The sequence below is a fragment of the Lygodium microphyllum genome, chromosome 4, assembly GCF_053477565.2.
Source record: "Lygodium microphyllum isolate KBCC chromosome 4, Lygodium_microphyllum_v1.1.10, whole genome shotgun sequence".
NCBI classification, from domain to species: domain Eukaryota; kingdom Viridiplantae; phylum Streptophyta; class Polypodiopsida; order Schizaeales; family Lygodiaceae; genus Lygodium; species Lygodium microphyllum.
In genome coordinates, this window is record NC_141138.1 from 23940886 (window position 1) to 24012974 (window position 72089).

Below are 72089 nucleotides of genomic sequence, written 5' to 3' on the forward strand. Positions count from 1 at the left end.
CCGGGAGTATGGGATTTCCCTCAACCCCGACAAATGCATCTTTGGGGTCTCTTCTGGAGTTCTGTTGGGCCACATTGTCTCTACACAAGGGATATCAACATACCCTGCAAAGATTGAAAAGATCGCAGCTCTGACAGCACCTACCAACCTCGAATAGTTGAGGGGATTCTTAGGCCATGTGGGTTACTACAGAAGGTTCATAGCTCATTTTGCAACAAAGGCAATCTCCTTGCACAAGCTTCTGAGGAAAGATGCAGAGTTTACTTGGACGGAATAATGTGACAAAGCCTTCCACACTCTGAAGCAGTGTCTGATTGAGGCACCCATTCTGCAACCTCTTGATTGGACGAAAGAGTTCCATGTACACACTGATGCATCAATTGAAGGCTTAGGTGTTGTCCTTTGCCAGAAGGGCTCCTCAAAGCTGGATCAACCGATCTATTATGCAAGCCGAAAAGTCACTGATAGGGAACGGAACTATACAGTGACAGAGCTGGAGTGCTTGGCAATGGTGTTTTTCCTAGAGAAGTTCCGCCACTACCTCCTATCCACCCACTTTAAATTTTATGTGGATCATGAGGCCTTGTCCTTCCTGATGAACAAAGCAGATGTGAAAGGCCGAATGATGAGATGACTCCTTCTATTCCAGGAGTTTGACTTTGAGGTAATTACCAAGCCTGGTCGTTCCCATGTTTTGGCTGATCATCTGTTGCGTATCCCACAAACGGCAGACGAGGAACAGGATGACCCAGACCTCCCTGATGCTTCCCTATTCTTGGTAGAAACTGTAACTTCCTGGTATGCAGATATTGCCAATCTGCTGGCAACCCAACAGTATCCTCCTGGTATTTCTAGTGGGAAAGGAAGAAGCTCATGTTAGAATCAGCCCCCTACACCCTACTAGGTGGCGCACTATACAAGAAAGGCAAAGATGAAGTGCTCAGAAGATGTGTTGCAGGAAATGAGATTGGGATTGTTCTGAAGGCTTGCCATGACGAGCCATGCGGAGGTCACTTTGTAGGAGAAGCCACAGCTAGGAAGGCTCTGCTAGCAGGATATTGGTGGCCTACCATTCATAAGGATGCCTATGATTACTGTAACAGATGTGATGCTTGTCAGTGAATGGGGAAACCCACCAAGACAAGTGCCATGCCACTGCAACCTATCCTTTCTTTGAAGCCTTTTGAGAAGTGGGGCATCGACTTCGTAGGTCCGATCGATCCTCCTACCAGAAGGAAACAGAATAGATACATCCTCGTATGTACGGATTATGTCACAAAGTGGTGTGAAGCTAAAGCCCTCAAGCGGGACGATGGTAACAGCGTGGCCCTGTTCATGTATGAGAATATCATCACCCGTTTTGGCAGTCCCTTAGAGCTGGTAAGTGATCGAGGCACTCATTTCCTTAACAAAGTCATGGAAGAGTTGACAGAGTTGTATAAGATCCGCCATCGCAAGTCCACTCCTTATTACCCTAGAGCCAACGGCCAAGTCGAAGTCACCAATCGCATCCTCTGCTCAATTCTGACAAGAACAATTGCCGCACATCGTTGTGATTGGGATGATCGACTTACAGAGGCCCTCTGGGCGTACAGAACCTCCCATAAAGTAGCAACATGACAGACACCTTTCCAGCTGGTGTATGGTACAGAAGCTGTTTTCCCTGTTGAACTGGAATTACCCTCTTTGAGAGTGGCTATCAAAGAGTGTTTGGGGAACGATGATTCACTGCAACGCCGTCTCCTGCACCTGGAATGTTTGGACGAAATTCGCAGGATGGCTCTACAGTGCATGGAAGCCACGCAAGCTCGACGTAAGGCTTACCATGATAGCTTCATCAAGCACAAGGAGTTCAAAGAAGGTGATTTGGTCCTAGCCTATGATTCATGATTTGGCAAGCTTCCTGGCAAGCTCCAACAACGGTGGATGGGCCCCTATAAGGTACTTGCCGTCAACCCTAATGGCTCTGTCCAAGTGCAGACCGTTGATGCCTCTAATGATCCCTTTCTGATCAATGGATATCGCCTGAAGAAGTACTTCCCTCCTTGAGGATCTTGACAATTACGGTCACTTGATCTTTTCCCTCATTGGCGCGGCACTGTACTTCTTATGATGCTACTTTTGATAGCCGTTCTTTAGTCACTCCTGATGAAGTGGACGCAACCCTCTGTCCCCTCAAACCCCCCTTCCCGCCTTGATCTCTTATCCTCTATTTTCCACCAGCGACAGTGGCGAGGTTGGTTCTGACAAATGGTCTCTCTACCATTCCCTTGCTTAATTCGAAAAAAAAAAAGAAAAAAAAATACATATTGGTCATGGGAGAAAAGGACTTAGGTCCCTGTCATGCCGACCTATTCTTCGAGAAAAGGTGGAAATACCCTCGGGAATAGGGGAAAACAGAAAAAAAAAATTTAAAAAGGAAAAAAAAAGAAAAAAAAAAGAAAAACAAAACTGTTATGAGAGAAAAGGAAGTAATTCCCTGTCATAGCAGGCCTCGTTCCAAGAAAAGGTGGTAAACACCCTTGGGCGAGAAGCTGGCTGTGGAAAAGGTGGCAACACCCAGCAGTCCAGAAAGTAGATTCATTAATTGATATCCCCAGGATCCAATTCCGAAGCTAACTCCCTTGGTACGCTGTGTCCTGGGTCTCTCTGCAGAGTGTCTAACTGTCCTCTAGCAGACGACATGTTCCTATCTAACACAACGTTCAATTTGAGGGCTACCTCCCTGGGTACGCCTCTTCAACAACTGATGACGCGATCTTCATCGACAAACAATCGAGTGATGTGAGCTTTCATCCTAACCGGATGGGGACGTGAGTATGGGTTGCTCTCTGTAACTATCAACAACGAGTGAGACAGAGGGTGGGCCGAGAGACCAGTCTTTTCCCTTCAAATCAAATGAGAGGTGAGAAGTGTGAATGCAGTGTTGCACGCACGGGATGGGCCTCTCAATGCACAAAGCACAATTTGTTCTGTGCACTGCACTATAAGGCTCCCTGGCCTTCCTTCTCGCACCGTATGCCGGCACAGGGAGGGATGCACCGTTGCACCATCAAATGCGCACAAGGCATACAATCTTTGCACAAGTGACCATGAGGATTACATCAATGGGTTTCAGGAAAAGGCTGCCCTTCTGTATCTATCAACAGAGCGTGAGACAGAGGGAGGGCTGAGTGTGACTGGAGTTTCTTTAATCAATTACCGAGAGGTGAGATTGAGGGACATTACGACACTTGGAGTCAGGTATGTTCCCGTATCCTTGTGCACCCACGGGATGGGTCTTTGCCATCATCACAAGACACATCACTCTGTTCTGTACACTGCACTGTAAGGCTCCCTTGCCTTCCTTCTTGCACCTATGCTAGACGGGTTGGACGCACTAATGCACCATCAACTGTGCACCTTGGCATACTCCTTCTACACCATTCCCCCCTTGTCGATTCCTCAACCGGGTACGAGATATGGGTTTCAATCCTTATTCCTCGAGTGATATTAGTCATGGGGCGAGTGACTGTTCTTTCATTCCATTTGAGTGACTGTGAGTTGAGTGTAGTATCCCTCATGATCGACGAATTTCCTGCAATTCCTTCCATCAGCTACCTCCCTGGGTGCTGCCGCGTGGTCTCTTCCATGACGGACGTGTACCGAGAAGATGCCTTGGTACCTCCAGAAGCCGACAACAACACAGGAAGTGTCATCGACAATTGACCTTGATCCTCAACAAAATGGGCCAAGTTTTTCTAACCCTACACCTTCTGTTTCCGCGTGACGTTCATGTTTTAAGTGTGGGGACGTTAGCGGTTGGTCTATTGTGTGGTATTAGGTCCCTGTTGCTCGGTTAACCCTTTCCATTAAGATCTTAAGTGTGGGGACGCGTCCCTGCGCGTCTACATTGCATAGCGCCCTGCATATGCCTTAACCTGCTCATGCATGTATGCCATGACTTGCTGTTACCCTGATGGGGTCCCTTCCCACCCACCCGTTCATTTTCCACCCACCCTTGGGGCTGTTCCCTTGCAGTTTTCCTTCATTCCCTGTTTTTGAGGTCCTGCCATGTGAATGCACCCTACGTTCACCAAAGTCCACATCCAACCTTATAGCCCTGTTTCTCTCTTTGCAATGACCATTTTTTCTTTTTACCTACCCCTATTCCGGTCCACGATTTTCGAGTTATTAGTTTTTGAAGCATTTTGCATAAATTAGTCGGTTTTCCATGTGAATGCGCTTTTCTTGCTTCGGATCCGTGATCTGACGTCATAGCCTTGACAACCACTTTTCCCTTGATATTTTTTCTTTTTATTCTGAGTCCTTTCGATGCACGATTTGTCCATGATTAATTTTCCGGTTTTTTTACAACTTTTTCGTGCGTCTTTTTGACATTTTTCTATGTGAACCTGCCCTGTTTGCATCGGAATTCCAATTTGCTTTAACCGCCATGTCTGCTGTGCCTTCCCCCACCTTTTTCCTTTTTCCTCCCCCCTCTTTCGCCTTCTGGATTTTTAATTATTAATTTTTAAATGAGTTTTCGGGTGTATTTTTAGAGTCTTTCACATGTGAACCCCTCCTCCTTCCACCGGAACTGCAATTTAATGTGACCATCCTGTGCCACTCCTTTATGCGGACATTTTTCCTTTTTCCTGCATGACATTCCGGTGAACGGTTTGTCCAATATTAATTTCCGATCCCATTTTCGGGTTTGTTTTTTGGGGTTTTCCCACGTGAGCGCGTCTTATCTCCGTCGGAATTATGTTTTGATGTGATAGGATTGTCGAGCACGTCTTTTTGCACAGTTTTTCTTTTTTTTGCACCTCATTCCGATGCACGGATCTCCCAATATTAATTTTTAATTGCGTTTTTTGGTTCATTTTTTGTGTTTTTTGCACGTGACCACCCTTTACCCCTCCCGGAACCTCTGTCGTATTTTTTCTCTATCTTTCGCCTGCCGTCCTGCCCACTTTTTGTTTTTACGCCATTTCATTTTGACGTCCGGATTGGGAGTTATTAAATTTTCTTTATTTTTTATGTGTTTTTACGTGCCCTGTCCCGTGCGTGAACGTGCTCGTTTTCGATTTTACGCGTCTTAACGCGCCCCTGTCGCATCCGCGTGCCTCGTCCCCGCATTTGGGCGCCTTTTCACTCCCATCACGGTAAATTTTTTGGCCACCCCTGCCCATGAGCCCCCCCGCCCATTTTCCCCCTTTGGGCCCCTACCCATCTTCCCACCCTAACCTACCCCCAACCCCTACCCCTATCCCACCCCTTGGGCACCCCACCTATGACCTAACCCCTACCCCTACCCCACACCCTTCCCTATCCCTCCCCTACCCCGACCCTTTCCCTCCTCTAACTACCTCTCCCTCTCCCTTTCCTGCGTCGTCCTCCCCTCCCCTCCATCTTCTCCTTCCCCTCCTCATTCCCTCCTCTCCCTCCATCTCCACCTCCTCTCCTTCCCCTTCTGCTCCTACCCCCCTCCTCCTCCCTCTCCACCCTCTTCTCCTTCCTCTCCACATCCCCTCCTTCCCCTCCACCTTCTCCCTCCCTCTCTCTTGCCGCCTCTGCAGTGCCTCGGACCCGCCTCTGCTGCAGCTCTCTGCGCCCTTCCCTCACCGTTTGCGCCTACGCCGCCCCTGTTCGCCGTGAGGACGCCGTTGCAGCGCCCGTCGTAGCGCCTTCGCTAGCCCCGCAGACGCCCCACCGTGTAGCTTGCGCCGCCCCTGGGCCCTCCTCTGCAGCGCCCAACGTCGACCGCCCGCCGCCATCCGCCCCTTCGCCCGACGCCGCCGCATTCGTAGAGTCACCGTCGTCGCCGCCGAACGGCTGCCCGACGCCGCCGCATTCGTAGGATCGCCGCCCGACGCCGCCGTTGCCACCCTCCTTTCCTCCTCCTCCTCCTCCTAACTAACCATTAGGTTAGTTACACTAACTTCTCATCCGCTAACCTAACTGACTTTAATTTCATGCACTTAATTCACTAACCTATCTAACCTTAGTTAGGTTAGTCCTATCTAACCTTAGTTAGGTTAGTCCTAACTAATCCTAGTTAGGTTAGTAACCCTAACCCTAACCCTAACCCTAACCCTACTTAGGTTAACTAACCCCCTTTAGGTTAGTCTTCACTGACTTAGTCTCCCTAACTGACTTATCTGACTTCCCCTAGACTAACCTAGTTCCATTTGACTAACCTGACTTGACTTAGCCATACTTACATGACTTACACAGACTACCAGGACTTACCTGACTTAATTTGACCTCACTTACCAAACTAAGCTGATTTTCCTGATTTAACTGATTTCATTAATTTATAAATAAATTTCTACCTCATAAAAATTCAGAAAGATTTCTAAAAATTCCCTTCGCTTTTTGCCAATTTTTGGAAATTTGTCAGCATAAAATTTCCACCCTCAAAATTTCTAAAAATTACATATTTCCTAATTTATCCCAAAAATTACCAACAACTATCAAAAATTCATTTACCATTAGTAAAAAATTCTAAAAAAATTTCTAAAAAATTCCCCTCACCCCCTTGATCATTTTTCATTTATTTTTCACTTTAAAATATTATCATACATGGCACCCCTATTAAAAAAAAAACAAAATAAAATCAAACAATAAAACAACCTAAAAAACAAAACCCAACCATAAATAATCATAAATTACAAAAATTTTAAAAAAAAAAACAAAATCAACACACCCACTAAGGTGTTGTCTTTGTCGTGTCGTCAGTGGTCTTTACTTTTCTTTTACTGGATTCACTTCTTTTAGGGGACTCTTCTGTGCGTATTTAGGCATTACATACACACCCCTTCCAGGTATTTCTTTTATGTGCTTTATTTATTTTTATTTTTCCTTTAATCACAAATTCATTGTTAAAATGAACTCTTTATTCACCCACATTTTCCACGCGCATTCGCGCTATACACACATACTTTTTAATTAAAATAAACCCGCCGTTCACTTAGCACGCGCTACGTGCGTTACAGAGGCACTTTAAAATTTTTCATTAAAATGAATCAGCGGTCACAAGAGCACGCACTGGCAAAAAAGCGCTCCATATCACCTTAATTTGTAATCAATGAACTTGCATTTAGAGACCCAGTCTGGGTATCGAAGTCTGGGATTCGACTTAATGCACCGTTTTCACCTAATAATTGGTAATTAAATTTCTAATAACGAACCGTCGTTTTCTTGCTAAGGTTTATCACTTAATAAAAATTCACCCATTCTTAATAATTTATTAAAATCAACCCTTCATTAAATTAATTCTCCCTCACTGCACTTAATTCCCCTTTTTAATGAACCGTTTCGTGGGAGGGGTATGTGCAGTCATTAGAGTTATTTCTCTGGTCAAACACTGGTTTATCAACGATGTAGTCTTGATATGTGTTGGATGTGGTATTGTTTTGGTTTACTGTCTTTGTTACGGTTACGGATACGGTATGCAGTTTTTTCTTTTCTTGCCTGCTAGGGGTTCTGGGTGTTTGTTTGATGCATAGCATGAAGCTTTCGGTCGCATTTGTCTCAAGGTCATGTCGAATTTTTTCTAGGCTGTGGTTTGCTTGGGGTTAGTTGGTCGAGTCACGTTTTATTGTTTTGGTTGTTCTCTTATCCTTGGTTTTTTGTCTGTTGCTTTGCAGGCATTCTCCTTGATTATCTGTGTTTGTGGTGTGTGTGTAACCATCTGAATGGCGCCTTCTCACGCTCCTCCCCCCTATCCAGTACGTCCCATTAGTTAGTAGGGATTACTCTTCCCTACTTACTTTTGAGCCTCTCACGAAGGCGGGACTCGTTGCTTTTGTGGCTACTTCTTTTTCATTGCTTCCCGAGGATCCGTCGTTATGTGATGAGTTTTTGGCCTCTTACAGCAAGAAGACAGGTCTAGTCCAGGGAATTTCTATGACTTTGACACCTCGAGGCCTAGGGAAGGCTTTGTCTCTATCCTCCAAAGGTGAACCTTTTGTTACCACTCGTCAGCTTTTCTCTAATGAAGAGATTCTGAAGCTGTTGCAAAAGCAGACAAGGGAAATGTTGGATGTTAAGAAGGTGATCAACTCTTCAGGAGTTTCCTTTTCTATGATCACTAATCCCGTATGGAAGATGATCTGTCAGTTTCTCCAGGACACGTTTATGCCTGCCAAAACTCCATCCTAGTACTTGTCCAAAGAGCTTTTCACAGCTTCCAGGATGGTGTTGAAAGGAGTTGCTATTGATTGGAGCACTTACCTCCTCACTAAAATGGATCAACATTTCGTCAAAGTCACCAGGGGCAATGTTACCAATGTCAGGTATGGATCATATTTGTCTGCCTTCTTGACCTATTCAGGTTTACAGAAGACTGTGCCTCCACCTCCTCCATCAGATCCAGTATCTCCTCCTCCACCTTCAGATGAGTCCGAACCCATTGATATAGAGGATGATGATTCTCCGCCTCCCGTGGTCATCCAGTGCAAACTCTTGAAGAGGGTAGCGGATAAAGCTCCTTCAGTACTTCCTTCCGTGCCCATCCCTGCTACCTCTGGCAGTGATCTCCCTGGGTATCTCACTTGTAATAACCTATTCAGAGCACATCGAGAAGGATCATTGGAGATATCAGTTCCCTCCCTGAACAGTCTAGTCTCAGGAGATGAAATTCCTTTCCTCTGTAAAGATATTCAAAGTTCCATTGAGTTGTCAGTGACAGCCAGTGTTCAACAGCTGTACGCGTCCTTTTATGAAGAACTCATGCAGTCTAAGAACCAGTTGCATAAGGCAACATCCGAGTTAGCTTTTGCTAAGGATACCCTAGCAGATTTGTTTAAGCAAATGGAACAACAAACCCAATTGGTTGCCACCCAAAGCGATGCAATCTCTTCTTTGAAGATCCAGTTACTAGAGGTTCAATCCCAGGTTACTAGCCTTTCAGAGGAGAAGGAGAGGATGTCCAGAGAAGCGCAGGGATTCCAAGCTCTCTTAGATGACAAACTTTCAGCTTTACAGATTGCTAATGACACAGTGGCATCCTAAGCCTCCCAAATCAAGCAGTTGCAAGATCAACTGGCAAAGTCCCGCTCTGTTCCTCCAAGCCCTAATGTTCCCTTGATTCCTTCTCTTTCACAGCAAGACTTGGCTGCTCTTCAGAGACAGGCTACCTTGTGTCCTCTATTCCAAGATAAAGTGGAAAGATTGCAATCCAGAATGGACTTGTTATGGTCTACCTTTGAGCAGTTTCAGGAATATGTTCCACCAGCCCATTCTTTCTTTGTCCACTACCATTTACAGAAGTTGGTCTTCTACATGAAGCTTTCCACGATGGATTTACCTCTTCCAGAGGATGGATGGAGTGGGGCTTGGTCTGCTGAGTTGTTGACAGAGGTAGTAAGGATGGTGTTTGAATATTCTTTCAGGCCAGATACCATGTTGATGTCATACATGTATCTACGAGGAGACTTGTTAATTTCAGATGAGGTGGATATGGCATGGTATGTGGGGGATGTGGTATTACAGGTTATTTTGTATGTCAACCATTTGGAGTTGCGCATAGCTGACATGTTCTAGAGTTACTCCTCCAAAGTGGCTGATTGTCATGATAATTCCTGGCATCCCATGATTGATTCTGTGGTTCTGAATCAAAGACAAAACACAGCTCCTACCTTTGCCCAAAGTACTAATCAACTGAGGATGGATCTCTTAGCATATCTTTCAAAACATAATCCGTTTGATGCTACCTTCTTTGATGCCTATCATAGACGATCTCTCTTAGGACCTTCTGTTCCTACCCTCCTCTATTACCAACAAATGGCTCACCGCTATGCTATATATCTTTCCCTTTGTCAATCTCATTCCACAACTATTTTACCCCTTCTTTTCCAACCTTCATCTTTCCCTCAAATTCCCATTTTTACATACTGTTCCTTTATTGAGGATCGAGTATTTTTCCCTTCTCCACCCTGTCCTTCTCCATCCATTCATGTACCCTCCACATTTTCTATTTATTAGTTAACACCCTTCCTTAGTGATTCCGTCCAAATTTTTGCCACTCCTTCTTTAACCTTTTCTTCCTTTTATGATTTTGCCTATCCCTCACTTCATCCACTTTTCCTTATTCCACTACCCTCTCCTAACACTTCTATATCTCAACCACCTCAGTTGGTTAGTGACTGTGATGGGTTTGATATTCAGATTTCCAGAAGAAGGGGATGGAGTTCGGATGATTCCCTTACAGGACCTCAGATCAATTGGCCAGTAATTCCAGGAGAATGGACAACTGCCAGTCAAGCTTATCAGAACTATGTTCATTTTTCTCAGCAGTATTCACAGTCTGCAGATCCCTCAGTGAGATTAACTGCTCACTTTGCTTGGTACCTGGCGTATATGCATAGGCACTCTCATAATGATTCCAAGCCTATTCCAAAGTTGTGCATGAATGTCAATGTGAGCATTGATTCCCAACATCTGGATATATTGTATTTTCATGCCCTTTGTTTGCCTAGCAGATACCTGGTCATGTTGGAAAGGATGTGATGTCTTCAGTTTTTTCAAAATCCTCCCAAAAATTTTGTAGATGAATCCTTGTCTATGGATCGTTTCAGAAAACATCAATCTTTCAAGAGGGATCATCTTCATTGATACCTTTCCAATGTATGGTGGATGCTTTTTAATGAAACTCTCTCTTTTTGAAGGAGTCATTCAGATGGTTGTGTTGTGTGTAGTGTTTGTGTTGTAAGTTCATTTATGTAAAACGAATGTGGTGGTTTTCTATTGGATTGGATTTCGTGTGCGAGCTACATTTTGGAGAATTGTGGTGATGGCGTCGTGGTTGCAGAGTTGAAGCTGATGCAGATGAAGAAGAAGCAAACTCTTATATCCTTTACAAATTTGTTGTGATTTTTAGTTTGATCAGAGGTGTTAATGTGTAAAGGGTTTTCCTTTCTTTGTATTTTTATATCAGAAACAGGTTATAAGTTGGGGTCGTGGTGGATGGATTCTTTTTTAGAAGATCATTGAAGATTAAATTTGCGATTTTAAAAGCACTTGTATTCCCTTTTTCCTGGGTCGCGAGGACGCTTCCTTATTAAGTGTGGGGATATGTTGATTGTTGAAATGACTTGTTTTTTGGCTGATTTTTGTTGTTTTTGAGAGCTGAATGGTTGATTTTATGAGATGCTTGATTGGTTTAGAAGTGGTTTGAGAGTGTTTTGGATGATATTGATTGTGTTTTGGAAGTTCATGATGTTTATTAGTGGTTCTGTGATGTTCTGATAGTTCTGTATACCTTCTATTTTGTTCTGTTTTGGTCTGTTTTGTTCTGATTATCTTCTATAAGGAGGGATGGAGTATTGATTGATGAAGATTGAGATATTGAGAAAGCTTATTGAATGGTTTGTGAGAGTTTGGAATGGTTTAAGAATGAGTTATGTGGTTTTGATGACCTTCTGTAACCTTCTGTAGGTCTTCTGTAGAGCTTCTGTCTCTGTTTTGTTCTGTTCTGTACTGTAGCTGTTTTGGTACTATTCTGTGACTGTTCTGTATGCTTATGTATGTGTTCTGATGGATGAGAGTGTAGCTTGGGAAAGTTTTCTAGCCTTGGAAAGAGGTGAATAGAAGTGCAAAAGAGCTGAAAGAAGTAGCTGCTGAAGACTCAAGTGAAGACTAGAGTAAAGTGACAGTAGTGAGCTATGAAAAGACACTGTAGTGGCTCTGGTGACTCTTCATATCAGACATACCTCTTGGGAGGGGTATCCACGACCTAAGAAGGATTATTGAGAGTGATTTTGAGAGATTGTAGTGAGGATATGATGTATTATTGATGGAGAGAGAGAGAGAGAGTCAGAGATAGCCAATTTTACTCAAACAGAGTGATTGTATGTGAGAGATTGAAAGAGAAGACTATGAAGATATTGAAGATGAATACTATGTGATGTGTTTCCATTCAAAGATGGTGTATTCCTTTGCTTTCTTTGTTATATTGATGGATTTTGTGAAGATATTGAAGAATATGGTTGATTCTATCAAATCCGTGGGAGATCTACATGATGATGTATGAAGATTTGTTGTGCCTGGTGTTCTTTTCTTCATTGTGATCATATGAAACATAATAAACAAGCTTGTTGATGTTAGAAGATAGATTTTCTTACAAGAGAATTCACTTTTCCTTGGTGTTCCTCTTGGGGCTCCACAGAGACAACCTTGGTTAGGACCTTGACAAGAATCTTATTCGTTGATTCGGCCTAGCCATTTGCCTGAGGGTAATATGGCGAGGATTTGCGATGGATGATGAGGAAGGTGGACAGGAGATGCACGATCACTTCATTGATGAAGTGCGTGCCTTGGTCACTAACCAGTTCGATGGGGCAGCCGAATCCTGAAATCACTTGCTCCCATAAGAACTTAGCCGTGATTCTAGCGTTGTTTTTTCGTGTTGCTCTCGCTTCTGCCCATTTAGTGAGGTAAGGCCACAATGATGTACTTGGCCTGCGAATACTGTGCCGCAGGACTGATGGGTCCAATAAAATCAATTCTCCATTTTTTGAAGGGTTGTCGAGCAATAACTGGGGTTAATTCCATTTGATCCTTGCGAATCGAGACCTTCGTCCTGCTGGCACTCGTCACAGTCCTAGATGAATCGTGGTGCATTTCGGAAAAGCGTGGGCCACCACAGTTGAGACTGCAACACTTTTCGTACTATCGTGTCTCCGCTAAAGTGCCCTACGGCAATGCCGCCGTGCGCTTCTCAGAGCACATCGTGCATCTCATATTCACATATGCATCTACGTAACAATCCATCTTGCCCCAGCCTATAGAGTTGGCCTGCAATCAGCTGATAGGGCTGAATCTTAAGGATTAATCACCTAAGTCCAGGCTTTTTCTGTCGGTCGGTCAGGCAATCCATGCTCAAGCACTTGGACTATGTCATCTACCCAATACGGTGTTAGATCAGCCTTAAATAGATCTCACTTGCTGGAAAGGTTCAACAGATGGGCCTCGAGCAGTTCATCAACAACACCTTGTCCATTGGCTTCTCTGGTGGGAATGCGTGACATGTGATCAGCCATGTAATGTTTTTTTCCCTTCCGTATTACCACGAAAAAGTCAAACTCTAAAAGCAGAAGGAGCCATCGAGCTATGCGTCCTGTTGTGCAAGGTTTGTTTACTAGATAGAGCAAGGCTTGATGGTCCACAAAGAAGGTAAAGGATGTGGCCAAAAGATAATGCCGGAATTTCTTCACTGTGAATACCATGGCTAATCCCTCTCTTTCCATCGTCAAGTAGTTCATTTCCGTCTTAGTGAGTTGTCTGCTAGCAAAGTTCACTAGATAGTCTAAATTGTGTTCGCCAGGTTGGCACAACACTGCCCCCACGGCAAACTTAGAAGCATCGATATGCACGTGGAAGGTGATGGTCCAATCCGGGGCTCGTAGGATTGGTGCTGTGGTTAGAGTCTTCTTCAATTCTTCGTATGCCCATTGGCATGCTTCAGTCCATTCAAATACAATAAGCAGCTTGTACAAGGGTCTTGCGATCAACGCATAATTCAGTACAAACAACCGATAGTATCCAGTATGACTTAGGAATCATTGAACTCCCTTGTAGTTGTTTGGGGGTGAAAGGTCAACAATGACCCTGACCTTTGAGAAGTCATTGGCAATGCCATTCTTCGACACCACATGCCCTAGGATGCATCTGTGCTTCACCCAAAACTGGCACTTTAAGGGGTTCAAGGAGAGACGATATAAGCGACACCGCTCGAAGATTGCTCGGAGTTTGTCTAAGTGTTCGATCCAGGTCAAGTGAACACAGAGGTCGTCGACAAAGACTTCTAACTCCTTGCGAAGCATGTCCTTAAAGATGGTGCACATGAGGCATTGGAAAGTAGCAGGGGCATTAGTCAACCCGAAGGGCATGATTATGTAAGCAAAGATGCCCCACTCAGTGGCGAAGGTAGTCTTATGCCTGTCCATAGGATGCACTTGCACCTGGTTGTACCCTGAGAAGTTGTCTAGAAAATTGTAGGTTTCCTTGCCTGCCACTCTCTCAAGCATGTGCTCACTGTATGGCAATGGATAGTTGTCTCTCTTGATAGCAGCGTTTACCTTCTTGTAATTGACACACACTCGGATTTTTCCATTCTTCTTCATCACGATGACTATGGGTGATACCCAGTTTGTGTGCTCAATTTTGTAAATGAATTCTACTCTCATTAGCTTATCAATCTCTTCCTTGACAGCATGAGCATGTTTTGGATTCATAGGGTACGGTTGCTGCTTGAACGATGTTGCGTCTGGCATCATGGGTATGTTGTGAGTCACGACACTCGGATCTACCCCCTTAAGCTCTTCTAAGGACTAGGCGAACACGTCCATGTACTCTTGCAAGAGAGCGACAAGACTCATTTCTTCTTCATTAGTCAAGTCATCGGCAATGAAGACTGGTTGGGGTGTTTCCCCTTCTTGGGCTAAGTCCACCTCCTTGACCTTGGCTGGTCCCTTGATTGGTTCACTTGTCTATGCTTGACGTTTGGCACCTAATAGAACTACCACTTTATCCCCTTTTTTAAATTTCGTAAATCGTTTAGGGAGGTCCTAGGGTTTTCGCTATTCTTCCATTCGAGTATCCCTGGGTTGTTTTGTCTTTTCCTGCCTTAATTGTCTGCGACTCAAGTGGACATGTAGGTCCCCCTTGGTGCGTCTAGTTGTGGGTGGCCTAGGGATTTCTAGATCACTATCCGAACTAACCTCCGATTCAGAGTTGAACCCTTCGTCTTTGCTAGAAGAGGTGGTCTCCCCTGGTGGGCGCAGTTCAGATGGTGATTCAGTCCTAAACACTGATGTCATTCCTGGCTGGGCTATTGCTCAAGGTCTATGGCTCCTACGTGTTTCAACTAGGCGTGATCACATTCCACGCGCATGACTCCTCGCTCCATCTTGAAGATACTCTTTTACTGCAGCTTGGAGTTTTCTCGTATTTGCTCTATTTCTTGTCCTTTAGTGTCGTATTCCACGGTATCTACCTCACCCTCACTTTCATCACTGAAGGATTGGCAGTCTTCGTATTCGTCGTTAGAATTCTCTTCATTAGACTGCTCGTCGTCTCCTAGGGCTTGGTATATCTCTGGTCGTTGGTCAAGAACCAGGGCCTAGTTATACATGAGGTTTAAGTTAGGCACTTTGGTCCATTGCCACTTGGATTCATCTAAGAGATCCTGGAGTGGTTTGAAATTTGTAGCTGGATTGCCAGCTAGCTTGTCTGTTAGGTATTCCAGTATCTCCTGGAGTTTGCTTTTGTTGATTGGGACTTGGGAGTTGACGGGCTTCGGTTTCCCACGAAGGCTTCCTGTCATCATGCAAACTGGTACGGAGGGTGTGTCGTTAGCCTTGCCGATTGTTTTGATGGCTTGCTCATACGCCTTGTGATCAGAGAACGGCAGGTCAATTATAGCAAGGACAGGCATCCAATCCCGCTCGTCATCTGGGCATGGGATATACTTGGTCAAGGGCCCATAGGACTTCTTGACCTGAGCATTATCCTTGAGCATAACAGAGATGGCATCTAAGTCGACTGGTGAGGTCTTCCAGGTGTCCATCTTTACTCTCACGGCGTTCGTCCTATTGCTAAGGAAGATCAAGCCATTACCCCAATCTTCGATGACTCTAGTGTTGCACATCCAAGGGCAGCCTAATAGGATGTCGTAGTCCACTCCCTTCATGACTATAAAGTCAACGGAGAACTGGACACCTGCGATCTTCACTAGCCAATTCTTAAGCACCCCAAATGGCTTGACTCACATACCATTTGCTAGTGTGACATTAAACCTAGCAGTCTGAACGGGTGGGTTTCTCCAAGTCTGAAGCACTGCGTGGCTAAGCACACTAACCCCAGCCCCCGTGTCAACGATTCCCTTCCTTGTTGTATCGCCTAGGCTAAAATCGGTAAAAGACCGCATGCATCTCGCAACTTCCCAGAAGGCATTGACGTGCAAGCATTTAGGCATAGAGTGCAGCGTCAAACTCGGTATTTGCGTCTCTGCATCATGGTCATTAGGGTCTGCCGTGACCTGCTCTTGTGACCCTTCAACCCACTGCTTAAGATCTTGCCATAGGGTGGGGTGCTGGCTAAGTAGATCCCCCAGGCTAGGTGTTACAGGGGTAGTCACCAACGTGGATCGTTGGGTGTTCGAACCTGGATTGTCCTGACCTGTGGCCGTGACTAAACTGTGGCCCTGTAGTAGCGCCGAGGCTTGGCCTTAGCGGCACCACTTGTGGTGCAGTTGCTTCTCTTGAATTTGGTTGTGGAGGTGAGGTTGGCGTACTTATGCTAGAGAGATCATCGATCCCGTCCTCTATGATGGGCTCAGCGTCTTTTAGATTCTCTTGGGCTTCCTTCACCCATTCCTTCACCTTTTCTATGGCCTCTAATTGTCGCTTCGGATGCGGGTAGTCCCCTACCTTAGCGCTTCCCTTTTCGGCCGTCTTAGGGGCTGACCTCTCTGCCTTTGTGTCGGAGACCTTCTTTCCAGCAGGCAGAGTTGTAGCACTCTGTTTTTAGTGTGATTTTAGCTTCCAACTTCTTCCTCCTCTATCTATGGCTCTTCTTCCCTATCGAGGTTGCATCGAGATTGCTAGGTCCTAGCAAAGAGATGCCGGCCTGCTTCGTTTGGACACGGGTCATGACACGCAATGGGATAGGCGTGGCCTCCCCATCATGGTTCTTGACACGAAATAGCCCCAATGGGACAGATGGCTCATTGGCTGAGCTAGACGATGGCTTTTGCCTTGGGCAATCGACGAAGAGATGGGTGATTCTGCACTTAGCACACATTTGGTCAGGCTTGTCTCTGTTTTGCTGCTCCCTTTTAGGGCAGCGTGATGAGACATGACCTGGGTGACCACAAGTCCAACAGGTGATTGGATCATGCGTCTGCCCTCCTAGGCCTTTACCTCATCCTCTTCCTAATGCCATCACCGGTACGGGGCCATAATCCATGAGGATAGCATTGCCCTCATCGTCATGCGAGACGTAAGGGCATATGCTAGCTTCTTCCTTGTTTGGTTCTTCCACATAGTGGACAAGAGCGTCACTCGGTGGATGGGTTACATAAGGTCCAGGCGGTCTAGGAATGTCTGTAGGATTTATTTCCATCCTAGGGACAGTCGACTTAATGTCGTTAGGCACAGGGAGGGCCAATGGGGCTCCCCTTCTGAAAAATGGCTGCGGCCTGTTCGCTAGGTAAGGCTGGCTGTATGGTTGTGAGTATGGAAGTCTTCTTGGCAACCTACAGTGCGCAACGTCATGACCGAACCGACCGTAGTTAGCACAAGGTCTTGACCTAGGGTCTTGACACTCGGCTGGCAAGTGGTTTCCACCACAATACATGCATTGGATGTGTGGGCGCGTTGGTCATCTCAACATGTCTTACAACTTGGATAGTTCCATCTTAACGTCAGCCAAGTCATGGTTCATTTCGGTGGTTTTCCCCTTATCCTGGGATGATGGGGCTGATCGCTCACTCGAGGCTGACGTTCTCTCTGAGCTTCGCGAGTTGGTCTCTTCTAGGTTCGCGCTTTTGGAGCTCTGCTCCTTTAGCTAATCATCAACTCAGATGGATTCCTCAAAGACCCTGGCTAGCACGTCTCGCTGCAAGCTCGAGTTGTTTGCCAAAGCCTTATATAGTTCCTCGTTTTGAATCCTGCTGATGAATACAGTTGATATTGCTCTTTCAGTCAGTCGCTCTCGAGTAGGGATTCTCTTGAAGAGACTCCGCACATGGGTCACGTAATCGCGAATGTCCTCCTTCTCTTTCTGCTTGACGTTCATCAAGTGTACTAGTAGATTATTAGAGTATCTGGGCTCGGCGAATCTCTTAATGAAGAGATCCTTGAGGCCATCAAAGTTGGCTCGCTCTGCGTTATCTAAGCTTGTATACTACGTCCTACCCTTGTCGCCCAAGCAAAGCCCGAATGCTTGAGAGCATTGAGTCAGGTCGTTGAGACCATTGGCTTCGTAGACTTGCTCGAATTGCTCAACAAAGCTGTATGGATCGTCATGGGGTTGGTACTTATCGAGTTGCTTGGCAACAATAGAGATTTTAGGTTGGCTCTTTAAGCCCTGGTTTGCTCCTAATCCTATGAGCAGCGATGTCGCTAGAGCTGTGGCACTTTGCTCTGCAGCTGTGTTTTCGAGCAGTCGCTTCGTGAGAAGCTCACTCAGCGTTAAGTCTCCTTCCAGTGCTCTCTCATGGTCCATTCGATTTCTGCTAGCCAGGTTCAACACCTGCTGCACCTCTTGCAACTCCATACTTTGCCTTTGGCTCCTAGCCTACTGATCCCTTTGTATTCAGCCATGCTTTGCAATGCTTTGCGGGCCAACTTTCTCTCCTCTTCTAGATCTGTGATGATAGCGTCTGCTGTCCTACCGCGGTGCTCATACCGAGCATGAGCGTCGTAACTGCTGACCAGCTGAATAGCATCTGGAAAGGCTCCTAAGTTGAATTCCTCGTTAGATCTACGGTCTGAACTTTCTTCTGCCATTCTCAAGTTATCGTGCTCCACCAAGCTATTGATCAGGTTCAGTAGACTTTTCAAATCCACTTCGTCAGCGTCCCTTGCTTGGTCCTACTTTTGCACGTTGATGGTTCGTCTATGTCTTGGGTCCTCTCCTACTGGTGGGTTTCTTGAGTGGTATATCTGGGTGAGTTCCTTCCGTTATTGAATACAGTCCTCAATTTATGGTTACTCAATGTGTGTGTCTTCCCCTGTGCACTTGTGCTCAATCAGGCTTTCAGTTTCCTTAAGTATACTTCAAGTGCGGAAACTCAGGGTGAGTGCGGCAATCAATTTCTAGGCATCTTACGCACTCTCGCATTGTTTCGGGTCTAATAGGTTTGTTGGTCAATTTTTCTGGCCATCTTGTCAGGGTTTAGGGTTTCTCTAATATGTTGCTTTGTGTCTCTGGGTCTCGCAACTGCCTACTTCTAGCTGCTAAGCAGCTGCGTCCTACGATTTTGCCTATTCTGTGTGCCAGAATCAAGTTCTGAGCGTCCTACGGGCTTTTGACAGTTTGCGCTGCTGAGTCCTAGCCGGGTCAGGTCAAATTTCTAAAACTTTGATAAAAATCTACAATCAGCCCAACTGGTCTGAATTGCAGGGTCCGGGTGGGTCACTCGGACGGGCCGAGGCACATGGGCCGAGAGCCGAATTTGGGACTTGGACAGGGTGGACTCGGACAAGACAAGGAGCGGACTCAAACGAGGTCACTCAGACGGGTTGGGTCGGACGGTTCGGACAAGGTTGCTCGAACGGGCTGAGGAATTTGGGCCAAGGGTCGAGTTTGACATGTGGCAGAGGGCTGAATTGGTCCACGGTCCAAATGGTAGACTCAGACGGGCCGAATACGTGGGCTGATTAGGGTTTTGGTTGAATGGGCCGAATGGCAAGGGGCCAAAGGCCGATTCTGGGACTCGGCCCAGAAGTGACCATTCGGATGGGCTGAGCGCGGCGCATGTCAATAGCACGAGTTTGATTTCGATCGTTTCTTGTGATTCACTCAATCATACCAGGCACAAACCTCTAGATCCTACTTAAGGGGGTAAGCGAAGGGATTCATATACCTGGATAGAGCAGTGGGCTCGTCGTTGGTGCGATCGAATTGAATTGGGCGATAGCTCTCTCTCTCTCTCTCTCTCTCTCTTTCACATTGAAATGGTTGCAAATGAGTCCTCCCTTGGCCTCTTGGCCCTTATACCCCTTCACGGGTATGGTGTTGATGCCCCCAATCACTCACTTGGTGATCTTAGGCATCAAAAGCGAGCTCTTTGCCATTTTTGCATGATTTTTACCCTATTTTGCCCTATTTTGCAATAGTAAACCCTACCCTTCTCCGGTGCGATTTCCTAATCCTATCCTACTCTAAATGCAATAAGAATCAAAAGAAAAATACTGAAATGATTTCTCCATGTTTCTTAATAATCAAACAAACAAAATAACCCAAAATACTTACTTGTTTTTAAGATTAAAAACACCCAAACTTCCTACCTATCTCAAGCTCCGTTTCGGGGATGAATCCCTTACTTCGATGCTCGATATGAGGAGGGCAAGTGCTCAAGCTTGAATCCGTTGGTCCCGACAACAGAACCAAAATGTGAGAGCTTTCGCTCAACCGCTAAGACCCATGGACCGCTTATTGTTTCAAGAGTTTCAAGCGAGCTCTAATGGCTATCTAGCCGACGCACCTTCAATCCTATGAGTGTAGTGAGCTTACCTTAGTGCCAATATGAGTTGCCTCCTCTCTCCCACACGTCGGTAGCTCCACGATCCTAGATTCTAGCTCAAGCATCCTCAAGCCTCCTCCACCTCCAAGCTCCATCCTCCATAGCCGTGCGCACAAGAAGAGAGAAGGGAAGAGAAGAAGAGAAGAGGAGATGGTGAAGAGCTTCACCCTCTTGATCCCTCACTCTCACACACTCTCACACTCCCTCTCTCAAGAGCACACACAAGCAAGAAGGTGAGAAGGAGAGAAGAAGAAGAAGACTCTTGTTGCCACACACCAAAGAATGATCTCTTATTCACTTTTTGAACTTTATATATACAAACCCTAAAATCCCATGGGCACCCATTCCTTTTTTACATGACCGGCCATTGTGGCAAGGTCATTTTTCCATTTCCCTCTTCTAGCCTTGTGCCTCTAGCCTACACCTATCTAATATTTTACAATTGGCATAGGAGGGAGCCTGGCGCTCTTTTACAAGAGTTTTTCGAGTTTTTTGAGGTGCCTTTTCATTTAAGGTTGCGCTTTTTGCCCCGGTTCATCTTTAGAGGCCGCCTGCATGTCGTTGCTCTTTTTCCATCTTTCTTTTGCTTTTTTCTCCATTTTTCCGCCATCTCGACTTGGGGTTAACAAGCCCTAAAGGGCACATCTACAGAATACATAGCGCTCTTCGCGCACACCAAATCTCAGTGCAATCTGAGATTTTTGCTCTGCCCTGCTTCCAGTGCTTCCACTGGCACTGTCCAAGAGAAGAAGTAGAGAATGGAAGAGCTTATTACTTGTTGCTTGCTTGCTCGAATCCTTGGCTTCTCTCCTTTGCTTTAGCCTTCAAAACCAGCCTCAATTAGTGGTGCAGCTTTGATACCATGTCACGAATTGCATGGTGGGGGGACTTGCTCAAGATGCTGCGCCAAAAACACACAGAATGCACAAGGAGAAGCTCACTCAAGAGACAAGAAGAGAGATAGAGGCCAAAACGTTTTCTTGCTGGTTTTTCCTTCTTATTTTTCCACACACTTTACAATGTACACAAAGTATAGGTAAGATACAACATAAAGGAAAGTGGCATACTAAGTCAAACAATGCAGAATTGATTACATTAGTCGACTGGCGCTATAACTATGCCAGCTGTAAATAGGTATAACAACCTGAATATAATAAGTAATGAGTCAGTGGCCATGTGAGAGTCATAATGACCACCGAGGTGCTAAGTGTAGATGTGTGGACCCATCTAACTAGACGGTCCATCATTAATGTCTGCATGTGTTGAGCTTGTAATCTCAACAATTAAGAAGTCACCGGAGGCACCGCGGCAATGTGTAGCTCTTCCTCAGTCAGTAGGTGATTGAGGTAAGGATGTCCCTTGATGTGCTCTTCCAAGGGGCAGTTGCGAAGAGTGGTTAACACTCTGTACGAGGTTGGTGCGATAGAAGTGGGGTTGTACTCCAGTGTTTGGATTGCGCAGCACTGCTCCGCGTTGGTCATGACTCGCCATCCCTCTACTTCCCACTACAACCTAAGAGTGTACCAATGTCGTAAGAATGGGGATTCAACCCCAGCAAGTTGGGATAATTCTGCAATTTCTTGGTCGGTGATGGGCAGAAGTGGTTCGCTGATTGTATGACATTATGAGGCACTATTTTGTCACGAATTGCATGGTGGGGGGGACTTGCTCAAGATACTGCGCCGAACACACACAGAATGCACAAGGAGAAGCTCAGTTAAGAGACAAGAAGAGAGATGGAGGCCAAAACGTTTTCTTGCTTGTTTTTTCTTCTTCTTCTTCCACACACTTTATAATGTACACAAAGTATAGATAAGATACAACATAAAGGAAAGTGGCCTAATAAGTCAAACAATGCATAACCGACTATACTAGTCGATTGGCGCTATAACTATGCCAGCTGTAAATATGTGTAACAACCTGAATATAATAAGTAATGAGTTAGTGGCCATGTGAGAGTCATAATGACCACCGAGATGCTAAGTATAGACGTGTGGACCCATCTAACTAAGCAGTCCATCATTAATGTCTGCATGTGTTGAGCTTGTCATCTCAACAATTAAGAAGTCACTGGAGGCACCGCGGCTAGCAATGTGTAGCTCTTCCTCAGTTAGTAGGAGATCGAGGTAAGGATGTCCCTTGATGTGCTCTTCAAGGGGGTAGTTGTGAAGAGTGGTTAACACTTTGTATGAGGTTGGTGCGATAGAAGTGGGGTTGCACTCCACTGTTTGGATTGCGCGGTGCTGCTCCGCATTGGTCATGACTCGACATCCCTCTACTTCCCACTGCTACCTAAGAGTGTACCAGTGTCACAAGAATGGGGATTCAACCCTAGCAAGTTGGGATAATTCTGCAATTTCTTGGTCGGTGCAGAAGTGGTTCACTGATCATATGACATTATGAGGCACTGTTTTGTTACGAATTACGTGGTGGGGGGACTTGCTCAAGATGCTGCACCGAACACACACAGAATGCATAAGGAGAAGCTCACTCAAGAGACAAGAAGAGAGATGGAGGCCAAAACGTTTTCTTGCTGGTTTTTCTTCTTCTTCTTCCACACACTTTACAATGTACACAAAGTATATATAAGATACAACATAAAGGAAAGTGGCCTAATCAGTCAAACAATGCATAACCAACTATACTAGTCGACTAGCGCTATAACTATGCCAGCTGTAAATAGGTGTAACAACCTGAATATAATAAGTAATGAGTCAGTGGCCATGTGAGAGTCATAATGACCACCGACATACTAAGTGTAAACGTGTGGACCCATCTAACCAAGCGGTCCATCATTAATGTCCGCATGTGTTGAGCTTGTTATCTCAACACTCCCCCTCAAGCTCAACTACATCTCTGCAACTCCAAGTAAGCTTCAAAACTTTTGAAGCTTCTCTATACCCAATGCCTTCATGAAGATGTTAGCTATCTGATCCTGTGTGCTGACATACACCAAGTCAATCTGACCTGCTAGTACCTTCTCTCTTAGAAAGTGGTAGTGTACCTCAATATGTTTTGTCTTGGCATGGTTCATAGGGTTCCTAGCCAACTGTATACTGCTCATGTTGTCACAATAAATGACAACTGGACCTTCCACACCTGCACATCTAAATTAGCTAATAACTTTTGCAACCATACTACCTCACATGATGCAATAGTAGCATCTCTATACTCAGCCTCTGTACTCGACAAAGCATTTGTAGATTGCTATTTGCTGCTCCAAGTAACTGTTGCACTACCAAGAGAGAACATGTATCCGCTGGTAGATATTCTATCAGACATACTACCAGCCCAATCTGCATCTGTATATCCAAACACCTGTACATCTGTACTTGCCTCATAGAAAAGTCCATAATGTAATGTGGACTTCACATATCTCAATATGCATCTGACTATATCCAAATGTGGATTTCTAGGTACTTGCATAAACTGACTCACAAGACCAACAGTGTAGCTCAAGTCTGGCCTTGTAATGGTCATGTAGATCAAACTCCCCACTATCCTCCTGAACATAGTAGGGTCTTCTATCTCATCCCCAACATCAGCACTCAACTTTACATTCTGCTCCAATGGGACTGAAAGTGGCTTGCATGCTGTCATACCATACTTGGACAACATATCCAAGCCATACTGTCTTTGGGACAGCCATATACCATCATCACATCTGATCACCTCAATGCCAAGGAAGTACCTTAGCTCACCTAAATCCTTCATCTCAAACTTCTTCAAAAAGTCATTGACTTCAGCAATCCCACTATCAGTATCACCTGTAATAATCAAGTCATCCACATAGATGACTAAGATGACCAAACCTGCATCTCCCTTTCTCACATAAAGTGAGTGATCAACATCAAAAACATAAAAGCCAATATTGACAAGATACTCTCTGATCTTGTCAGACCGTGCTCTAGGTGCTTGCTTGAGCCCATAGAGTGCCTTCTTCAACCTGCATACATACGTGGGATGCTCTAAATCTTCATAACCTGCTAGCTGATCCATATACACTTCTTCCTGCAAATCACCATACAAGAAGGCATTCTTCACATCCATTTGCTGCAACCTCCAACCTTTGGCTACTGCCAAAGCAATCACACATATGACAGTTGCCATCCTAGCAACTGGACTGAAGGTTTCTTCATAATCTATGCCATATGTCTGGGCATAGCCTTTTGCAACCAGCCTAGCTTTGTACCTACTAATAGAACCATCTGCATTGTGCTTAATCTTATAAACCCACTTACATCGAATAGCTTTCTTGCCCTTTGGCAATGATACTAGATCCCACGTCTTATTGGCCTCTAAAGCAGTCATCTCCTCATCCATTGTTGCATCCTAATGAGCATGACCAATGGCCTCCTCAAAACATGTGGGATCAACATCCTCAATCACTTTCACCATATAAGCATAATGATGAGCTACATAACCTTCAAAAACAAATATGTTAATAGGGTATCTCACCCTGCTAGACATGCGTACCACTGGATCACTCAGTGGAGTCTTTGCATTGACCCGTGCTCTCTGCACACCTGGAGTCCTCACTGAAGGAATGCCAAGGTCATCATCCAAGCTCTCTGAGCCACTGGATTCTCAATCAAGAACTGCATCAATGCCATCTAACACTTTATTCTTTCCTTTGTTTTTACCTGTAGTGCTACTAGATGTAGAGCTACTCCTTAGTCTCCCAGACCAAGGACTACCAGATGATGTCTCTGGTCCACTAAGAGTCCGTGATTCTTGCTTTTCAGCATGCACATGAGTGTGATGCTCATCATCATCATCCAATGCATCACCACTAGATGCATACCAACTGCTCATTTCATCAAAGATGACATCCCTGCTTACTCTAAACTTACATGTGATTGGGTTATAACAACGATACCCTTTTTTCTCTAAAGAGTATCAAAAAAAGACACACTTTTCATCCTTTGGATCCAGTTTCTTTAGCAACTCGTCTAGCACATGAACATATGCAATACAGCCAAACAGTTTCAAGTGTGAGACATTAGGCTTCTTACCTGTAAAACATTCTTCGGGGTTCATACCATGAACTACAGCTGTGGGAGTTCTGTTCATAATATAAATAGTAGTATGAATAGCCTCAAACAAAAAATGCTTAGGCATATTCTTTTCAGCCATCAAGGCGCGTGCAACTTCTGTAATATGCCAATTTTTCCTTTTCTGCAACTCCATTTTGCTGTGGGATATACCTGCATGTGAACAATCTCTTTATCCCATGAGACCTCAGAAAATCACTGAACTCATTCGAGAGGTACTCTCCCCCTCCATTTGACCTCAAGCACTTTACTTTCAAGCATGTTTCTCTTTCAACTACAGCCTTGAAAGTTCTAAAGTGCTCAAATGCTTCACTTTTTTCCTTCATAAAATATATCCACAGCTTTTTAGAACAATCATCAATGAATGTGACAAAGTATGAACTGCCTCCAAGAGATACATTTTGTGTAGGCCCCCAAATATCTGTATGCACAACATCAAGGATAGTTCTGCTTACATCTCTGCCATGTGAAAAGGGTTGTCTTGCTTGCTTATCAAACTGACATGCTTCACATACCTTATGAAATTTTGCAATTCTAAGTGTAGGCAAACCTATAATCAACCCTTTGGACTGTATTAATTTCAGCCTTTGTACATTTGCATGTCCAAAGCGTTTATGCCAAACTTCAGTATTTGCAACAACACCTTTTCCTTTAGCATACATAGCAGCATTCATAGTAAGAGTTACAGCATCCAGAGTAAACATACGTCCAAATCTACTTCCCTTTGCAACCAACCTGCACTTGTCATTGAAGTCTTCTACAAAGCATCCCTGTGTATTAAATCTGACTTGTAGCCCTTGCTCTACCATCTGACCGCACTGACACCAAGTTCTTTGTAATAGATGGCACATGTAATACATATGAAAGACTCTTTGTCTTACCATCATGCAAGGACAAGGGAACTTTTCCAATGTGTGAAATTGGGTGGCATGAATCATCACCCGTCTGCATATAACCTATACTTGACAAATCTTGCATCTCTCCAAACCATTCTGCATGGCTGGTCATATGATTGGATGCACCTGAATCAACATACAAAACATCATCATGTGTTTCCTTTCCTGTAATAGCATTCAGCATATGGTACATAACAAACATACGTTCATTTTTGTCTTCATTCTATCGTGAAGAGGATGCATAGTTTCCTTGCTACAACTTACCACTACGAATATCATCTTTCTTAGTATAACATTGGGCTGCAATATGACCTGTTTTGCCAAAATAGTGACACACAATACCAGAGTTGTTAGAACCTCTATTCTGCCATCCACCTCTTTCTCTAAAGCTCCCCCTACCTCTAAAGTTACCACGATCTCCTGAAACCTACATATCGCCAAATTGCTGATTCAATCTGTTTTGCTGGTTGTCACTACCACGTCTTGTACCACGGCCTCTTGAAGAGGACTTGCCACGTCCCCTTCTTGAACTGGAGTAGAAAACTTGGATCTGTTCATCACTTTTTTTAGATGTCTCACTCTGCATGTTGATCTCTTCAGTGATCATAAGGGAGACCAACTCATCGAAATCTAGAAATGGCTTTCTGACATATATGGAAGTTACAAAAGACTTCCAAGCCTTTTCATTGTTAAGTCCACCCAAGGTAGATGACACCAGATCATCATCATCCGGCATTGTATCAATCAATGCCAAGGCATCTGCAATGCTCCTTACCTTCAGTGCATACTCATTGATAGACATCTTCCCTTTTTTCAATGTATTCAACTCTTGGTTGAGTTGAATCTTTCGTGCCTTTGTATTTACGGAAAACATAATTTCAAGTATGGTCCAAGCTGCATATGAATTCTCTGCATTTCTAATATGTCCCAGCATATTATTGTCAATTACAGTAGACAGCCAATACATGAACTTTTTGTCTTTTGCATTCCATTCCTTCCGTGCCTTTGTCTCTTCTGCAGTTGGAGGATCACTCACCTCCGGCTCCTTTTCTTCACCTGAAACAAACTTGTAGAGGCCTTTTCCAATAAGGAAGTTCGTGACACCGAACTTCCATGAAGGGTAGTTGTTCTTGTCGAGCTTCTCAATGATGGGGTTTCCACTGTTCTCTGCCATTATCACAAAACTAATACCAAACAGCAAGCAAGTCTTCTGCAACCCCGACACAGCAATACACTAGACAATCTTTTTCATTGTCTGCTCAACAATACATACAATCTGCAACCAGTTTGCAGATAAACCTTGTGTTTATTTGTTGGTAAACACCTTTGAACTTATAGATTTGAAATTTGTAACCTGTGCACCTGTATACGGTAGACATCTGAAATTGCAGGATACCTCGAACTGCTGTCTGCAACCTTGCGAGTCTAAACGGGGCCTGAAATGACCTCGAATGGCCAAAATAGCTGCGAGAAAGCCCTAAAGGGCACATTTATAAAATACACAACACTCTTCGCGCACAGCAAATCTCATTGCAATCTAAGATTTTTGCTCTGCCCTGCTTCCGGTGCCTCCACAGGCATTGTCCAAGAGAAGAAGTAGAGAATGGAAGAGCTTATTACATGTTGCTTGCTTGCTCGAATCCTTGGCTCCTCTTCTTCGCTTTAGCCTTCAAAACCAGCCTCAATCAGTGGTGTAGCTCTGATGCCATGTCACGAATCGCGTGGTGGGGGTACTTGCTCAAGATGCTGTACCAAACACACACAGAATGCACAAGGATAAGCTCACTCAAGAGACAAGAAGAGAGATGGAGGCCAAAACGTTTTCTTGCTGGTTTTTCTTTCTTCTTCTTCCACACACTTTACAATGTACACAAAGTATAGATAAGATACAACATAAAGGAAAGTGGCCTACTAAGTCAAACAATGCATAACTGACTACACTAGTTGACTGGCGCTATAACTATGCTAGCTGTAAATAGGTGTAACAACCTGAATATAATAAGTAATGAGTCAGTGGCCATGTGAGAGTCATAATGACTACCGACGTGCTAAGTGTAGACGTGTGGACCCATCTAACTAGGCGGTCCATCATTAATGTCCGCATGCGTTGAGCTTGTCATCTCAACATGTTTGAGGGCTTGCTCTTTAGAGACCTCGCTGTCGAGCAATACAGCAGCGGAGTTTGCTGCCTTTGAGAAGGCAAGTTCAAATGTCTCCCAAGAACAAGGCATCGTACGAATTTCGATTGCAAAAGGCTCGGGCAACAAGACTAAGTCCAAGTGATCATAGCTTAGAGCTAGCTCTTTGAAGGTGGCATCGAGCCGTCTAATGCAATCAACCACGTCTTCCCCTGTATCTTTGGCTAGATCTGAGGTCAGTGTCAAAAATGACTTTTGCTCGTAGGAGGGTTTAAGACGTGCTGGTGGTTGGGGTTTGATAGTACTAGAGCCTTTAACAGTGGATAGTTGTGGTTGCAGGCGTGCCTTAGGTTGCGGTTGGGCTTCCTAACTTAGGGCTGGGGGGACAGCAGTTACTTCTGATGGATTGCTGCCTTCAGAGTGGAGCATTGTAGTCGGATGGACTCTAGTGGGTGATGGATCATGTGATGGTGTCTGTCGTTTGGGCCGGTAGGCTTGTTCGAGTCTCTCGGGCATATGTGTAGATGGGCTTGATGGATGTGGGCTTGGGGAGCACTGCGGCTCATGGTGTTGAGGTTTGATGGGGCTGAGGGTGATCAAGCTTGGGGGTAGCATATGAATGGTGGTCTTGGCCAAGTGGACTTTAGGGATATATAACCAGGTCTTTTCCTCATATAGCCTTGCATGTGTAGGAGGGTCTTGGAGACCCACCTTTGCCGGATCATGCCTGATGGGACTTGAAATGGGCCAGCACTGGCTATGGCACTAGCCGGACCTCATGCTCATGACACACAAACACCCTCACGGCCTCGCAGACCAGGAGCATCAATCTAATGCTAAAGGACAAACTACCCTAAAGCTTAATTCCTGCGTTTATAGTTTATAGTCCAACGTTTCCCTAAAACTTCTCAAAGGGAGAACCCAAAGTACATAGGCATAACGCCTCGTCACACACACATAGGAAGAACTCCACCGACTAATAGTCAGAGCCCCACTATAGCTCTCCTACATCGCACGGATTGGCCCTTTGATCGCTGTTAAACATATAATACAAACGAGCACAAACTCCTCTCAAGGTACCAATATTTTACGTTCCACGATGTACCATTCCTCACTACACTTTCCCCTTAGGACCCAACGACTAACCTACAGCTTAGGACATCCTCTCACGCTCATCGTTGGTTACAACCTAAGAAAAACAAGTGCCATGCATCCAGGAGGTTTTTCTGATACCTTTTAATTATTATGCTTAATGCAAATCATGTATGGCTATGTGCTCAGACAAAAGAAAGATCAGCGTCGTGAATGGTGCATAAAGCATTCCTTCCATGAATTTTACTAGCGCGTGCTGCGTTGAAAGGGGGCATCGAGCCATGTGATCATGCTACCATCCTCTTTATTTAAACCGTTTCCTATATGCCAAGTGCAATGCATAAATCAAATCTTTTCTTTATCTTTCAGCGTTTCAGTCCCTCTTCATCCAAATCTTAGTATTTTGTATCATTGATCGGTTAGATAGGGTTTCTATGCATTTCTCCCTTTTAAAAGAACGATAAATACACACAAAACATAGAAACAGGGAGAAACTGAGGCCAACCTTGTGCTTTTCCATCGTTATACATTGCAAAAAACAAAGATATTATTTTTCCTAATTTTTCTCAGCCCGTTTTCTAAATTTTCCTAATTTTAAACCCATTTTTTTTATTTTTGGATATTTTTCCCTATTTTTCTTTAATAAATAATGATTGAAAATGAAAGTGGATTGTGGGCTGTGGCCCTTAGGTTTATTGACAGTAAAAACTCAGATTTAGTTGGTGTGACATATCATATTTCTCATTTATATAGCAAAACCCCCAATTTTACCCTTAAAACTCGTGTTTTTCATGTATTTTGACACTAATTCCGGCCATATAGCCTTATATTCTTTGATTTTCAGGTTGCAAATAGTTGAAAATCATGGTAAACAATATCATAATAAACTTTCATCCCATATGAACAAGGTTTCATAAAGCAAATAGCATAAAAAAATCATTTTTCTTTGTAAAAATATCATTACCGCTTATTTTCAAGTCTCGGTTTCTTGGTCTTGATTATGGGACTGATTTTCAGTATGCATTTAATGCTCGACGTCTTCAAGAACAGCACTTTTCATGTCTTCATCCATCCGGAAGCAATCCGGTCTCATCCGGACAAGCTTTCCTCCACCATTCTTCATTGTCTTTTTCCATACAAGAATAGCCCCTTAGGGGAGAGAGAGGGAGGAGAGAGAAATACTAAAATCAGAAATCTTCATCCACGCCATCATTGCGCGAGCGAGAGGCGGTGATATGATCAGCATACAGGAGGGAATCAAGGCCCAAGATCTGTTGTATGGGTTGTATGCAACTCCCATCCTCCATCATCAACATAGAAGGTGCAAATTTCGGTGCCTACATACATGTTTTCTCTCCACGCTTGCATCATCTCATTTACATCTTCTTTTCATGTGACATTTAAAGTTGGGCTCCCAAAGGTCACTAGCCCATTTTGCCCAAATTTTGTCCACCCCTTCGCATCTTGACCATTTCCTTGGCCATTTCCCCGTCTGGGCTCCAAATCGAGCTCTGAAAAATCATGGGCGTCCGGCTTGACATCCCGCATTGGTTGGCAACTCCTGACAACCCGCACGGTAGTCTGAAAAATTATCAAAAATCAACAAGTGTCGCTCGGGCGCCTTTAAAGAGTCGTATTTCACTTGGTGCTTAAAATCATCATAGCTGGAGCCGCCGCCTTCGACGTTGAATATTTTTCCCCTAAAATCTAGATTTTTTGGTAAATTTTAGGCACATCTCGAGTTGACATCCCGCATTGGCTAGCAACTCCTGACAACCCATACGACAGTCTGAAAAATTATCAAAAATCAACAAGTGTTGCTTGGGCGCCTTTAAAGAGTCGTATTTCACTTGGTGCTTAAAATCGTCCTAGCTGGAGCCGCCGCCTTCGATGTTGAATATTTTTCCCCTAAAATCCGGATTTTTTGGCAAATTTTAGGCACATCTCGAGCTGAAAACTCCGCTCTCATTGGTGACCATGGGATAGTTCGACTCAGCCTGTCGAATCCCACAATAGATTTGCACAAAACAACCAAAGGAAGCATCAAGTTGATACAAAATAGATACACTAAAACACAGCACCGTGCCCACTCTACCCCCTGACAAAACCAAGGCATAACATCCACAAGGAGTAGGTCTAGCATAATCTGATAAAAGGTCCGAAGCTAGTCACTAACCGACTGCTCCAACACGGCCAAACTAAAAAGAACTATCAAAGAGGTTGCCCTAAGTGGTGGTTTGAACTACCTACCTCACTAAGGACAACACAACCAGGAGCTCCTACTAGGCGAGGACTTCTATAGCCTGATCAAAATTATTTTTTTTCAGCACATTTCTTCTTTTAGGGTTTTATGTTTCATACTCGGGCATGTAAAAAGGAGGGAGCTGAGCGTAGTGACCCAAGGAGAACAGGGCATCAGCCTCAAGTCCTGTCTCGGTACCCAAGGAACCTACCAAGCCCTCGCAAGGCGACACTTAATCCTTTTCTGACGCTCACTTTTATTTTCACTCCAACCTTCCTTACTTTCTTCTTTTCTAGCAAGAAGCCACCCCTAGGAAGACAAGGCATCGACCCTAGGTCTGACTCGTCCCCAGGAACCTACCAGGCCTTCGCAAGGCAATGAACAACTGCTTAAAAAATTTCCTTTCTTTTCCTTTCCATTTTTTATAGGGGTTAGAATCTCTTTTTACACACCTTCGTATATATTTATTTTCTTTAAGATATTCAAGGTTTCTTTCCTTCTATCATCATTATTTTTCCTTTGGCAGGCTTCTCTAACTGCCTCACAACTAACAAGAACTCCTAGAACGGCTGCCTAGCAGGCTAGCAGAACAGGGTCACTAGGACCACCTTCTAAAACAGGTATTTTGATGCCTGACAATGTCTTTACAGGAGGCAACGACTACTCAGACCTCCCTCAAACATACTGAACCTAAATCTGGGACTTCATGCCTTGGACTCCGGTCCCCAATAAGAAAAGAAAATCCCCTACAAATAGACAGACACATATAGCATAAAACACGGTACTCATAAAGGAGAAATGTCACCTGGATAGGGCCACGAGAAGCTTCCGCACAACAAAAGGCTCCTTCCAAGCTCTTCCTCTGAACCTGTCTAGCACAAAACTAAAACAAGAAACCATTAACCGCACTTGTACTAAACAGACGACTGGCCCTCTTGGCCTAATGAAATAAATCATGTCTCTACAAAACTAAGTGGCCCTCTTGGCCTAACGAAATAAAACATTCAAAACCTCGCAAAACGGGCCCTCTTGGCCTAACGAGATCAAACAGAATAGCACCTACACATCCCTCCCCAAAATAGTACAGATATACAATAATAGGCTCCTTTCCAAGGAGGAAAAACATAGAGCTCGTAGCCCTAAACTAAATGCATAAGGTTATGACCCATCCCTCCTGCATATATAGCAAGAGGCATACGCATAACATGTTGTCTAATCAACCTATGGGTCCAGGATAATAACGGTAGATTGGTCTCGGCTACTCTTTGCATAACATTCCCCACAAGTGACCAGGTCCTATTTCATTGTTGATAACAATGTCCAAACTAGGACTACAGGTAAAGAAAAGGTCTTATTCATAAGCAAGATTTGCCAGTGAATCTGCAAACTAATTTCAGTAACGTGGAATCAGCTGAAAAGACACTCTCTCAAACTCCTCAAGTAGGATTATCGCAGTTCGATGATACATACAAAGAATAGGATTCCGCACTGTGTATGTCCCATCTAGCTGATTCAGGATCAACTGGGAATCCCCTTTTACTAACAACCGATGTATACCACCTTGTTTGGCAATATGCAGTCCCATAATCAAGGCTTTATACTCCGCCATATTGTTAGTGAATCCTACTTCGAGATAAGCAGCTAACTTCATCGTAACTCTACGTCGGGGATCTCGGATTACTACTCCAACACTCCCTTTTTTATTAGGGCCCCTGGACGCTCCGTCAAAATATAATGTGTACGTCCATAATGGGTTTACACAGCCTGCCATCACGAACTCCTCTATTCGTAATTATGATAGTCAAAGTTTAGCATGCTAAGAGGATGAACTGATGGCTCCATCCCACCTTCTTCATTGAACTCAACAGGGATACTTGTCAAGAGTCGTAAGCAGTGATGGCAAAAGACTTTGATCTCCCAGACAAAGGTTCCGTCTTCTTGCTCAATCACTTTGTATCCTTTGCTCCACCAGATGAGTTTCCCCTGATGGTATCTCTGCTCCAGATATGGGTGCTCCAAATAAGGGATTAACCGCCCCATCAACCAGCTTTTAGCTCTTTTGCAGGTCGCAAATCAGCCCCAGCATGGACCTGTGTTGAGATGGCAAGCTCAACACATGTGGACATGGATGATGGACCGCTTGGTTAGATGGGTCCACACGTCTACACTTAGCATGTAGATGGTCATTATGACTCTCACATGGCCACTGACTCATTACTTATTATATTTAGGTTGTTACACCTATTTACAGCTGGCATAGTTATAGCGCCAGTCGACTAGTGTAGTCGGTTATGCATTGTTTGACTTAGTAGACCACTTTTCTTTTATGCTGTATCTTATCTATACTTTGAGTACATTGTAAAGTGTGTGGAAGAAGAAGAAGAAACTAGCAAGAAAACGTTTTGGCCTCCATCTCTCTTCTTGTCTCTTGAGTGAGCTTCTCCTTGTGCATTCTGTGTGTGTTCGGCGCAACATCTTGAGCAACCCCCTCCACCACGTGATTCTTGACATGGTATCAGAGCCGTGCCACTGAGAGAGGCTGATTTTGAAGGCTGAAGTGAAGGAGAAGAAGCAAGGTTCGAGCAAGCAAGCTACAGGTAAGAATATCTCCCATTCTTCCACTCCTCTTGGATAGTGCCTGTGGAGGCACTGGAAGCAGGGCAGAGCAAAAATCTCAGATTGCAGTGAGATTTGGTGTGTGCAAAGAGTGCTGTATATTCTACATATAAGCCATTTACGGCTTACCTGCAGTTATTTTGGGCATTTGAGGCCGTTTCAGGACCCGTTTTAGAGCCGCAAGGTTGCGGACAGCAGTTTCGAGGTACACTGTGACTTCGACTGTATTGACCGAACGTGGGTGCGCAGGTTACAGATTTCAGATCTGTAAGTTCAAAGGTGTTTACCAGTGAGTAAACACAAGGTTTATCTGCAAACTAGTTGCAGATTGCATGTATTGTTGAGCAGACAGTGAAAAAGGCTGTCTGGTGTACTGCTCTGCACTACAGGTCAAGGGTTGCAGAAGATTTGCTTGCTGTTTGGTATTAGTTTTGTGATAATGACAGAGAACAATGGAAGCCCCATAATTGAGAAACTCGACAAGAACAACTACCCATCATGGAAGTTTCGTGTCACGAACTTCCTTATTGGAAAAGGCCTCTACGAGTTCGTTTCAGGTGAAGAAAAGGAGCCGGAGGTGAGTGATCCTCCAACTGCAGAAGAGACAAAGGCACGAAAGGAATGGAATGCAAAAGACAAGAAGGTCATGTATTGGTTGTCTGCAGTAATTGACAATAATATGATGGGACACATTAGAAATGCAGAGAATGCATATGCAGCTTGGACCATACTTGAAAGTATGTTTTCTGTAAATACAAAGGCACGAAAGATTCAACTCAAGCAAGAGTTGAATACATTGAAGAAAGGGAAGATGTCTATCAATGAGTATGCACTGAAAGTAAGAAGCATTGCAGATGCATTGGCAGCGATTGATGCAATGCCCGATGATGATGATTTGGTGTCGTCTACCTTGGGTGGACTTAACAATGAAAAGGCTTGGAAGTCTTTTGTAACTTCCGTATATGTCAGAAAGCCATTTCTAGATTTCGATGAATTGGTCTCCCTTATGATCACTGAAGAGATCAACATGCAGAGTGAGACATCTGAAAGAAGTGGTGAACAGGTCCAAGATTTCTACTCGAGTTCTGGAAGGGGACGTGGCAGGTTCTCTTCAAGAGGCCGTGGTACAGGACATGGTAGTGACAACCAGCAAAACAGATTGAATCAGCAATTTGGCGATATGCAGGTTTCAGGAGGTCTGGTAACTTTAGAGGCAGGGGGAGCTTTAGAGGAAGAGGTGGATGGCAGAACAGAGGTTCTAACAACTTTGGTATTGTGTGCCACTACTATGGCAAAACAGGTCATATTGCAGCCCAATGTTATGCTAAGAAAGATGATATCCGTAGTGGTAAGTTGCAGCAAGGAAACTATGCATCGTCTTCATGACAGAATGAAGAAAAAAATGAACGTTTGTTTGTTATGCAGCATATGCTGAATGCTGTTATAGAAAAGGGAACACATGAAGATGTTTGGTATGTTAATTCAGGTGCATCCAATCATATGACCAGCCATGCAGAATGGTTTGGAGAGATGCAGGATTTGCAGAATGCAGGTTATGTGCAGACGGGTGATGACTCATGCCACCCAATTTCACACATTGGAAAAGTTCCCTTGTCCTTGCATGATGGTAAGACAAAGAGTCTTTCAGATGTATTGCATGTGCCATCTATTACAAAGAACTTGGTGTCAGTCGGTCAAATGGTAGAGCAAGGGCTGCAAGTCAGATTTAATGCAAAGGGCTGCTTTGTAGAAGACTTCAATGACAAGTGCAGGTTGGTAGCAAAGGGAAGTAGAGTTGGACGTATGTTCACTCTAGATGCTGGAATTCCTACTATGAATGCTGCTATGTATGCCAAAGGAAAAGGTGTTGTTGCAGACATTGAAATTTGGCACAAACGCATTGGACATGCAAATGTACAAAGGCTGAAATTAATGCAGTCCAAAGGGTTGGTTACAGGTTTGCCTACATTTAGAGTTGCAGAATTTCAGAAGGTATGTGAAGCATGTCAGTTTGGTAAGCAGGCAAGACAACCCTTTTCACATGATAGAGATGTAAGCAGAAATATCCTTGATGTTGTGCATACAGACATTTGGGGGCCTACACAAAATGTATCTCTTGGAGGCAGTTCATACTTTGTCACATTCATTGATGATTGTTCTAGGAAGCTGTGGGTATATTGTGAAGCTTTTGAGTACTTTAGAACTTTCAAGGCTGCAGTTGAAAGAGAAACAAGCTTGAAAGTAAAGTGCTTGAGGTCAGATGGAGGGGGAGAGTACCTCTCCAATGAGTTCAGTGATTTTCTGAGGTCTCATGGGATAAAGAGACAGTTCACATGCAGGTATACCCCACAGCAAAACGGGGTTGCAGAAAGGAAAAACATGCATATTGCAGAAGTTGCACGCGCCTTGATGGCTGAAAAGAATATGCCTAAGCATTTTTGGTCTGAGGCTGTTCATACTATTGTTTATATTATGAACAGAACTCCCACAGCTGCAGTTCATGGTATGACCCCCGAAGAATGTTTTACAGGTAAGAAGCCTGATGTTTCACACTTGAAAGTATTTGGCTGCATTACGTATGTTCATGTGCCAGATGAGTTGCGGAAGAAACTGGATCCAAAGGCTGAAAAGTGTGTCTTTATTGGTTACTCTTTAGAGCAGAAAGGGTATCGCTGTTACAACCCTGTCACATGTAAGTTCAGAGTGAGCAAGGATGTCATCTTTGATGAAATGAGCAGTTAGTATGCATCTAGTGGTGATGCATTGGATGATGATGATGATCATGACACTCATGTGCAGGTTGAAAAGCAAGAATCATGGACTCTTAGTGGACCAGAGACATCATCTAGTAGTCCTTGGTCTGGGAGACTAAGGAGTACCTCTACATCTTCGGGTGCATCTAGTAGCACTATAGGTAAAGACAAAGGAAAGAATAAGGTGTCAGAAGGCATTGATACAGTTCTTGATGGAGACTCCAGTGGCTCAGAGAGCTTGGATGATGAGCTTGGCATTCCTTCAGTGAGGACTCCAGGTGTGCAAAGAGCACGCGTTAATGCAAAGACTCCATTGAGTGATCCAGTGGTACGCAGGTCTAGCAGGGTGAGATACCCTGTTAAAAGATTTGGTTTTGAAGGTTATGCAGCTCACCATTATGCTTATATGGTGAAACTAGTTGAGGATGTTGAGCCTACATGTTTTGAGGAGGCTGTTGGTCATGCTCATTGGGATGCAGCAATCGATGAGGAGATGGCTGCATTAGAGGCCAATAAGACTTGGGATCTAGTATCATTGCCGAAGGGAAAGAAAGCTATTGGATGTAAGTGGGTTTATAAGATTAAGCACAATGCAGATGGTTCTATTAGCAGGTACAAAGCTAGGCTGGTTGCAAAAGGCTATGCCCAGACATATGGCATAGATTACGATGAAACCTTTAGTCCAGTTGCTATGATGGCAATTGTTAGATGTGTGATTGCTTTGGCAGCAGCCAAAGGTTGGAGGTTGCAGCAAATGGATGTAAAGAATGCCTTCTTGCATGGTGATTTGCAAGAAGAAGTGTATATGGATCAGCTAGCAGGTTATGAAGATTTAGAGCATCCCACGTATGTGTGCAAGTTGAAGAAGGCACTCTATGGGCTCAAGCAAGCACCTAGAGCATGGTCTGACAAGATCAGAGAGTATCTTATCAATATTGGCTTTTATGTTTCTGATGCTGATCACTCACTTTATGTGAGAAAGGGAGATGCAGGTTTGGTCATCATAGTCATCTATGTGGATGACTTGATTATTACAGGTGACAGTGATAGTGGGATTGCTGAAGTCAAGGATTTTTTGAAGAAGAAGTTTGAGATGAAGGATTTAGGTGAGCTAAGATACTTCCTTGGCATTGAGGTGATCAGATGTGATGATGGTATATGACTGTCCCAAAGACAGTATGGCTTGGATATGTTGTCCAAGTATGGTATGACAACATGCAAACCACTTTCAGTCTCGTTGGAGAAAAATGTAAAGTTGAGTGCTGATGTTGGGGATGAGATAGAAGACCCTACTATGTTCAGGAGGATAGTGGGGAGTTTGATCTACATGACCATTACAAGGCCAGACTTGAGCTACGCTGTTGGTCTTGTGAGTCAGTTTATGCAAGTACCTAGAAAGCCACACTTGGATGCAGTGAGACACATATTGAGATATGTGAAGTCCACATTACATTATGGGCTTTTCTATGAGGCAGGTACAGACGTACAGGTATTTGGATACACAGATGCAGATTGGGCTGGTAGTATGTCTGATAGATGATCTACCAGCGGATACATGTTCTCTCTTGGTAGTGCAGCAGTTGCTTGGAGCAGCAAAAAGCAATCTACAGTTGCTTTGTCGAGTACAGAGGCTGAGTATAGAGGTGCTGCTATTGCAGCATGTGAGGTAGTATGGCTGCAAAAGTTACTGGCTGATTTGGATGTGCAGGTGGAAGGTCCAGTTGTCATTTATTGTGACAACATGAGCAGTATACAGTTGGCTAGGAACCCTGTGTTCCATGCCAGGACAAAACATATTGAGGTACACTACCACTTTGTGAGAGAGAAGATACTAGCAGGTGAGATTGACTTGGTGTATGTCAGCACACAGGATCAGATAGCTGATATCTTCACGAAGGCATTGGGTACAGAGAAGCTTCAAAAGTTTCGAAGCTTACTTGGAGTTGCAGAGATGCAGTTGAGCTTGAGGGGGAGTGTTGAGATGGCAAGCTCAACACATGTGGACATGGATGATGGACCGCCTGGTTAGATGGGTCCACACGTCTACACTTAGCATGCCGATGGTCATTATGACTCTCACATGGCCACTGACTCATTACTTACTATATTTAGGTTGTTACACCTATTTACAGCTGGCATAGTTATAGCGCTAGTCGACTAGTGTAGTCGGTTATGCATTGTTTGACTTAGTAGACCACTTTCCTTTTATGTTGTATCTTATCTATACTTTGAGTACATTGTAAGGTGTGCGGAAGAAGAAGAAGAAACTAGCAAGAAAACGTTTTGGCCTCCATCTCTCTTCTTGTCTCTTGAGTGAGCTTCTCCTTGTGCATTCTGTGTGTGTTCGGCGCAGCATCTTGAGCAACCCCCTCCACCACGTGATTCTTGACAACTTGCAATGCATTTTCTTTGTATTAGCATACTTAGAAATAATAAGGTTTAATCTTATTAAGATTAACCTTATTTTTAAACTCTACTCCTTGTAGATTAGCTAATAGAGCCGTAGACCTATTTTTCCCGAGCCTAACAATCTTGTAGGGCCCATCCCATTTAGGTTCCAGCTTCCCTGGAAATAGCTCCCTATGCACATCATAATACAGAACTAATTGCCCTTTTTTAAAGGTATACTTCTTCGCTCTAAGATCATGCAACTGCTTCATCCGACATTTAGCTACCTCCTGGTGTAATAAGCTCTGCAACTTCAACTCATCCAGGTGGGCTATGGTCGTGAAACATTCAAAAAGGGAATCCTCATCTCCCAAGGAGTGGTTAATTGCAAACCATATGGTTGGCAATTCAATCTCGAGGGGTAACACACACTCTTCCCCATAAACCAATTTAAATGGAGTATGGCCGGTAGCTTGCTTGAACATTGTATTATACGCCCATACTGCCACATACAACTTCCTGTCCCATTCTCGTTTCTTCTCAGAGACTATTTTAGACAAGATCCCCACAAGCTGTTTATTAGTACTTTCGACTTGCCCATTTGCTTGCGGATTATAGGGGGTCATTTTATTGTGCTTGATTTTCCAAGCTTCTGTCAAGATTTTGATCACTTTATTCAAAAAATGGGTTCCACGGTCCGACACTAATTCTTTCGGTGGACCGAAACGGCAGATAATCTGCTCTAAAAGGAAACTTGCAGTCTCTTTTGCATTGTCCTGCCTCATCGCCCACGCTTCTGACCATTTTGTAAAGTAATCAATTGCTACTATAATGTATCTCTTCTGGGTAGTAGATGATGGGGTAATAGGACCCACAAAATCAATGCCCCACTTCTTAAATGGGAGGATAGCCATGATAAGCGTAACTGGGCGTTTCCTATTCTCTCTACTATCATGCCTTTGACAAGTATCACATCTGTTAGCATACTCAAAGGAATCTTGGAAGATGGACGGCCACCAATATCCAGCTCTTAACGCTTTCTGCATCGTCAACCGTCCTGCAAAGTGCCCTCCACATCCAGAGTCATGAGACTCCTCCAAGATGAAAGGAACCTCGTCACACATCGGCGGTAGATATCATCAACACCCTGCCGATATAGTGTCCCTGCGATCAAGGAAAACTTCAAAGCCTGTTGTTTGATTTTCCTCTTTTCTGACTTTGATAAACCAGCTCCTGTCTCTCCTGTTGATAAATAGTGTGTAATAGCAGCATACCAAGATGGAATAGAAGCTATATCAATTTTAAACATTCCTTCAATATCACTTCCTTCAGCCAAGATCTCTTTCGGCTCCTCGAAATCCACAAAGCATTCCACAATACCTTGCAACCTCGGTGGCTTACTCTTAATCTCATAATCAAACTCCTGCAAAGTGATTAACCACTTTGCCAAACGATCAGGTGGCTGCAACTTGTTCATAAGCAATCTAAGCCCTTCCGCCTTCATATAGAACACTACCTTTTCATAGAGGATGTAGTGCCCTTCCGCCTTCGTATAGAATACTACCTTTTCATAGAGGATGTAGTGCCTGAATTTCTTAGTCCCAAAGACCATCGCAAGACACAACTTCTCCATGTAGGTATAGTTGATCTCTGAAATGCCCAATTTCTGACTCTAGCAAAAGCTATCGGATGATACCACTTTTCCTCCTAGATTTGGGCTAAACAGCAGCTTATACTATGCATGGTGGCTGCTGATAATATATAGAATACCTCACCTCTTTTAGGTGCTTTTAAAACTGGTGCTTTTACTAGCTCTTGCTTCACATCCTCGAAAGCTACCTTACAAGGGTCACTCCATACAAATGAACAGCTAAAGGATAATAAATTCGTTAATGGCAACGTTCTTTCTGCCAAGGCATTTATAAACCTCCGATAGTACCCTATTGATGAGACAGAAAGCTATGAACCTCTTTTGGAGTGCGTGGTGGACTCATAGCAACTATGACCTTGATCTTTTCAAGGTCAATTGCCATTCCTACTGAACTGACCACATGGCCCAGCAATAGCCCATAAGGCACTTCAAAGACACACTTTCATGGGTTAAGAGTGATACAAAATTGTCTGCAACGCTCAAAGAATTTTCTTAAGATAATCAACATCCTTTCCCTTACAGTGGCTGCCCCCAAGTCATCAATAAATACTTTCAACTCATCGGGGAAGATGTCACCAAAGGTCTTGTCTGCTGTTCGTTGCCACGATCCAGGTGCATTACACAAACCAAAGGCCATCACATGGTACGCAAAAGTACCAAAGACAGTAATAAAAGTCATTTTCAATTTGTCTTCTTCTGCAATTGCCATCTGGTTGTATCCCACAAAGCAATCCATGAATGAATATATTTCCCTACCCTCTAATTGATCCAAAATCTGGTCAATAAATGGCAACCGGTAGTAATCCTTAACCGTCTGCTTATTCATCTTTCTAAAATCCACACATAGTCGGATCTGGTTATTTTTCTTCTTCCTGATAACAACTGGTGAACACCACTCTTTGTGTTGTACATGAAAGATTAACCCAGCTTTCCGTAACTTCTATAATTCCTCAAACAGACCGTCCCTCAATTCAAAAGGCATACGCCTTACTTTCTGATGCACAGGATGATTGCCTTCTTTTACAGGAATAGTATGAACAGCCAGATTGGGAGGAATGCCTCTCAGCTCATCATAACTCCAAGCAAAGATGTCGCAGAATTCTTGAATCAAGGACACATAGTCCTCCCTTTCTGCTGAACTGAGGATGAAACCTAATTTAATTGGCCGCGAATCATTCGGCGTGCCAAGGTCCAACTCAATCACATCCGCGTCTCTTATCCTATCTTGCGGCTCTATCAGCTCATTTAGAGTTATCTAATAAATATCCTCTGTAGTGGACCCCTCTTTAGATTCATCACTGGATGATGTCTCACTACTAGATGGATCATTTGCTGTTTCTAATTCAGTAGAAGATAAAGGAGCTCTCTCACTCTGAGGAGACTCAGGGTAAGCATCGACTATTACTCGATTAGCACCTCTACCTAGAACCACTCGATCGGCGGATATATTGACTTGACAGTTTGTTCGTAAGATCCAAGGCCTACGTAGCAAAACTCGATAGCTAGGACGTCCTACAAATCTTATCACCCTAAAGTCCAAGAAGGACTCTACACTCGCAACCATAACGTGGACTTTAGTAACGCAACCTTCTGGTTCTCTTAGACTATCATCAGCCATTCTAAGAAGGGTGGAGCTATCTTTTTGGATGCCTAGACAAAACCTCTCCATCAACTCTGAAACTCATGATATTGACGGAGGATCCAGTGTTGACAATGGCATGTTGCACTAATATTCCATCCACATATGCTGGAACCCTAGGGCAATTCTTTTCAGTATGATCAAACTAATCTTCCCCTCGTGCTATGCCCAAAGGTTCTACAATATACCCAATACGCAGGATCTTCTTAAATTCCTTGCGTACTCCTGGAGATAATTTTCTCACCAGACCATCCTCTCTTTTGGTCTTTGGACCAGTTTTGGTGCTTCTTTCTTAGCTCTTGACTTCTTTCTTGGCAGTTCCTCATCCTTCTTAGGGTCACCTTTTCTGTCAACCGGCCTTAGCGGTCCCCCTTCCATGCTAGGACTCTGGACTTGCATCCCCTTATCCCCTTGCTTAGGGTTTCTCTCAATTGGTTTTGCATTATCTTTGTCAACCTCTTTAGCCTTTTGGCCTCTTGTCATGGCTCTTAAGTTAGAGGTTTCAACATCATTGACCCGTAGAGCCTCAATAAGGCTGACTCTGTTGCCTTGTGGCAACTCTTCTATAGTTGTTTTTCCCCTCTGCAATATTTGTCTTGGTGCATCATTCTGCTGCAAGTTATTTCCTTGCGCTCTATGATTCACTGGGCCTGGCTGTTTACTCCCTTGTTGGAGAGAACTAATCTTACTCCAGCAGGTAGCAGCTAAATGACCCGACTTCCCACAAATGTCACATTTCACATTTGGACAGTTTCTGGGGAAGTGCTGCCCACCACACCACTTACAACTGAATCTTGAGGGTCCACCCTCTTCAGGGCGTCGACTCCCTATCAGATTTTGTTGATTCTTCAAGAAATTAATGTCGACAGTTATTTGTCGATATTTTTTGGAAATCATATCGGTATAATGCTTCATTATATCCTTAACTTCGCCATGGACATTAGATGCACTCGACTCATAGCCTCAATTGTCAACCCGTCGTTCCATTGGCCTAACAATCTGATTTGGCATTGGCTGTTGACCCACAGGAACAACATTAGAATTCGAAACTTGGCCTCCAACATTTGGTGGAGCCAACTAACTTGCCATAGGCATAGTCACACTGGGAGGAGCTGGCAGCAAAGGTACATTCTGAACCACGCTCCCTCTCCCATTAGGGTTAGTCATAGGCATCTCTTGACTTCCATTCGTCAATGATGGATTGCCTCCAGGTACTAAATCCCCATTAACATTCATTCGAGAGGAGTAGGCCGTTTGTAATCGTGCTTCTACTCCCTCTGCCCGCGTAATAGTGGTGTCTATATCTGCCGAGGCCACATTGCTCAATTGTACTTGAATATTGAAATCCAATCCATGCAAGAAGTATTGCAATTGGGCAGTCGGCGGAATAGGAATGTAAGTTTGTAACTTACGAAACACTTCCTTCAACTTCTTGGCATATGCTTTCACATTCTCATGAGGGTCTTGGTGTGTTACATTCAAGACATGCAACCAATATTGGCCACCTCTTTCAGGGGCATATTCTCCTCGGAAAGCTGCATAGAATTGATCAATTGTGGTTATGGTTCCAGACTCTATGCTGTGATACCATACCGTAGCCCTTCCTTTTAAAGTCATATTAAAGAACATCATGAGGTGTCCCTCATCTTGGATGAGATAATTGAACATCAATCTTTGGAACTCACAAATGTGAAATTCTGCATTCTCTTCCGCTAACCCATTAAAAATGGGCAAGGGAACTCCTAAGGCTGGTAAATCCAGTGTCCCTGCAGTGATTGCAATGGGTTCTGCCATGGTGACAATCGGATTAACAGTAGGAGCTTGAACGGGTGAATTCACCCCCCCACTTGAAGTGGGTAGACTTGGTGGAGGAGAGGAAGAACTTGCGCTTCCTCTTAAAACCTAACAGACTATGTGGAACAGTTGGGTTACTAAGACTACTGCCTCTTATACGTACCGGGCTACTCCTTTGAGGAGAATAACGACTTACAATCTCTAACCGCCGTCTAGCCCTCTCAGCACGTTTTGCTTTTTGGATTTTGGCTTGACGATCCTTGTCAGAGGACATAAACCAACTTTCTTTTGGTCCCTAATAACCCTAAATTTGAAAACCACCACTTATAGGCGGCTTCCGGCAAACACACCACTGATGGGACCTGAAATGGGCCGGCACTAGCTATGGAACTAGCCGGACCTCATGCTCATGACACACAAACACCCTCACGGCCTGGCGGACTAGGAGTGTCAATCTAATGCTAAAGGACAAACTGCCCTAAAGCTTAATTCCTGCGTTTATAGTTTATAGTCCAACGTTTCCCTAAAACTCCTTGAAGGGAGAACCCAAAGTACATAGGCATAACGCCTCGTCACACACACATAGGAGGCACTCCACCGACTAATAGTCAGAGCCCCATCGCAGGGATTGGCCCTTTGATGCATTGCTAAACATATAACACAAACGAGCACAAACTCCTCTCAAGGTACCAATATTTTACGTTCTAGGATATACCATTCCTCACTACACTTTCCCCTTAGGACCCAACGACTAACCTACAGCTTAGGACATCCTCTCATGCTCATCGTTGGTCACAACCTAAGGAAAACAGGTGCCATGCATCCAGGAGGTTTTTCTGATACCTTTTAATTATTATGCTTAATGCAAATTGTGAATGGCTATGTGCTCAGACAAAAGAAAGACCAGCATCGTGAATGGTGCATAAAGCATTCCTTCCATGAATTTTACTAGCGCGTGCTGCGTTGAAAGGAGGCACCGAGCCATATGATCATGCTACCATTCTCTTTATTTAAACCGTTTCCTATATGCCAAGTGCAATGCATAAATCAAATCTTTTCTTTATCTTTCAGCGTTTCAGCCCCTCTTCATCCAACTCTTAGTATTTTGTATCATTGATCGGTTAGATAGGGTTTCTATGCATTTCTCCCTTTTAAAAGAACGATAAATACACACAAAACATAAAAACGGGGACAAAGCGAGGCCAACCTCGTGCTTTGCCATCGTTATACATTGAAAAAAACAAAGATATAAATTTCCCTAATTTTTCTCTGCTCGTTTTCTATTTTTCCCTAATTTTAAACCCATTTTTTCCATTTTTGGACATTTTCCCATTTTTCTTTAATAAATAATGACTGAAAATGAAAGTGGATTGTGGGCTGTGGCCCTTAGGTTCATTGACAGCAAAAAATCAGATTTAGTTGGTGTGACATATCATATTTCTCATTTATATAGCAAAACCCCCAATCTTACCCTTAAAACGCGTGTTTTTCATGTATTTTGACACTAATTCCGGCCATGTAGCCTTATATTCTTTGATTTTCAGGTTGCAAACAGTTGAAACTCATGGCAAACAATATCATAATGAACTTTCATCCCATATGAACAAGGTTTCATAAAGCAAATAGCATAAAAAGATCATTTTTCTTTGTAAAAATAGCATTACCGCTTATTTTCAGGTCTCGGTTTCTTGGTCTTGATTACAGGACTGATTTCCAGCATGCATTTAATGCTCAGTATCTTCAAGAACATCACTCTTCATGTCTTCATCCATCCAGAAGCAATCCGGTCTCATCCGGACAAGCTTTCCTCCACCATTCTTCATTGTCTTCTTCCATACAAGAACAACCCCTTAGGGGAGAGATAGGGAGGAGAGAGAAATACTAAAATCAGAAATCTTCATCCAGCCATCATTGCGCGAGCGAGAGGCGGCAATATGATCAGCATACAGGAGGGAATCAAGGCCCAAGATCTGTTGTATGGGTTGTATGCAACCCCCATCCTCCATCATCAACATAAAAGGCGCAAATTTCGGTGCCTACATACATGTTTTCTCTCCATGCTTGCATCATCTCATTTACATCTTCTTTTCATGTGACATTTAAAGTTGGGCTCCCAAAGGTCACTAGCCCATTTTGCCCAAATTTTGTCCACCCCTTCGCATCTTGACCATTCCCTTGGCCATTTCCCCGTCCGGGCTCCAAATCGAGCTCTGAAAAATCATGGGCATCCGACTTGACATCCCGCATTGGTTGGCAACTCCTGACAACCTGCACGACAGTCTGAAAAATTATCAAAAATCAACTAGTGTCGCTCAGGCGCCTTTAAAGAGTCGTATTTCACTTGGTGCTTAAAATCGTCCTAGCTGGAGCCGCTGCCTTGGACGTTGAATATTTTTCCCCTAAAATCTAAAATTTTTGGCAAATTTTAGGCACATCTCGAGCTGACATCCCATATTGACTGGCAACTCCTGACAACCCGTACGGCAGTCTAAAAAATTATCAAAAATCAATAAGTGTTGCGTGGGTGCCTTTAAAGAGTCGTATTTCACTTGGTGCTTAAAATCGTCCTAGCTAGAGCCGCCGCCTTCAACGTTGAATATTTTTCCCCTAAAATCTGGATTTTTTGGCAAATTTTAGGCACATTTCGAACTCAAAACTCCTTTCTCAATGCCCTAATTTCTGTAACTGCACCTTGGCATCCTAGGTTTAGCGCTTTGGGTCTTATGAGGTCGTGTGCGATGACTCCTAGGCGGCGGTTGCAGCTGTTTAGGCCTCCATTGGAACCTAGGCCATTGAGCCTTAGCTTTTGTTACCATGAGTAGTGGTTCTTGAGAGGTGGTGGGTGGTGGCTGCGGGCACTACCCTTCTCCTTAGATTCAGATGCTAATAGTCCTATTGGTGGTCATGTGGACTGTTCCATTGCGCAACCCTTGCTTAAAGGTGTATCCATGCTGATGTTGCCTATGGTGAGGTGAATGTGCTGCAACTCATAATCGACGTGGCAACGAGTTTGCTTCTTGAAGGTTCGCCCTAGCAGTGTCTGCGTGCTTGCGTCCTTGGTGTTTGGTGGCACGTAGAAGATCATTGGTACAGTTTCAGTCTCGATAGAAATGACGGCCTTGCACTTGCTGAGGAGTATATAGGAGTGGCCCCCATATGGATTTAACCTGGTGTTAGTGGGTTGTAGTGGCGGTATGCCAAGTTGAGTCCAATGGTCCCTTGTCAATTAAGGCATTGAAGATGCATGTTCGCTTGGCAGTGACCGTGATGTGCAAGTATGCATGTTCCATGATTTTCTCATTCGTATCATCGATTTCGGTGATGATCGCTACCCAGACGTTGACTGGTGGTTCCAACATTGGTGGTTCATGCAAAGGATGCGGCGGGGGATAGTATTTCTTGACACGACTGCTATTGAAGAAGCCTATTCCTTTGCCGGCTAGAGTCTCGAGCTCAACGTTGCTAGTTCGGCTGATCGCACGGACCCTGAAAGGTCCAAGACCCCGAAACTTCATTTTTTGCTTGTGCCCCTTGACTGAGTATAGGAGCACTAGGTCGCCTTGCTTGAAGTTGCATTGCTTGACATGCTTGTCAAACTAGCTCTTGCATTGTGCCTTCTCGCATATGAATGCATGAGTGGCTAGAAGACAAGTCTTCGAGAGGCATTCGAGCTCTACTAGGCATTGCATCCATGCTTCCTTTCCTTCCCATCGCTCCTAAAGCACAATTTGTAGGCTAGGTACGAAGAATTCTACAGGGAGAATTGCTTTGGTTCCGTAGGTCAGCCTAAAGGGGGTCTGTCCGACGGCCGTTTTGTAAGTTGTGCGGTAAGCCCACAAGGCCGCCATCAGCTTGTTATCCCAGTCGTTGCGTGAGGCCGATACTACCTTGGTTAAGACGTTGACAAGAATCTTATTTGTGGATTCGGCCTGACCGTTTGCTTGAGGGTAGCATGGAGAGGATTTTCGATGGATAATTAGAAAGGTGGATAGGAGATGAGTTATCACTTCATTGATGAAGTGTGTCCCCTGGTCACTGACTAGTTTGATGGGGCATCCAAATCGTGAGATCACCTACTCCCATAAGAACTTGGCAGTTGTTCAAGCATCGTTCTTTCGGGTTGCTCTCACCTCTGCATACTTCATTAGGTAGACTATGGCCACAATGATGTATTTGGCCTGAGAATACTATGCAACAAGGCTGATGGGTCCCATGAAGTCGATCCCCCATTTTTTGAAGGGTTGTCATGCAATGAATGGGGTCAACTCCATCTGATCCTTGCGAATCGGGACCTTCGTCCCGCTGACATTTGTCACAATGCTTAACAAATTGCGCGGCATCATGAAACAACGTTGGCTACCATAGTTGAGACTGCAACACCTTGCAGGCTATTGTGCCTCCGCAAAAGTGTCCACTAGCAATCCCACTGTGTGCCTTCAAGAGCACGTTGTGCATCTCATGTTCGCACACACATCTGCACATCATTCCATCTTGCCCTAAGCGATATAGCTGGCCTGCTATCAACTAGTAGGGTTGGATTTTCATCTACCTAATATGGTGTTAGATCAGCCTTGAATAAATCCCTCCCGTTGGAGAGGTTAAAGAGGTGGGCGTTTGGCAATTCATCAGTAATGCCTTCTCCAGTGGATTCCCCTGTGGGGATGCGTGACATATGATCAGCCATGTAGTGTTGTTTCCCCTTCCGTACAACCACAGAGAAGTCAAACTCCAAAAGCAGACGGAGCCACCGAGCTATGCGTCCTGTAGCGCAAGGTTTGTTCACTAGGTATAGCAAGGCTTGATGGTCTACAAATAAGGTAAAGGGCATATCCAATAGATAATGCCAGAACTTCTTCACAGAAAACGCCATGGCCAAGCCCTCTCTTTCCGTCGTCAAGTAATTCATTTCTATCTCCGTCAGTTGTCTGCTAGCAAAGCTCACTGAATAATCTAGGTTGTGCTCGCCAGGCTGGCACAACATTGCCCCCACAGCGATTTTAGAAGCATTGATATGCACGTGGAAGGTTATGGTCCAATCCGGGGCTCGTAGAATTGGTGTTGTGGTTAGAGCCCTCTTCAACTCTTCATATCCGCGTTGGCAAGCTTCAGTCCATTCAAAGACAATCAACAGTTTGTATAAAGGTCTTGCTCTATCAATGCGTAATTCAACACAAATGGTTGATAGTATCCCGAATGGCCTAAGAAGCATTGAACTCCCTTGTAGTTGGTTGGGGGTGGAAGGTCGACAATATCCACCTTCGAGAAGTTAGTGGCATTTCAAGGGGTTCAGGGAGAGACGATATAGGCGACACCGATCAAAGACTGCTTGGAGTTTGTTCAAGTGTTCCATCTAGGTTGAGTGAACGCAGAGGTCATCGACAAAGACATGTCTTTAAATATGGTGCACATGAGACATTGGAAGGTGGCAGGGGCATTAGTCAACTCGAAATGCATGACTATGTACGCAAAGACGCCCCACTCGGTGGCGAAGGCAGTCTTATGCTTGTCGGCAGGATGCACTTGCACCTGGCTGTATCCTGAGAAGCCGTCCAGAAAACTATAGGCCTCCTTGCCTGCCACTCTTTCAAGCATGTGCTTGGTGTATGGCAATGGATAATTATCCCTTTTGGAAGCAACGTTCACCTTTTTATAATTGACGCACACTCTAATTTTTTCGTTTTTTTCATCACAATGACTATGGGTGATACCCAGTCCGTGTGCTCAATTTCGTAAATGAATCATGCTTTCATCAGCTTATCAATTTCTTCCTTGACAACATGAGCATGCTTAGGATTCATTGGGTACGGTCGCTGCTTCACCGGCGTTGCATTTGGTCTCATGGTTATGTTATGAGTCACTACACTTGGATCTACCCCTTTAAGCTCTTCCAAGGACCATGCAAACACGTCCACATACTTGTTGAGATATCGAGCTCCACTCGTGATACGCCAGGGTGACCGTTGTGTATTTATGTCACCGACTTGTCAGTTGCAGACGCGGTTGGTACACCGCCCATGAATAATAGCTACATGATAGCTATCCTTATCTACTCTAGTTTGTGGCTCAGTTAGTATGCCACCTTAGTTAGTTGAGTTTGGTTTGAGACCCATATAGAGGGTTCTTCTATTTCTTTGTACAAGAGTTCTTTTGGCTTGCACAACTAAGAAGAGGAAAACTGTTTTCAGCCTCCACCCTTGTGTGTCTTCCCCCATTGTGCAAGCAAGAAAGCTTCAAGCGAGACTCCTTCCTTCTCTCCCACAATCTTGACATGGTATCAGAGCCTTGTTCGTGGTAAGGAGCTCAAGAAAGCAAGCCAAGCTCGCGGTGGTCTGGTAAGAGGAGCAGTGTTGCTTTCATTTTCTGTTTTGGGAGCAGATCTCTGCAGGTAGCACAGCCGGAAATTGCAGGAGTGCATTGTCTCAGGTTGAGACGCCCTTCGCAGTGAAGCAAGAGGGCAGTATATGCTGCGGGAGAGGGCTTTAGCCCCTGGCGACCTTGTTTTTTTGATTTGAGGCCATTTCGGGGCCTGTTTTGCAGACGGAAGTTTTCTGCACGCACTCAGGAAAAGGCTCAGTTTTATGCTGTGCGACCACTGTTCTACAGGTCGGTGAAAAGTTACTGTAGAAATTGCATCGTATGCTTGTGCGCAGAGACATTGGGAGTTTCAGAATCATCCTTGGTTCCTGTTTATGCAAAATTGTTACTAGGAAGTGACTGTGTGGTCAAATACCACTTTCGCCAGTTTTGCAGATTTGCCCTTGTGAGGGTGAAGCTGTGTTTTTTGCAGTGACAGAATTTCTTGCAGTATTCTGTAATGGCATCTGATTCTCTTTCACAGATTGTCACTGAAAAGCTTGACAAGAACAACTTCCAGGCATGGAAGTTTAGAATGACGAATTTCCTTATGGGAAAAGGATATTGGGAATTTGTTGCAGGAAATGAAGAAGAACCAGTTCTTCCTGATGTTCCCAATCAACAGCAAATGCAAGCATTTAAAACATGGCATGAGAGAGCCAGGAAAGTTATGTATTGGCTGTCTATCAGCATTTCAGACTCTATGATTGTGCATATTCAGGATGCAAGTACGCCAAAGGAGGCATGGGATACTTTGTCAAAAATGTATAGCACAAATACGCAAGCCAGGAAAATGCAGCTCAAGCAAGAGTTGCACAATGTGCAAAGAGAAAATATGAGCATCAACGACTACCACATGAAGGTGAAGAAGATTGCAGATGCACTTGCTTCCATTGGGTCGCCAGTGGAAGATGATGATTTAGTTTCCGTGACCTTGAATGGTCTAGGAAAGGATTATGCACAGTTTCGAACATCCATTTCAGTTCGTGAAAGATTTCCTGATTTTGAGGAGTTGATTGCTCTTCTAATTTCTGAGGAGCAGAGAAATGGTGGTGCATCTTCTTCAGGAGGAACTTCAAAAGAAGCTGTCTTCTACTCAAATGCTGGAAGAGGTAGAGGCAGAGGTAGAGGAGGCCGATTTGGAGGCCGTGGTAGAAATCAGAATATGCAGCAAACTCAAGAAAACCAGTCCTATGGAGGAGGACGTGGTAACTCTAGAGGCAGGGGGAGCCAAAGAGGTCGTGGTGGATGGCAAAGAGGTCAAAATGCAAACAGTAATGTTGAATGCTACTACTGTGGTAAAATGGGTCATATGGCTAAAGACTGCTATAAAAAGCAGAATGACATCATGAATGGAAAACTGCAACAAGGGAATTATGCATCTTCTAGTAGACAGGGTGATGACAGAAATGAGCGTTTGTTCATGGTGCAGCACATGAACAATTCTGTGACAAGTGCATAAGAAAGCAATGATGTATGGTATGTTGACTCAGGTGCATCAAACCACATGACAGGTCATGCAGAATGGATGGAGGATGCAAGGAAAATGGAAAAACCAGGATTTGTGGAGACTGGTGATGATACTGCACATCCTATTGTGCAGATTGGAAAAATTCCCTTGTCTATGCAGGATGGGAAAAAGAAATACCTGTCCGATGTATTTCATGTCCCGAATATCACCAAGAATCTGGTTTCTGTTGGTCAAATGGTTGAACAGGGCTTGCAGGTCAGATTTAATCCTCATGGATGCTTTGTTGAGGATATGAAAAATAAAGGTCGCTTGATAGCAAAAGGAAAGAAGAAGGGCAGAATGTTTACGTTGGATGCAGACATGTCTGAATTGAGTGCAGCAATGTTTGCACATGGGACCGGTGTAGTTGCAGATATTGATATTTGGCATAAACGCATTGGTCATGTTAATGTACAGCGACTTAAATCAATGCAGGCCCAAAATATTGTTGCAGGTTTGCCGAAATTCAAGGTTGCAGAAATGCATAAGGTATGTGAAGCCTGTCCATTTGGAAAACAGGCAAGGAAACCATTTCCTAGACATGTTCAAGAGAGTGAGAAGCCATTGGAATTAATCCATTCTGATGTGTGGACTACTAAAGCTGCATCTCTTGGAGGCTGTCATTATTTTGTCACTTTTATTGATGACTATAGCATAAAAGTTTGGGTGTATTTTATGAAAAAGAAAAGTGAAGTTTTTGGGCATTTCAAAACTCTTAAAGCTATGGCTGAAAAAGAAACAGGTCTGCAAATAAAATGCCTAAGGTCAGATGGAGGGGGAGAGTACCTCTCAAATGAGTTTGCAAAGTTCTTGCAGGAGCATGGCATAAAGCAGCAATATTCATGCAGTTATACCCCACAACAAAATGGAATTGCAGAAAGGAAAAACAGGCATATTGGAGAGGTATCTCGTGCCATGCTCAATGAAAAAGACTTGCCAGATTTTTATTGGGCTGAAGCAGTTGCTACAGCAGTCTACATAATGAACAGGACTCCCACTGCAGCAATACATGGAATGACTCCAGAGGAGAGGTATACTGGTAGGAAACCAGATATTTCTCATTTGAAAATTTTTGGTTGCATTGCATATGTACATGTGCCAGATGAGCTGAGATCCAAGTTGGATCCAAAAGCTGAGAAGTGCATCTTTATTGGTTACTCTCTGCAGCAAAAAGGGTATAGATGCTATAACCCTTCTACTCGTAAGTTTACAGTGAGCAGAGATGTTGTTTTTGATGAGATGAGTAGCTGGTATAAACCAGTAAATGTGATTGATGATGTAGATGCACAAAATGGTAATGCTGCACAGAATTCACAGCAGCAGTCACAAAATATTAGTGGACCTGGAGCGTCCTCTAGCAGTGGTTCACATTCTTCGCCATGGACAGGCAGATTGAGATTAGGAGAATCTTCTGAAGGCAGCGCAAATAGTGGTATGCAGGTATCACGAAAAGGAAAAGAGAAGGTAGATCAGCCCATGTTTGATGTGAATGCAGGTCACTCTTATGTGGATGGTGAATCCAGTGGCTCAGAACAGAGCATTGATGATGAGTTGGGTATTCCTTCTATTGTTACACCTGGAGTAAGGAAGACCAGGGATGTTTTGAGAGCACCTGGGAGTGAACCCACTTTGCGCAGGTGTACCAGAGTTAGGTATCCTGTGGATAGGCTGAAATATGATGGATTTACAACCATTCACTATGCATATATGGTCAAGGTGATACAAGAACCAGAACCCACTTCTTTTGAGCAAGCCATGGGAAAAGAAAAATGGGAGAAAGCCATGGATGAAGAAATGGATGCCTTGGAAGCAAATGCTACATGGGAATTGGTACCTTTGCCTAAAGGTAAGAATGCAATTGGCTGTAAGTGGGTTTATAAGGTGAAGCACAATGCAGATGGTTCTGTGAACAGATACAAGGCAAGATTAGTGGTCAAGGGGTATGCACAAACATATGGCATTGACTATGAAGAAACATTCAGTCCGGTTGCAAGGATGGCAACTGTAAGAGCAGTCATTGCTATGGCTGCATCAAAGGGATGGTCTTTACATCAGATGGATGTAAAGAATGCCTTCTTGCATGGTGATTTGCAAGAAGAGGTCTATATGGAGCAGCCACCAGGTTATATGCATGCTGTTCATCCTGAGTTTGTTTGCAGGTTGAAGAAAGCCTTGTATGGCTTGAAGCAAGCACCTAGAGCATGGTCTGACAAGATAGGACAGTATCTTGTCACTATTGGCTTTCAGATTTCCAAGGCAGATTTCTCACTTTATGTGAGAAAAACAGAGAAAGGTATTATGCTACTTGTCATTTATGTTGATGATTTGATTATGACAGGTGACAGTGATGAAGATATCCTTCATGTGAAAATGCTATTGAAGCAGAAGTTTGAGATGAAGGATTTGGGAGAGCTGCGTTATTTCTTGGGCATTGAGGTGATTAGATCACCAAGTGGGATACAGCTCTTGCAGAGGCAGTATGGATTGGACATGCTGTCCAAATATGGGATGACAGGCTGTAAGCCTATTTCAGTTCCTTTGGAGCAGAATGTGAAGCTGAGCACAGATGCAGGTGAGCTTCTGGAAGACCCTACTATGTACAGACGCATAGTAGGAAGCTTGATTTATATGACTATTACCAGGCCAGATTTGAGCTATGCTGTTGGATTGGTAAGTCAGTTTATGCAGGCTCCAAGGAAACTGCATTTGGATGCGGCTAGACGCATACTCAGGTATGTGAAGTCCACATTGCAGTATGGACTATTTTATGAGACTGGGGTTCAGATACAGTTGCATGGATACACTGATGCTGATTGGGCTGGTAGTATTTCTGATAGACGATCTACCAGTGGATATGTATTCTCTTTTGGGAGTGCTGCAGTCACTTGGAGCAGCAAGAAACAGCCTACAGTTGCCTTGTCGAGCACAGAGGCTGAGTACAGGGGTGCAGCAATGGCTGCATGTGAAGTAGCTTGGTTGCATAAGCTACTTTATGATATGTATCAGTCTACAGATGGGCCAGTTGTCATTTATTGTGACAACATGAGTAGTATACACTTGGCAAATAACCCAGTCTATCATGCTAGAACAAAGCACATTGAGGTGCATTATCACTATGTGCGAGAGAGGGTTTTACTAGGTCTTATTGATCTAGTTTATGTCAGCACAGAGGATCAGGTAGCTGACATATTCACGAAGGCATTGGGCGCAGAGAAGCTGCGCAAGTTCAGAGACCTGCTTGGTGTGCAGGAATTGGGATTGAGCTCGAGGGGGAGTGTTGAGATATCGAGCTCCACTCGTGATACGCCAGGGTGACCGTTGTGTATTTATGTCACCGACTTGTCAGTTGCAGACGCGGTTGGTACACCGCCCATGAATAATAGCTACATGATAGCTATCCTTATCTACTCTAGTTCGTGGCTCAGTTAGTATGCCACCGTAGTTAGTTGAGTTTGGTTTGAGACCCATATAGAGGGTTCTTCTATTTCTTTGTAATTGAGTTCTTTTGGCTTACACAACTAAGAAGAGGAAAACTGTTTTTCAGCCTCCATCCTTGTGTGTCTTCCCCCATTGTGCAAGCAAGAAAGCTTCAAGCGAGACTCCTTCCTTCTCTCCCACAATCTTGACAATACTCTCGCAAGAGAGTGACCAGACTCGCTTCCTCATTCTCAGCCAAGTCATTGGCAAACAACGAAGACTGGTCGGGGGGTCTCCCCTTCGCGGGCTAAGTTCACCTCTTTGACCTTGGCGATTGGTTTGCTTGTTTGCCCTTGCTGTTTGGCACCCATCAAGATCACTACCCTATCTCCTTTCTTGAATTTCGTAAATTGTTTTGGAAGGTCTCATGGTTTTCGTTGCTCGTCTGTTTGGGTGTCCCTGGGTTGGTTCGCCCTTCCTTGCTTCAATCGTTTGCGCCTCAGATGGACAGGTAAGTCCCCGACTGTGCGTCAGTGGGCGGCCTAGGTATTTCTAGGTCACTATCCGAGCTCACTTCTGACTCAGAGTCGAACTCGCCGTCTTCGCTAGAAGAGGGAGTCTCCCCTAGTGGTTGGAGTTCAAATGGTGATTCTGCTCTAAGCACTTGTATCGCCCCTAGTTGAGCTAGGTCTGCTTGCTCAAGGTCTATGGCTGCTACGTGTTCTAACCAGGCACAGTCACAATTTATGTGCATGAGTCCTCGCTCTATCTTGTAGGCATTTCTTTTTTGTGGCTTGGAACCCGCCCGTATTTGTTCTATTTCATGTCCCTCCGTGTCGTACTCTATCGAATCCACCTCACCCTCGCTTCCATCACTGAAGGGTTGGCAATCTTCGTACTTCTCGTCAGAGTCCGGCTTGGTACATCTCTTGTCTTTGATTTGGGACTAAGGCCTAGTTATACATAAGGTTCAAGTCATGCACTCGGGTCCATTGCCACTCAGATTCGCCTAAGAGTCCTAGAGTGGTGTGAGATTTGCTGCTGAGTTGTCAGCCAGCTTGTCTGTTAAGTATTCAAGGGCCTCCTGGAGTTCTCTCTTGTTGCCTGGCACTTGGCTTAGGTCTCCCAAGATGGGTTCTTTCTATCATGCACACTGGTATAGAGGGTGTGTTGTCGGTCGTGCCCCTCATCTTGATAGATTGCTCATGCGCTTCTTGGTCCGAGAACGGTAGGTCGATTGTAGCAAGGACATGCATCCAATCCCGCTCGTCTTTTGGACATGGGATATACTTGGTCAAGGACCCATAAGACTTCTTGACCTGGCTGTCTCCCTTGAGCATCGAGGAGATGGCATCCAAGTTGACTAGTGAGGTTCTCCACCCTCACAGCTTCCATCTTGTTGCCTAAGAATATCAAGCCGTTGCCCCAATCTTCAATAACTATGGCATTGCGCATCCAGGGCCGGCCTAACAGGACATCGTAGTCCACCCCCTTCATGACTATAAAGTCGACAGAGAACTGGACACCTGCGATTTTCACTAGCTAGTTTTTAAGTACCCCAAATGGCCTTACCCTCATGCCATTTGCTAACATGACATTAAACTAAGCGGTCTCAACAGGTGGGTTTCCCCAAGTTTGCAGTACTACATGGCTTACCACACTAACCTCGGCTCTCCTGTCTACGATTCCCTTTCTTGTTGTGTCTCCTAAGGCTAGGATTGGTAACACTGCATGCATCTCGGTACCTTCCCAGAAAGCATTAATGTGCAAGGTTTTTGGCACAGAGTGTAGCGTTAGACTCGGTATTTGTGTTTTTGCGTCATGATCCTACATATCCAATGCCTGTTCTCATGATTCCTCAACCCACTGCTTGAGGTTTCGCCATAGGGTGGGGTGCTGCTTAAGCAGGTCTCCTAGGCTTAACATCACTGGGGTGGTCACTAGCGTGGTGAGGAGGCTGTCGGTTGCTCATCCCTCTCCTGTGCCAAATTGTCCTGGCCAATGGCCGTGATTGATTTGTGGGCCTGCAACATCAAGGTTTGCCCTAAGGGGTGCTGTTTGGGGTGCGGTTGCCCTTCCTGACTTTGGTTGAGGGGGTGAGTCTGCCATGCTCATGTTGATGAGATCCTCGCTCCTGTCCTCTAGGATGGGCTCAGCATCTCTTAAGTGCGCTTTTGCCTCTTTTACCCAATCCCTCACCTTCTCTATGGCCTTAAGTTGGCTCTTCGGATGCGGGTACTCCCCTACCTTGGCACTGCCCTTTTTGGCCGTCTTGGGGGCTGAAGTTTCCATCTCTATGTCCTCGACTTTCTTACCAACAGGTAGAGTTGTAGCACTCTCAGCTTTCAGTGTGATCTTAGCCTTCGGCCTCCTCTTCCTTTGCCTGTGGCTCTTTTTTCCTGTCGAGGCTGCATCGAGGTTGCTGGACCCTGGTAGTGATATGCCGGCCTGCTTTGTCTGGGGATGGGTCATGACCTGCAACAAGAGGGGTGTGGCCTCCCCATCAAGGTTCTTGACGCCGAACAACCCCAATGGGACAGATGGTACTTCGGCTGAATATGCAGAAGGTTTCCGCTTTGGGCAATCGACAAAGAGATGGGTGATTCCACACTCTACAAACCTTAGGTCAGCTTTGTCTCTGTTCTGCTGCTCCCTCTCGGGGCAGTGTGATGAGACATGGCCTAGGTGTCCACAGATCCAACAAATGATTAGATCCTACATCTGCCCCCCCTAGGCCTCTACCTCATCCTCTCCCTAACGCCATCACTGGTACTGGTCGATAGTCCATGAGGATAACATTGCCCTCTTTGTCGTGAGAGACATAAGTGTCTAAGTAAGTCTCTTCCTCACTTGGCTCTTCCACGTAGTGGACTAGAGAGTCACTCGGTGGATGGGTCACGTAGGGACTAGGCGGCCTAGGTATACCTGTAGGGTTTATGTCCATCCTAGGGACAGCCGGCTTCATGTCGTTAGGTGTAGGAAGGGCCAATGGGGCTCCCCTTCCAAAAAGTGGTTGCGGTCTGTTTGCTAGGTAAGGTTGACCATATGGTTGGGAGTACAGAAGTCTCCTGGGCAATTTGCAGTGCATAGTGTCATGACTGAACCTGCCACAGTTAGCATTATGTCTTGACCGAGGGTCTTGACACTCGGCTGGCAAATGATTTCCGCCACAGTACACACATTGGATGTGTGGCTGCGTTGGTCATCTCCATAGGTCTTGTAGCTTGACTATCTCCATCTTGACATCAGCCAAGTCGTGGTTTGTCTAGGTGGCCTTCCCTCGCATCTTGGGATGATGGTGCTAGTCGCTCACCAGAGGTTGGTGCTCTTTCCAAACCTCGCGAGATGGTTTCTTCTGAATTGGAGTTCTTGGAGCTCCTCTCTTTCAATTGATCATCAACTCTGATAGCTTCCTCAAAAACCCTAGCTAGCATGTCTCACTGCAAGCTCGAGTTGGCTGCCAAAGCCTTATAAAGTCCCTCGTTTTGAATTCCACTGATGAACACAGTTAAAACTGCTCTTTCAGTCGGTCATTCACCTGTAGGGATTCTCTTGAAGAGGCTCCTTACGTGGGTTACGTAATCGCGAATGTCCTCCTTCTCTTTCTGCCTGACATTCATCAATCGCACCAGCAGATTGTCGGAGTATCCAGGCTCGGCAATTCTCTTAATGAAGAGATCCTTGAGGCTATTGAAGGTTTCCTGCTTTGCAGCATCTAAGCTTGTATACTAGGTCGTGCCCTTGTCATTTAAGTAGAGTTCGAATGCTTGAGAATGCTGAATCAGGTCATTGAGACCGTTGGCTTCACAGACTTGCTGGAACTAATCTACAAAGTTGTATGGGTTGTCATGGGGTTGGTACTTGTCGAGTTGCTTTGCAATTATTGGGATTTTAGATTGGCTCTTAGAGCCTTGGGTTGCTTCTAACCCTGCCAGCAGTGAGGTCGCTAATGCTGCAGCACATTGCTCTGCTGCGGTGTTGTCTAACAATTGCTTCATAAGAAGTTCGCTCAGCGTTAAGTCTCCTTCTAGGGCTCTCTCGTGATTCGTTCCAGTTTCTACCGGCTAAGTTCAGCACTCGTTGTACCTTACGCAACTCTGTGCTTTGCCTTTGACTCCTGACGTGTTGGTCTCTATTGTATGCGGCTATGCCTTGCAATGCCTTATGGGCTAGCTTCCTCTCTTCTTCTAAGTATGCAATGATAGCATCTGTTGTCCGAACGCGGTGCTCATATTGGGCATGCGCATCGTAGCTGCTGACCAATTGCTGAATAGCCTCTAGGAAGATGCCCAAGTCGAGTTCCTCATTGGACTTGCAGTCTGAGCTTTCCTCCGCCATAGTCGATTTCTCGTGCTTCGCCAAGCTATCAATGGGATTGAGTGGGTTTGTCAAATCTCCTTCGTTTGCGTAGCTTGCTTAATCCTACTTTGCATGTTGATGGTTTGTCTTCGTCCGTGGGTTCTCTCCTATTCGTGGGTTCCTTGAGTGGCTTATCTGAGTGAGTTCCTTGACTTATTAAATATAGTCCTCAAGTTATCCCCACTCCGTGCGTGTATTCTTTCTGGTGCACGTGTGTTCAATCTGGCTTTCACTTTTTCTTAAGTGCACTTCAAGTGTGAAAATTCAAGGTGCGTGCGGCAAACAACCTCTAAGCGTCTCATGCACCCTCGGGCTTGATAGGATTTGTAGATCAATTCTCTGGTCGTCTAGGTAGGATTTACGGCCTTTAAGCTACGTTGCCTTACTATTTTTTGGGCTTGATGAGGGTTTTATGGCTCGACGGGTCACCTTCTAGGTGTTTGGGTTTCTAGGTATCACAATAGCCCACTCAAACTGTTAAGTGGCCATGCCTTTTGATTTTGTCTACTCGATGCACCAGAATCAGGCTCTAATCGTCAGGAGAGCTCACGATAGGTTGTGCTGATGAGCTCCAGTTGGGTCAAGTCAAATCTTGGAGACTGAGTTAGTTGGCCCAACTGGTTCGAATTGCAGGGGCCGAGCGAGTGACTCGGACGGGCCGAATCGTGCCTGTCCGAGTGCAAAAAGTTTTTTTTAGTAGGCCAGGTCTGAGTGGAGTGACTTGGACAGGCCGAATCAGATGATGGGTCGAGGGTTGAGTCAGGTCCTGGGTTGAGTGGACCTCAGGCCGAGTGGACTTCGGGCCGAGTGTCCGGTTTGGTCAAAGGGCTGAGTGGAATAACTCGGATGGGTCGAGTGCAGTATCGGGTCCAAGGGCCGATTAGGGTTTTTGGGTCGAGGTCCGAATGGGCGGGTCCGAGGACCGAGTCTGGGACTCGGCCTAACAAGGGCTATTTGGACGGGCTGAACGTGGTGCGACGAATACTGTGCAATGACGATTTCGATTGAATCTCCCTAGTCAGGCAATCATTCCTTGCATAAACTTCCAGATCTTGGCTAAGGCACCAAGGGAAGTGATTGGTATACCTGGGGTGAGCGGTAGGCTCTCCGACGATGCGATCCAATCAAATCTATACGGGGGCTCTCTCTCTCTCTCATTGCAATGGTTGCAAATGAGCTTTCCCTTGGCCTCGTGGCCCTTAAACCCCTTCCCGAGTTGGGATTTGACACTCTCAATCACTCACTTGCCGACATTAAGCATCCCAAGCTAGCTTTTTGCCATTTTTTGCATGTTTTATGCCTTGTTTTGCCCTATTTGTAATAGTAAACCCTACCCTTTCCTGGTTCGATTTCCTAATGCTATCCTACAGTAAATGGAATGAGAATCAAAAGCAACAAACTAACATGATTTCTCCCTATTTTCCAATCATCAAACAAACTAACTAACCCAAAATACTTACTTGTTTCAAAGATCAAAACACCCAACCTTCCTATCTACCTCAAGCTCCGTTTCGGGGGAGAATCCCTTACTTCGATGCTTGATATGGGGTGCGCAAGCACTCGAGCTTGAATCCGTGGTCCCGGCAAACGGAACCAAAATGTGGGAGCCTTAGCTCAACCGCCAAGACCCACGGACCGCTTATTGTTTCAAGAGTTCCAAGTGAGCTCTAATGGCTATCTCTCACATAGCTGACACACCCTCGATCCTATGAGTGTAATGAGCTTACCTTGATGCCGATATGAGTTGCCTCCTCTCATGCGCACTCCGGTAGCTCCACGATCCTAGATGCTAACTCAAGCATGCTCAAGCCTCCTCCATCTCCAAGCTCCAACCGCAATAGCCACATGCGTAAGAGAAGGAAAGAGAAGAGAAGATGGTGAAGAGCTTCACCCCCTTGATCCCTCACTCCCACTCACTCACTCCTTCACACTCACAATCACTCCCTCTCTCAAGAGCACACACAAGCAAGGAGAGGAGAAGAAGAGAAGAGCTCTTGTTGGGCACACACCAAAGAATAAGCTTCCATTCACTTTTTGAACTTTATATATATAAACCCTAAAACCCCATGGGCACCCATCCTTTTTTACATGACCGGCCATTGTGGCAAGGTCCCTTTTTCTAATTTCCTCTTTTTGCTTCATGCCCTAGGCCTATATTCGACTATTCTTTTATAGGTGGCACATGAGGGAGCCTGGCGCTCTTTTACAAGAGTTTTTGGAGTTTTTGAGGCACCTTTTATTTAAAGCTACGCTTTTGGCCCCGGCTTAGCTTTGGAGACCGCCTGCATGTCCTTGCTCCTTTTCCATCTTCTTTGTGCTTTTTCATTTGTCCTTCCGCCTTCTCGGCTTGGGGTTAACAACATGTCAGACATAATGTGGTAGGTAATTAGATAACTAAGCAAATCGAGGAAAGTGCGGTGGATATGACTTGGGTCGGTCCTACGGAAGGGTGGTCCCGGTTAGCTGGGAACTTTTCTCAAAATACGTGATAACGAGACTATGAAGACCTAGCGTCAGTAGAGTAAGAATCCCGATTTATGCTGTTTTAGGGGAACATAATGGGACTATGCCTTATGGGCAAAGAGGTTGAGCTTCGCATCCCTCTCGTTTCCCATTCTCCATGAACCAAGTGCAGCATAAATCCGCTTCGACTTTGTTGTTTCTACGCAAAGTGGTTCATTTGACGCTAGCTACTCCCTAGAGACTTTGCTGATAGGAAGGAAACCCTGATTTCAGGTCGGTCCTAAGTGGGAATAGCCGGACACTTCCACTCAGGGTAGACTCGGGAGGACCTATATCACAAACCTTGTGACATTCCTTGCGAGTGCTAGGCTGCGCTTTCTAGACTCTCTTCCCGATGGGCTGCTAAGACGTGTCCCACAAGTAGACGAGCAGACACGTTACATACATGACATCCTATTCTAGAAATCTCCATAGCTTTTTAGGACATTTACAATATGTAATATCTAAAATATCTAACATATGCTAGTTTTGCCCAAAAATCTAATATTTTTGGACCATCAATACTATACACATTAACACTAGTGATTAATATGGCTCATAACTCTTGTTCACGTTGTAACTTTTGTGAAGGGTGGCTATAGTCCTTGTCAATTCAAAAAAAATGTCTGATTACAACTCTTGATTTTTTTATATTTTTAATTAAATAAAATTTTTAGTTATTAATGTTAGTTAGTTTTTACTTTAGTTAGTAAGCTTACTAACTTATTCATTGACTAACTAACTTTCAAACTAACCAACTAAATTTTAATTGTGTGGAAGTATTACATCCTCCTCCCCTTAGAGAAATCAAGATGTCCTCATCTTGAGAGAAGCCGTGGGTATTATTGATGAAGAGTGTTCCCATCTATCCATGTAGCATCTTCTTTAGGATAATCCTTCTACTCGACAAGGTATTCTCCAAGGGTTCTACTCCTCAATTGTCTCTCCCTAGTATCTAGGATTTTATTTGGCTGTAGCTCAAGGACTCCTTGGCTAAGCATTACAATTTGTTTATCACTCAGTACATGGCTAGGATTAGGCACATGTTTCTTTAGTAGACTACTCATAGATTAACATGAAATATGTTGTGAACTTTTACATTTTCAAGAAGTTGAAGTTTGTAAGCATTAGGTCCTAGGATTTTGAGAATCTTGTAATGCATGCAATACCTTGGACTAAGCTTTTTAAATTCTCCCAATGATAAGAAACTCTTCTTGGGTTGTACACGAATGAAAACCATATCCCCCTCCTTGAAGAGCTGCTCTTGCCTGTTCAAATTTGCATAAGCCTTCTGCCTATCCTTGGAGGCTTTGATGTCTTGCCTAATGGTCTTAACATGTTCATCCATTTCTTCTAGCATCTTCTTGGAAGCCTCTACCCTTAAAGTAGGGCTTGAGAAATTTAATCAAGAATGGAAATCATGCCCATACAATGCTTGGAAAGGTGTCATTTGAATGCTTTGTTGGAAGGAAGCATTGTAGGCAAACTCCACCAAGGGTAGATATTGGATCCACTTCTTGGGTTTGTGACAACAATATGCTCTAAGCATATCTTCAATCACTTGATTGACCCTTTCTATTTGGCCATCAGTTTGATAGGCCATCCTAAAATAGAGCTGAGTCCCAATAGCTTCAAATATTCCTCTCTAGAAATGAGATGTGAAAAGGGCATCTCGATCATTGATGATCCTTTTGGGTAGACCATGGAGTCTAAATATCTCCTTAATGAACAATCTGGAAATATTTGAAGCCTTATAATTTTTCTCTACTGGGATGGGATGTGCAACCTTGGTGAGCATATCTACCACAACCATAATTGAGTTGTACCCACCTGAAGCTGAAGGTAACCCAACAACAAAGTCCATGCTAATAAATTCCCACTTCATCTGAGGGATATCGAGGGATTGTAGCTTTCCAGGCATCTTGACATGCTCTGCCTTGATGCATTGGCAAGACAAACATTACGTCACATATTTGTGTACATCTCCCTTAAGTCTTTCCTAATGATAGCTCTTCCTGACCATGTTGAGGAACTTGGCATTCCTTGGATGACCAAAGAAAGAGGAATCATGTGCTTCCCAGAGTATCTATTGTTTAAGTCTTTGGCTCGAAGGAATACATAGTCTTGTCCTTAGGTAGACTAGGCCTTCATAGATAGAGTACTCTTGGTATTTAACTTCGAGTTTGGGACTTTGGTCCTTTTCTAGGATCTCCTTTATCACTTTCTGGAATTGTGGATCATGTTTAGGGTCCTCCTTGGCCAATTCAAGGATAAGGTTGCCTGGCATTGACACCATAGTGGCTAGTGATCCGACTGTTGAAGGTTCCTCCATAATGAGAGAGTTGAGGAATGCTTTGAGACTCAAGGCATTAGCGACCACATTTTCCTTGCTATGTCTATATTTGATTTCAAAGTCATCCTCTTGTAGCACCTCAATCCAACGGTGTTGCCTCATGTTGAGGTCACCTGGGAGAAGATCCATTTGAGGCTCTTGTGATCCGTAACCAAGGAGAATTTGTTGTCGAGTAAGTAGTGCCTCTAGACTTTGAGGGCATGAATGATAGCCAATAATTCCAAGTCATGAGTAGCATAATTTTTCTCATGGATTTTTAACTTCCTTGAGGAATATGCCACGGGATGACCTTCTTGCATTAGTACATAGCCTAGTGCAAGTGAGTTGGCATTTGTAACAACTTCGAACTCCTTGCTCAAGTCTAGGAGCTTTAAATTTGGTGCTGTCACTAAGCTATGTTTGAGTTGGTCGAAGCTTGCTTGTTCGGTGGCTGTCCACACTATGGCAACCTGCTTCTGGGGTGCTGCAACTAAGGCATAATCTTTGATGAAGATTCTATACCATCCTGTTAGACCAAGAAAGCTACACACTTAATAGTGGTTGGTGGGGGCCGTTCTTGTACATCTTTAACCTTTGCACTATCCACAGAGATTCCCTGATACAATGAAGCCTAGATACTAAATCTCTCACTTGAGGAAGGCACACTTCTTCTTTTTGGCATAAAGCTTGTGCGTCCTCATGATTTCAAGGACAATGCAATGTTGAGGTTCATGGTCTTCTTCCTTGGAGTAGACCAAGGTGTCATCAAAGAAAAAAAGTACAAACTCATCAAGGTATGGTCTAAAGATATCCTACATTAGCCTATCAAATGTAGCAGGAGCATTGGTTAATCCAAAGGACATTACTGTGAACTCAAAATGACCATAACTGGTGTTGAAAGCTGTCTTTGGAATATCCTCATCCTTGATGCGGATTTGGCAATATCCTGACCTTAAGTCAATTTTTGAGAAGATTTTTTCCCCTTGTAGGCAATCGAGTAACTCATATTTCCTTGAGATAGGATATTTATTCTTGATGGTTACTTGATTCGGCCCTCTATAGTCGATGCTGCATAGCCGAAGCGTTCCATCCTTCTTCTTCTGAAACAACACAGGAGCTCCCCATGGCGAACTACTAGGCCAAATGAACCCATGATCCAAAAGTTGTTTGAGCTGCTCCTTTAATTTGATAGCTTTAGGAATAGACATTTTGTAAGATCTTTTTGCAATTGGAGTGATGCGTGGTATGAGTTTTATCTCATGATCAATCTCCCTTGGGGGTGGTAGCTCAAGGAACACATATGTGTACTCCTTCAGCCCCCATGAAGGTTCTTCTTCAGACTCCTTGCTTTGCTCTAGCTTATTTAGCTTGATCAAGTGGATGGGTAAACCCTTCTACATTCCCTTAACTATCCGTGATGCCTTTGCTAATTGGATTTTGGGTTTACCAGCCTCCCCTCCTTGAGTTGTGGCTAGTTCCCCTTCAAAACTTTGGAAGGAAATTTGGCCCCTTCCATAGTGAATGTGGGCATCATTGCATATTAACCAATCCATGCCAAGTAAGCATTCATGATCCCCTAAGTTCATCACTCTAAATTTTACAATTGTTGGCTTTCCACCGAGTAGGAATCTCACTTTGGCAATTCGTCTAGTACAAGTGATTTCACGCCCATTTGCTAATTCCACAAGTAAAGTGAGTGCAACTATTGTGATTATTCCTAGCTTTCTTGCACAAGCAAGAGATATAAAAGAATGTGTGTACTTCCACAGTCAATCAAGGTTTTGAAATTCTTACCTTGGTAATGTGAAGGGGTTTGGATCACCAAGAATTGGCAATTCGATCCCTTTTTATGGAGAGCAGCATGGACTATTGCCTTTTCAATCTTTGCTTCCATAGTTGGTTCTTCCTCTTCATTTGCTTCCTTGATGATGATATTGGAAGTCCTTGCCCTCCCCATTGCTGCTTGACCCTAACCACGCATAGCTTTGGTTTTTCCATAGAATCATCCTTGGTAGTAGTCCTCACCAAGTTTGGGACACTCTCTTTTGAAGTGCCCAAGTTCCTGGTAGTAGAAGCATTCCAAGTTTTGGTCATTTCTCTATGTAAGAACAAAGTGTTAGATATGCTCAATGCCCCATCCTCATAAGGTGCAACCAATGATCCATGGTGCTCAAAGTTGTAAGGCCCCCATTATGAGGAGAAGCCAAATGTGAGCCCAGATATTGGTTGAGTCCTAACTTGTATATCAGATGAGGTCTATGTGACCAGATGGCAAAAAGGTGACCATTTGTGGGTCTAACCTTTGGGTTGGACTGAGTAGTTAAGTTAGTAGCAACTCGAGGCACATTGCATCGAGTTGCAAGGTAAGGGAGTTTTGGGGTCCAGGGGCTGTGGAAGCGGCCCTTGGCTGGGGGGGTCCCAAGGGGGCCAACAGCCCCCCTGGCAGGGGTCCGAGGCCGGTTCGAGGCCAGTGCCCCTGGCCCGATGATAAAGGGAATATTCCTTGGCCGACTAGTGGAGGCTCATATGGTAGGTCGGTCACACTGACCTAGCCACCTTCGCAGGATATAAAAGCTAAAACCCTTCACATCCATCTATTATCAATCTTTCACCTAGTCAAAGTTGTTCCAGCTAGCCTTAAGCTCTTCACCTATCTTCTGTCTAGATCGCTATCTAAGCTTCACTGTGGAAGCGCACGGGTGGACAAAGCCATCTCTGTATCAGTTGTTTTGAGCTAAAGAAATTTTCTAATTCTCCTCTTATATGTTGTGTACTCTCTATCTCTATCTCTTTCTCCGATTCTATTCGCTGCGCTGTGTAATTTTTACATGGTATTAGAGCCCAGGGGCCTCTAGGGATCAAAGAGTGTGCAAGAGGCAAAGGCTTCAATAGAAAAGAGGAACAATGTCATCTTCTGGAAGCGGTTTTGGCACATTTGAAAGTGGTGCAGGAGGTGGGGCTATTGTACTAGCTATTCAAACACTGAGGATTCATCCACCAACCTTCATCGAAGGAAAGTTAGATGGTACAAAGTATACCTTGTGGAAGTTTCAAATTACAACTATCATTGATTCTTATGAGCTTTTGGAGACTGTGCAGGGGACTGATGTAGAACCACAGCCTACCCCCAACCCATCAAATCCTAGTGTGATGATTCCTTCGAATGCATATCTTCTATGAGCTTGGAAATGAAGGAATGCATATGCATTGTGTGCCTTAGTTACAAGCTGTTCTGATAGTGTTTTGACTTTGATTTAGCATACAACCAAAGCATCAGAGGCTTGGAATGTACTAAGGAGTGAGTATGAAACACAAAACCAAACAAGGATTCAAAACTTGGAGAATCAACTAGCTGCAGAGAAGTTTGCTAATGGTGCTGCGATACAAAAGACTAGCGAGGAGCTAGGTCGGAGGTGTCTTTGGATTTGTCCACAAAAGTTTGATGGACTAGTAATTGCCCTTAATACTCAGGTGAGACCTCAAGCTTTGAGTTTTGAGGAGTTTTGTGTATTATTGCTGGAGAAGGAGTTGAGGCTGAAAGCCCGAGAAGGAAGCAACAATGGAGATGCTGCGTTCTTTGCCAATGCAAAAGGCAAAGGTGGTTCCTCCACCAAAAATGATGGTGACAAAAAGAAGAAGGGCGGTAAGAAGAAGTTTAAAGGAGAGTGCTTCTACTGCAAGAAGAAAGGACATGCAATCGTAGATTGTCGTGTAAAGAAGGAAAATAAAAAGAATAGTATCCTTAAAAGTAAAGGGAAAGAGACAGCCAATACAGCTAGAGTTATTCATGGTGACCATTGGGGAGGTGTGCTCCTCGGCACAAGAAGAATCTACCATTAACTCATGGGTGTTGGATAGTGGGGCCTCCCATCACATGACCAACAAGAAAGGTCTATACAGTTCTATTCAACCTCTACAAGAATCCATCACTGTGACGGTTGGAAATGATGCAAAATGCCCTGCTACGGGCACATGTACTATTTCATTTGTTGCTGCAAATGGTGATGTCAAAAAGGCTTTCAAATGTGTTGTATGTTCCTAAAATTAGGAGAAATTTGTTATTAGTTTGCTGCCATAATTGATCTTGGTCATAAAGTGAGGTTCAAGAAGACAAGTGTAGAAATTCTTAACAGTGATGGCAAAGTTGTTGGCAAAGGAGAAAGAAGGAACAATCTATATGAGCTAATTGCTCTTACAGCCACCATTGAGGTGGGCACAAGTAAGATTTGGCACGAAAGGTTTGGACACATTGGATTTGCAGTGCTGAAGGAGATACACAAGCAAGGTATGGTTGCTCACTCCTTAATTGAAGGAACCATGTGAAGCTTGCATGATGGGAAAGCAACAGAGAAAGGCATTTCCACAAGAAAGCAAGAATAGAGCACATGCTTCTCTAGAGTTGGTGCATGTTGACTTGTGCGAAAAGATGCCTACACATGGGCCTTGGGGGGATCTTCTTATTTTATATTGATTGTCGATGACTAGAGTAGGAAGATGTGGGTATACTTCCTTCATGATAAGGCTCAAGCTTTTGGTAAGTTTAAAGAATGGCTAACACTTTTTGAGAATGAAACAAGGAAAAGTGTGAAGAAATTTAGAACAGATGGTGGTGGTGAGCTCAACTCAAAGGAGTTTGAAGACTTTTGCAATAGCAAAGGGATCAAGCGTCAATTGACGATGCCTCATACACCTCAGCAGAACACTATTGTGGAACGCAGGAATTACACCATTGTGGAGATGGCAAGATGCATGCTTAAGGGCAAGGGATTGCCTAACCATTTTGGGCTGAAGCTGTTAATACTGCAGTCTATATTTTAAATCGGAGCTACACAAAGGCTCTCAAGGGAAAAACACCTCATGAGGCTTACACTGGTAAGAAACCATCTGTCTTACACTTTAGAATTTTTGGATGTGAATGTTATGCACATATTTCAGATGAGAAGAGAAACAAGTTACAACCAAAAAGCAGAAAATGTATCTTCTTGGGTTATAGTGATGAGCATAAGGCTTACAAATTATATGACCAAGAGGCAAAGAAGATCATCGCGAGCCATGATGTGGTGTTCAAAGATTAGCTACATACAGTGGAGGAGGAGAAGGCAAGCTCTTCCACTTTATCATCAAGCGAAGAAATAGTCCACTATGAACTTGTCCTGAGAGCTATCCCTATCCTTAAGGAGGAGGAAGCATCATCTTTAGATGATGAGGAAAAAGTTCACCAACCTAACATCACCCCACCGAAAAAGCCATTGCCACGTTGGGTGAAGTAGCTCTATGACCACAATAATGCTATGCCCACATCTGTTGAGGAGAAGGTAGACGGACCAAGGAGATCTTAGAGAATAGAGGAGCAAAGGAGGGCTTCTGCTCACATAGTCAATATGGCCTTGATGGCTGAGATTATGAGAGAATTAAAGGAGCCAACTGACTTAGAAGAAGCACTTGCAGATCCAGCATGGAAGGCAGCTATGCAAGCCGAGTATGACAACATAAAGAAGAATGGCACTTGGAAGCTAATGGATTGGCCAGCAAAGCGAAAGGTTATTGGCATCAAGTGGATCTCGAAGGTAAAGTACAAGGCTGATGGTACCTTAGAAAAGTACAAAGCTAGAATGGTTGCATAAGGATTTTCATAGGTTACAGGGTTTGATTTTCAAGAGTCATTTGCTCCAACTGCTAGAATGACCACTATTCACACAGTACTTATAGTGGCCGCCCACAAGCATTGGCTAGTTTACCAAATGGATGTTTAAATCATCATTCTTAAATGGTGACCTCAAGGACAAGGTGTACGTGGCTCAGCCACCAGGGTTTGAGGCCCCCCATTCTAAGAACAAAGTGTGTAAGCTAAAGAAGGCATTGTATGGGTGAAACAAGCCCCAGAGTATGGTACCAGTGGATAGATAAGTTCTTTTTAAGCTTAAACTTCAAAAGATGTGCCTCAAATGCTAACTTGTATGTTTACAAGGATGGTGAAAAGTCTGTAGTGATTGTCCTATATGTGGACGACCTTCTTATTACAGGTGACTTGTCAAGATTGTGGGAGAGAAGGAAGGAGTCTCGCTTGAAGTTTTCTTGCTTGCACAATGGGGGAAGACACACAAGGATGGAGGCTGAAAAACAGTTTTCCTCTTCTTAGTTGTGTAAGCCAAAAGAACTCAATTACAAAGAAATAGAAGAACCCTCTATATGGGTCTCAAACCAAACTCAACTAACTACGGTGGCATACTAACTGAGCCACGAACTAGAGTAGATAAGGATAGCTATCATGTAGCTATTATTCATGGGCGGTGTACCAACCGCGTCTGCAACTGACAAGTCGGTGACATAAATACCCAACGGTCACCCTGGCGTATCACGAGTGGAGCTCGATATCTCAACACTCCCCCTCGAGCTCAATCCCAATTCCTGCACACCAAGCAGGTCTCTGAACTTGCGCAGCTTCTCTGCGCCCAATGCCTTCGTGAATATGTCAGCTACCTGATCCTCTGTGCTGACATAAACTAGATCAATAAGACCTAGTAAAACCCTCTCTCGCACATAGTGATAATGCACCTCAATGTGCTTTGTTCTAGCATGATAGACTGGGTTATTTGCCAAGTGTATACTACTCATGTTGTCACAATAAATGACAACTGGCCCATCTGTAGACTGATGCATATCATAGAGTAGCTTATGCAACCAAGCTACCTCACATGCAGCCATTGCTGCACCCCTGTACTCAGCCTCTGTGCTCGACAAGGCAACTGTAGGCTGTTTCTTGCTGCTCCAAGTGACTGCAGCACTCCCAAAAGAGAACACATATCCACTGGTAGATCGTCTATCAGAAATACTACCAGCCCAATCAGCATCAGTGTATCCATGCAACTGTATCTGAACCCCAGTCTCATAAAATAGTCCATACTGCAATGTGGACTTCACATACCTGAGTATGCGTCTAGCCGCATCCAAATGTGGTTTCCTTGGAGCCTGCATAAACTGACTTACCAATCCAACAGCATAGCTCAAATCTGGCCTGGTAATAGTCATATAAATCAAACTTCCTACTATGCGTCTGTACATAGTAGGGTCTTCTAGAAGCTCACCTGCATCTGTGCTCAGCTTCACATTCTG